Raw genomic sequence first — 72,089 nt, forward strand, 5'->3', positions numbered from 1 at the left:
TTCCATTTTTAGATCCTGGATGGTTTTGTTTAATTCCTTCTCCCATTTGTTTGTGTTTTCTTGCAATTCCTTAAGGGATTTTTGTGTTTCCTTTTTAAGGGTTTCTATCTGTCTACCAGTGTTCTCCTTAAGTTCTTTGAGATTGTTATTTATGTTTTTCTTGAAGTCCTCCTTCATCATCATGAGAAGTGATTTTAATTCTGAATCCTGCTTTTCTGGTGTGATGGGGTGTTCAGGGCTTGCTATGTTGGGGGAACTGGGTTCTGATGATGCCATGTAACTTTGGTTTCTGTTGCTTACATTCTTGCACTTGCCTTTCGCCATCTTGTTAACTCTAGTGCTGCCTGTACTTGCTGTCTCTGACTGAAGCCTGCCTTTCCAGTTATCTCGCTTGTGTCTGATCTCCTCGGGGTCCAGATGTCTCTGTGATGTTTTCCAGCTGCACTGAGTACAGTGGTACCTCTAGGATGCCTCAGGATATGGTGCCTCCAAGGTATCAGTCCAGCTAGGTGACTGCTGTTCTGGGTGCAGTGTCTCCTCTAGGATATCTCAGGATATGTTGTCTGACACTCTGAGTTCAGTTGTTCCTCTGTGGCTCTGGGTTGAGTGGACCTTCCAGTATGTCTCAGGTGGAATCCGGGGTCCACACAACAGCAGACTGGGCAGAGGTCTAGTCTAGGCCTCAGATCCGGGAGAGGGGCGGAAGGGGAGTGCTAGTCTGGGGGGGGGGGGGGCTTTGGGTATCTGCTGGAATCTGAGCGCTCACAGCACCCAGCTATGGGCTCAGGGCAGTGTGTGGGTCTTCCTACCTAGGCTGGCTATGGGATCCGTGGAGCCTCCAGCATGTCTCGGGCGAAATCCGGGGTCCACACAACAGCAGACCAGGCTATTTCTATTATTCTTAAATTTGGTCCTTTCATTGTGTCCCAAATTTCCTGAACATTTTGTGTTAGGATCTCTTTACAATTGGCATTTTGTTTGACAAATGTATCCATATGTTCTATGGTATCTTCCTCACCTAGGATTTTTCTCTGGATATTCTGTTAGTGATTCTTACATCTGTAGTTCCTCTTCTCTTTCCTAGGTTTTCCATCTCCAGTGTTGGCTCAATTTGTGATTTCTTTATTGTTTCTATTTCCATTGTTAGGTTTTGGATCATTTTGTTCATTTCCTTCACCTGTATGATTGTGATGTCCTGTATTATTTTAAGTGATTTATTTGTTTTCTTTTCAAGGGCTTCTACCTGTTCAACTGTGTTTTCTTTTTTTCTAAAGGAATTATTCATATCCTCTTTAAAGGTCTCCATCATCTTCATGAGATGGGATTTAAGGTAAAAAATTTGCTCTTCAGATGTGTCAGGTTGTCCAGGGCTTGCTGTAGTAAGAGAGCTGAGTTCTGTTGGTGCCATTTTGCACTGGCTTTTGTTGATTATGTTCTTATGCTTGTCTTTACTCTCTCTGGTTGTATCTGGGATTAACTGACCTGGGTGTTCCTGATTGGAGCAGGTCTCTCAGGTGACAGGTAGAAGAACTGTGTGTATAGGGTTAGGGTTAAAGCAGGTATCCAAGGAGTCAGGCAGTGTTGTGTCTCTAGTTAAAGCATGTCTCCAGTGCCCCTGATTAGTGAAGGCCTCCTTTGTGACATGTAGAACTTTGGGAGTCAGCATAGGGGCACATCAATTCAACCTGAGTGCAGATGGAGGTATAAACCCAGAAGGAGATGGGTCTCTGAAAGAAGGAGAACAGAACTCATGTCTGCTTGCCTCTGCCCAGTTCCAGCTGGATTGAGTATTGGAGTGGGGTCTTTCCTTTGTTGTTATAGTAGTCCTTTTGGGAAACAGGCAGGACTATGTTTGAGATAGCAGGCATGTTAGTCTTCCTCAGATGCAGGTGGAGATGTGTACTAGAAGTCTGATGGGGCTCTGGCAGGGCAGGGCAGATTTCACATCTGCTGGGCTCTGTGGGGTCCTGGGTGTTGTGAGTATTGGGGTTGAAGTCTCAACTATGTTCTTGGTTAGAACAGTCCTTCTGGGAGACAGGCAGGTCTGTGACATCTGAGGGAAGGCGTGCTCATCTGCCATGGTTGTAGGTGGAGGTGCCCCATAAATCATAAATCTTTAAATCATTTAAATTCTGTGTCCTGGTATTCATGTAGGTAGCTCTCATTGTAGAAATTTCAACAGAAATGATAGATTTTTGAGAGAACATACTGGCTTTTCCTTTCTCATTAGTTATTCTATACAATCTGGGAGTGCCTTTTTTTTATTAGTTCCAAGTTTAATATGGACAGTATATATTAGGGCAGATGAAAGGATATGTACAAAACTTGAACCGAGAATTAAGATATGATTTATATGTGATGAAATCAGGTAGACAGATAGTACTGTGCTGGTGTGCAGTCTGTCTCCTTATTTAAGACTAGAGTACATGAATAGATCTGTCTGGTTGGTAAGGTTGAGTATTCTGTGGGAGGGGCCTGTAGGTTGGAGGATGTGTATGAAGAGTCCTGGCAGATGTCTATAGATTGGTTTGGCTAGTTTAAAAGAATATCTGGATGGAGATGGCCAGGAAGTCCTTGGAAATCATGATAGATCTTGGAGAAGGGAGTGGGACATCTGGTTAGTGAAGAGGTTGGATGTGGTAAGGAAGTCCTGTGGGTGATGGCAAGAGGACACATTCTTCCAGAGCCTAGAAATTCTTTATGGAACAGGAACAAATGGCCAGAAAATGTCAGAGCACTGGATGTGGGGCCTGAGCTAGATCTGGTGAATTGAGGAAAATTTGTAGATTGGGAGATTCAGGGAGACCCAACGGGTTAGACTCTGGAGAAAGAGGTTGGTTATGGCACAGGCAGGAGTGACTAAATTTAATATGGGTACTTGATTTGAAACTTGCTAGATCTGTTAAAATGGAAGAAGGTGTGGATAGAGAGGCCAGGGAAACTCAAAAGTGTAGATTTTAGATAAGGAATTCATTTATTTTGATTATATTCATCACACCCATTCCTCTCCAATCCATGGCCAACAACCCAATTCCATGTCTTTTCTTTCTTCATTCAAGCAAGCAAGAAAACCAAGAGTCTTGGAAATAGCCTGAGGATTTTTTGTTGCTGTTGTTGTTGTTGTTTGTTTCCATGAGACACTTTTGGCCAACTATACATTGGCACTGGAGGTTTTGCTTGGTGGTTCAAAAATATATCAGCAGACCATTGCTTCCCCTGGTATTTAGTGACTCTATTTATATATCTTTTATATATGTATGTATTTTAAGAAGTTTATACAGTAGTATGTTTCCTCAAATGGCCTTTAGTTTTATATTCTCATAATCTACCTCTCATCCCTCTCATATCCCCACTTCCCCATTTAATCATCTCATTTCAGTCGCCCCTTGCTTCTCCATAACCATATATTATTTTCATTCTTTTTTATATTTGAACTTGTTTTATTTTATTGTTAAGTAACCTAGGCTTTTGGTCATAGCATTTCATCATAGCCATAAAATACCTATCTAGGACAAAGAGTACACCTGGATCTTGACATAAGAGTCATTCACAGCTTCCTGTAAAACAACTACACTGATTTCTGTAGTGTCTATACAAGTTTTCACTCATAGAAGCAAAGGATGAGTGTTCCCCTTACTTCGTATTCTCAACAGCATGAGCTGTATATTGTTGTATTTATCTTGGCATTCTGACTGGTGTTAAGATAAGATCTCAAAGCAGTTTTGATTTGCATTTCCCTGATGACTAGGGGTGTTGAACATTTTTTATGTGCTTCTCAGTCATTTTTATTAGTTTTTATTTACATTGCAAATTATTGTCACATTTCCCTTTCTCCCCTACACCTCCCCCATTCCATTCTCCCTCTCCTTTGCCTCTAAGAGGGTGTTCCCTCACCTATCCACCCAATTCTACCTCAATTCTTTATCATCCCCCCATTCGAGGGCATTGAGCCTTCACATGACCAAGGGCCCTTTCTACCATTGATGCCAGATAATACAATCCTATGTGACATATTTTCTCTCTCTCTCTCTCTCTCTTTCTTTCTTTCTTTCTTTCTTTTTTTAGAATTCTTTGTTTAGATGTGTACCTCATTTTTAAATTGGGAAATTAGGTCATTTGTTTCCTTGATGTCCAGTGTTTTGTAAAGTTTCTTATATATTTGAGATACTAACCTACTATTAGATGTGTAATTGGTTAAAAATGTTTCTCATTCTGTGGGATGACACTTTGCATGAATGATTATATATTTTGCCCAACAGAGACTTTTCAGTTTCATGAGGACCCATTTAATATTTGTCTTAATGCCCATGCTATCAGAGTCCTTTACAGAAAACCCTTTCCTAACCAATGAATTCAAGACTATTCCCCCACTTTTCTTTTGTATCAGACTCAAGACATCTGGTATTATGTTGAGGTCCTTAATATATTTGAAGTTGAGTCTTGTGAATAATGATAAATATGAATATATTTTCATTCTCAATATTAATCTATTTTATGTAACCATAACTTTTTGTTGAAGATACTTTTCCCCCTCTAGTTTTTTTTCTTTTATTTTTCTTATTTTTTTTCAGAGCTGAGGACCAAACCCAGAGCTAATTTCTAACCCCCTAGTTTGTATTTTTGACCTCTTTGTAAAAAAACTTTTCATAGGAGAATAGAATTAAGACATTACTATAATTTAATGGATATATTTAATCTTAGAATGTGTGCCACTGAACTTTTGAGTAAAATTCACCATTGGTCTTAACAAAATTGTGAAGCACTTCGGAAAAAAAATACAAACAAGCAACCCTGCACTGGAAGTCAAGATAGAAAAGATTTCCACAACCACCATTGCCTTTCCCTTGGTGCTATGGTAGACAGGGAGAAATGTAATCCACACACTACAAAACACCAGCATGCTAAATGTCAGGAACTTAGCTTCATTGAATCTATCAGGCAGATTTCTGGCCAGAAAAGCTACAGTGAAACTCCCCAGGGCTAATAAGCCCAAGTAGCCCAGGACACAGTAGAAGGCAATAACTGAACCCTTGTTGCAGACAATGATGATGTGGCCATGTTCAAAGTGTGGATCAGCATCAACAAATGGAGGAGATGTTCCTAGCCAGGTTCCACAGAGAATAAGTTGGATCATGGTACAGATGGGAATGATGTAGTTAGGTGCCCTTGTTACTAACATCTGTCGTATCTTTTTTCTTGGATCAGTGATCTTGAAAGCCATTACAACAGTAATTGTTTTAGCCAGAATAGCAGAAACTGCTACAGTGAAAACAACTGCAAATGTAGTCTGTTGCAGGATGCAGGTAGCCACATGAGGATGGCCAATGAAGAGCAAGGAACAAAGAAAACAAAATATCAGAGAGATGAGCAGAATGTAGCTGAGAAGTCGGTTATTCGCCTTGACAATGGGATTGTCTTGGTGCTTCAAAAAGATACTGAGTATAACAGCTGTGAGAGCAGAGAAGCATAGGGCCAAAGAGGCCAGAGCCATTCCTAAGGGGTCTTCATAAGCCAGGAAGGTCACAAATTTTTTTAGACAGTGACTTTGTTTTATGTTGGCATACTGATCATTTGGACACTTCACACATTGATCCATGTCTAGTACAGGAAAGAAAGTATCATCAGTTTTATTTTATTTCTATTTTTCACATAAAATTTAAATTAATGATTGAAAAGTCTTGGCCAAATGGGCATTATTCATTGGATACACATCTTTCCACAAATCACCTTTTAATAGACATAACTAGTACTATGTAGGAAGGCAAAAACTCTAGGAAGTAATTAGCACCTGATATCACTACTTCTTATAAATTGTTTTTTGTTTAATGTGTCTATGTGAGAATTATAGTAGACTAGAGCACATAATATTTTTACTACTTTTCAAAATTAGGTTTGAGTATTAATCTACTCAAAGGACAAGTCCTTAATTAGAAAACACCACTGCAAGAATGTTTTCCATCTTTTAATGATAAGCAATGACACATAATCCTAGGTTGGTGCAAGAATCTCCTTCTAAACTTACCTTAAAATTTACACTGCAGTGCATTCACTTTTAAAATTTCAATTGAATTGGAAAACCATATCTAATTTAAATTTTGTGATATCAGTCTTTCCATCAGCAACATACAGTATTATTCAGTTATTTTAAGTTCACCTTGTTTTTCTAAACTGTTATCTTAGCATATGGGTAATCTAGTGCTTCTCAATGTTTTATATGTTGCCCAAGACCATTGGAAAACACAGATAATTGTTTGTAAAGAGCTCTTGGTGCAGCTTCAAGGATATTATCAAGAATCTTAACAATGTACTAGGGCAAGGGAGTAGGATCAGATAAGTTTTTGACATTGGGCTAGGACAAAGCTCAAGACTCTTCACGAAGTTGAAGAATGTGTTCTTTGTATCTTGGCTCTTTATGTTCCTGAGTACAATAATCATGGCACCTCTGTTTTTTGCTTTGTTTGTTACTTAACCACTCTGTTTATGCCTGTTTGTTTCTAGACTACTTTGTCTTTGTTCTTGTTCTGACCCTATTCTTTGCATATATGTAGAATGGTATAAAATCAGACTGGAAAAAAATAAACCTGCTTTAGCTTCACCACTGCCTGGAGTCATGTTATAATGTTTAATTGTCTTTCCCTCCCTCAAGACCCTTTGACTGACCAAGCTGGTTTGGTCAGCTATTTACATTATGATTCATAAGTGTAGCAAAAGTACAGTCATGAAATGGCAACAAAAATAATTTTATGGTTAGAGGAGGTGTTACTACAACATTAGGAACTATATTAAAGGGTCACAGTTTTAGAAAGTTTGAGAATAACTGGTTTATTCTTTTGAATTATTTTGTAACCATTTCATTATTACTATATATAATAAAAATGTTATATTTATGGTTTTTGAAATATATGCAAGGAGTAAGTTAAATGAAAAGAATTGCAATGTAATATTATTGTGTTGAACTGACAAAGACAATGCATTTACTTCATTAATTTTGCTTTTATGTTTATGTTATAATATTATATGAATAAACATTTTATTGCAATATTTCAATACAGTATTCATTTCAACTTTTTTTTTTTTTGCATTATCCACTGTTGTATAGCCAAAAATGCTGAATATTCTTTATGGTTGTAGTTTTCATTGTTCGTGTTTTCAAGACAGTGTTTTTCTGTGTAGCTCTGTCTGTAATGGAACTCACTCTGTAGAGAAGATTGGTCTTTAGTTCACAGAGATTGACATGCCTTTGCCTCCTGAAAGTGAGTGCTGGGATTAAAGACACATACCACCACTGCCCAAGTTAATGCTGAACATTCATTCTAATGCATTCTTTTATGTCTGAGAACTACATCCAGCTCTACTTTGTTCCTGTTAAAATTTTATTGAACTGTTTATGCACTTGTCTTGATATTAAAGTTTAGTTTTATTGTTATCTATTTCTACTCACTCCTACAATAATTATGTGTGTCAGTTACTTGATATACTACCAATTATATCACATTCAAAATTTCCCTGAAACTCTTGAGATAAGACAGATATCACCCACCACTTATACAATTTCTACTATCTATGTAAAATTATATACTGCAGCATTATAATGGATTCTTTAGTAACATATCTATATATTGGCTGACAAACTCACCTGTTGCAAAAATGCAACTGACCAGTTGGTAAGGCATATAATTACCTGTCATGTTAGAAACTTCATTCTCTGGACATGGAGTACAATCAAAACAGCATACAGCCTTTCCTTTCTGAAGGGATTTTTGGAATCCTACACTGCAGGGCATACTGCATACTGATGGTAGTGTCTAGCAAAAATTAGATATGTGTTAGTAAAAAAAGTTTGGCCTACTTCACAATAAAAACTGTGATCTGTAGTCATATCACTAAAATTTTTCATTTATTTACAAGTACAACAAATCAAAGAGTAATATTTTATTGTAATTTAAAAATAGTATATAAACATACTGTAATATATGTTTTGCGATATAAAATACAAATAAATAAGTGATATTTATTCATTTATAGTTAAGAATGTTTCTTAAGTCCAAGTCACCTGTCTAATGTCCATGGTCCAATCTATCATGTCTTCAGTTATATATAATTGCTGACCATGCAGAAAATGTTTGGAAAACTTTCCTATTTTCGCATTAAGTCCAAGAGCTGGTAGAAAATTCATGGCATAGAGAATGTCATATTCTGTATCCAGTTTCCCTCTTTGATTAATGTTGAATTGATATCCAGAAGGATTTATAAATTTGTTGTTCTCTAGGAAAGGGGTCATCTGAAATAAATTTATTGTTGTAGTTTAAACTATGCATGCACATTAGGAAAGATAATCTGAAAATCTGAATGTTTCTAATTTCATTTATCTATTCTAAAATGTGACATTATTAGAAGTCCTCAATACAATAAAAGAAAAGAATATACAAATAGAACTAAATATCTTTATGAATTGGAAATATCAATTTCACAATGAAGATAATAGCTTGCAGGATTCACAGTTTATTAATAGTCATGGAGAGTGAGACCTCTTTTTCCTCATCAGTATTATCGGACCATCAGCTAATGAATAGTTTCTTAGTACACAAATGCAGATGCAGAATTACTTAATATATGTTAGTAAAGTGTTCATTATGTCAACCAATGGATTCTTGATCACTTAGAGGACATTTGTTCTTGCTGCTCTATACAAACTTTGTTTCAAATGTTGAAAACATAATAATGGGCATGTGTTGGAAATATACTGGACAAAATTCATCAACTTAAATTCTTTTCTTTTTATAAGTTCTTTGAGAATTTTATTCAGTATAATTTTATCATATAGAGTCCAGTCCCTCAACACCTCTCTCACCTTCCCTTTATCTTGACACACTCAATTTCCTGCTCTTTCTCTCACTCTTAAAAAACACCAAATCCCCCAAAATAAGCCGCTAAAGACACAAATTCCAACTTGTGTTGGCTAGCTCTTGAGAATGGCCCCTGCTCTGAGGTGTAGCTTATATATGCAGTGTCATTTCAATGAAGAAAATTGATTTTCCTTCTAATGGAACACATCAATTGCAAATAGCTTCTTTGGCAAAGGTGAAAATGTGTGTTCACTACTTACTTGTGTTAGGATTCTGTCTGGCTCATCCTTGGGAGGTCTTGTGAATGCTACCATAATTTCTCCAGTTCCATATGTGGTTCTACCCTGTTCTGCTTATAAAATAATGTTTTCTTAAAAATCTTCAATCACTTTGACTCTTGCATTTTTTTCTATCTCCTATTTGACATAGATACATGATCTCAGAGGTGAATGATGTGATAGAGACATCCTAGTTAGAGATAATTTCTTCAAAGTCTCTCACTCTCTGTACTTTGTACAGTTGTAGGTCTCTGTGTTAGTAATTACCTATGCAGGAAGAAGCTTCTCTGATTAGGGTTAAGTGATGCCCTGATGTATAGGTATAGTATCACTTCATTAAGAGTTGTCTTATTGTATGCTCATTTAGCAGAATAGTTGTTTTTTTTCTTGGGCCCATGACATATCCATTCTAGGATTTTTGGCTATACTAAGTGTGTCTGGTAAGGGTACCATCTTATGAAGTGGATCTTACATCCAATGATAAAGTTGGACTTAGGTTGGATAACCCTCTACTATTTGTGGGACAATCTTTTTGGCATACCATTGTCCCACCTTTCAGCACTATGAAGACTAGTCTGTAAGTGCAGAAATTTCAGGTGAGGATCAGATTGATTTCTCCATGCTCTATGCAATTACTATGAGTGTCTTCAGCAACAGGTTCTTACTATCACATTGTGGAGAATAACCAATAGCATTGATTCTAATGTTTCCAGTATGCTTTTGTCTCTTTATGTTAATTCATACCAGTAACCATGTTTATGTTATATGCAGCAAAGGGGTACAGAAATAAATCCACTTGGGAGAAAGTTTTGTAAATTACTTCTATTTATTACCTATGGTAAACTTTGAGTCACATGTTGACACTTCATATCATTCAGTGGGAATACTATTACCTTCCAGGAGTAAAATTCCAGTGCTTTTCCTATATTCTTTTGCCAATGTTCTGTATGTTGAATAAGCATTTCATGAAGTGCATAGGCTACAGCATAGACAGCATTGTATAGGTTGTAACTTGGCTCGCTCATAGACACTTCAAACTGGTGCTTGGATAGCCATTCTATGAGGATTTTAGTTGAACAATTTTTCAGTGTCTTAGAATGAGATGGCAATGAACAGTTAAAATACATCCACCATGACCTAGCAATGGAAGTATCTTTACTGTAGTTGGAAGGCTGCACTGTCTGGATGAAACTTTTAAAACCGGGAATCTCAGAATGACGATGTGAAAAAATGAATATCCCATGAAAGGAGTCTCCTTTACTTGTGTTCCCATCCCACTGTGAGGTGGTGATCCAGAGTCTCTTAATGCCTAAATGGTGCCACAGTCTAAAGTGTACAGTTAGAGTGTCTGGGTCCCCATAAATAATAATAACTTTTGCTGATGACATTACAATCTGGTTATAATACTTTTCAGCTCTTTTCTGGTATAATTGTATATTTTCTATGATCATATTCACAAAGGCTAAACAGACTCTGTGTTTGTGCATCTCTCCTCTCAACTTAGAGAAAAATTGAATGCCTAGTTCATCATCTGAAATGACTAGTCCCACCCAATTCCAGCTAAAATGAACCACCAAAGCCATCATGGCCAGGGCCAGAAATGTGTCTTTCGGAGACATCTGGTATAGATACGGATAGTGTTCACGGTCACTCAGGAGAGGATGAAATGGCCCATAGTAAAGCTAAAGGACAAAAACATAAACAATATGAAGAAATTAGAATGCATAAATTTCAGTATTTCTGAGCATGCCAGTTAAAATCTGGGAGCATGGGGAAGTATAAATTGTTTATATAGTTATTGCAATTCTACCTTTTTGTGATTTTTTTCTCAAAAACTACTTATAAGACTATCTTACATTAAAACATGTCCCATCTCTAGTCTTTTACATTTATTTTTAATAAAGCTGTCATGTACATGCCAGAAAATAAGAGTTTATGCTTTGACCCCTGAATCATAACAGACATAAATCCAGTCTATGCCTTCTAATTTGTCTTGATACTAAGAAAGGTGTCAGGGAAAGGGATAGTTTAATTAAAAACCCCATGTAATCTCACTTGTGGTATTGCAAAGATGTGTAGGAGTGGCCCAAGTACAACAGATGAAAACCACCGTGGTCCTGTAAGTACAGTTAATAATCTCCTTCCATGTTTACAGTTGTAGTTAGGAATAGTTGCATCTCTGTTTGAGAACATGCTAATTACTTTTAGATCTTCCTTTTTGACACAGTTGACCTTAAATGTCAGAGAAATATTTGGTAAAATATAAATGTTCCTGTTTATTTGTTTGATGGCAAACAATAGAGGCAAAATCAAGTGGATGTTCCTGGTTGTCAATCTGAAAACAGAACACAAAGATCACTAGAGTTTAAGTACAACACATGTTAAACTTAGATTACATTAACTACACTGATTATGACTGAATTACATTCACTACACTGATTATGAGTGAATGTTGTTACCCTAACCCATTTCAGTGATGACACAGGTCTGTGGTATCTGAGAATGTGCAATCCGTGGAAGAGTATAAGAATAGTTAAAAGTATTTTTTTGAGGGGGAGAATAGACGTCACTCAAATGGTATTGCTTTGAAAATTCACATAGTTCATTTCTGTTGTCTTTGAACATGGTAAAGAGTCTTTGTGCTGTCCGTGGATTAGAAAGTAGGTGATAGCCAATTCTGAATCTACTCATTGCTTTATCTTGGAATTCAAAGAATTACTGTATGTAGAAAACGAATGAATTACATAAGCTACCTAGATTTAGATGTTTTCACCCTTAGAATCATCCCTAGCAAAGTTTTTTCTTTTTCCTTTTGGTTTTTCGAGACAGGGTTTCTCTGTATAGTCCTGGCCGTCCTGGAACTCACTCTGTAGATCAGGCTGGCCTCGAACTCAGAAATCTGCCTGCCTCTGCCTCCCAAGTGTTGGGATTAAAGGTATGCATCACCACCGCCCGGCCCCTAGCAAAGTTCTTAATTTAGTAAATGAGAAATAGCTCATTACATTTATCTGTATAAACAGCTTTTAGGAGGTTATCGGATTCATAGGCAATGAAACTAACAACATTTTTTTCCTTTTCATTCCATAGAATTCTCTTTTTAATTTTCTGTGGCTGTGCAATTTTGGGTGATAAAAGGCTGAGGATAACAATGACTGTTATTGTATGAGGAATGAGCTCCCTTCACTACACAGGGGCATTTATACATTTTATACTTAAATGAATATCCTTCCAATAATGCACTTTATACTTAAATGAACATCACTATATTAACTCTGAGTTATGTTGTTTTTCAAGTTTTTAGGAACTCTATTTTCCTCCCACCTGTTCTCCCTTTGGTTCAGGTGTTAGTAGGTCAGCTCAGGATCACTCAGTGGTGTCTCCAATCCACTCAGTGTCCTGTACTATTGGAGCTCCTGACCTGTATTGGTGGTTGGGCACTCCAGTCTTTAGTAAGGAACTACTGGAATTATTGCAGAGGGCACCTGCACACTGCCAGCCTTTTCTGGCTGAGCAGTAGTGAACTCAGTAGCTAGCATATTTTAGTCTTTTTGGCTATATCCTTCTCAGGAGTATCCTACTCTTCTTTCTAAATACTCTTAGAGTCTCTGTAGAAATAGAGATCAGGGATATCCTCCCATAGGTGCCCATGGGAGATAGTGCCACAGGTAGAATACTTCCCGGGACCACACCAGGGAATATTTCTCTGTGGCCAGCATATTCTACATTAGTCCTTCTAAGTGAACTCCTGGATATTGCATGGAATGGAGATTTCCATCTAGTACAGAGCAGAGTCTTGTGTTACAAAGAGCAAATATGAGCAGGTTGAAAAAAGACACCTCTGTGAGGGCCTGATGGTGAGCCGTGAGATAGCCATGGCTTCCTGAAAGCTTCTTGGTTTTGATTAATGAAGATCCCATTTGGTGGTACAATGCAGCCAGTAATGGGAGTCGTTCCAGTGGCAGCAAAAATTACAGCAGTGCTCACTGGCCAGTGTTTCTGAAGGAGATGATGCTGACATCAACAGGGTTCTTAATGTCAATGATAGCCAGAGCTGCAAACAATAATAACTTCCATGTTTTCTTCAGATTTATGCTGTAGATCACATTTTCTTCTGTCAGGAGCCATAATGGGACAAGCTAATAATGAGCAGATGATCATCCTGAAATGCTTGCCTCAGATTATTATATAATCTGCGACGAGTGTGCCCCATTAGCAAGGCTGTGTGGATGTGATTTTAGGAGATTCCTCCTATTAATATGCTTTTCCCATTATTATTATTATTAGACATATGCAACTATCACTGAGCTATAGCACACCCCTTTGTAGCAGATCTCTGCAGATCCACAAAGATGTACTGTCTTTTAGTGACACTATATAGGCAAATAGATGACTTCTTAAGTCTTAATGATGATCTTATAAGAATTCCTAAAATTATATCAATGATTACTAACCTCTTTTATATCAGGACTGCTATTAAGTCCCTCAGGCATAGTCAAAACTGCAAAGAGAACTCTGCCAGTCTTTTGAGTGTTATCAGTTAATTGCCCTGAGAAAGATAGTAACAAGACCTTCTCCTGCTCAGAGCACATTCCAAGAGGTCATAAAACAATTAACCTAGGTCACTATAGGGAATCCATGTTTTATTATAGGTACCAGGACAGAAGAGAAAATATTGCCTGGGTCTATCTATACAAAACTTCACTAATTTCTTAAGTTATAGTTCCAAACTTTCTGTGAACCTGTGGAGCTAGACAGGTGATGAATGTCTAGCTAGATAATTACTCCTAATGGGTATTCATGTAAAAATTCTGTGTTGTAAACTTTTATTTCAATTTATGATTTGAATTTTGGTGTGAAATTGTGATGAACTTTGTAACATGTGATCATGTACTCTGAATGGTGTATAAATACTGAAGACAAAGACAAAGGAGTTATAAAGAATAGTTAGTTAGTGAGTTAGAATAGAATAGTTAGTTAGAATAGTGAGTTAGTCAGTGTGTGAGTGAGCGAATCCATTAGTTAGTTAAGAGCCTGTCCTTTCCTTTCCCCCTGCCTAGAATTTTTTTCCCTTAGAATTTTTACTTTGTTAAAATCTTTTCTTCTTCCCCACTCAGGACTTTTTCACTCAGATAGCTTCATAGGATATTTTTTACACTTAATAAACTCTATAGCAACTTTTAAAGTGTCTTTTCTTCCTGCAACCCAGCTGTAAGTTAGAGCCCAGCAGTTCCTGCTGAGATAGAACAAAAGCTACATTGCCCAATCCTCTGCTGTTAGGCTACAGGTGTTAATCACCCTAGCCTGCAGTCTCTTACCCTCAGAAGAAGTTTTTATGGATAGCACAAAGCTATTTATTTAACCCCTTGCTGGTCTTAGGGCTGGGATACAAGTGCCAGTTTCTGGCCACAGGATCTCTGAGTGCAGATCAGCTACAGTAGCATAGGGGCTTCCTCAAGAAGAACCAGTGGGAGGAGGAGAAGAAAGAAGAAGCAGCTGCATTTCTCTCCTTTTCACACCCAAGCAGGGGCTGCCCCCACCCCCGCATTCTTCTGTAGATGTGTTGCTTCATCAAGGTTGGTATCATCAGAGTAGGTTCTTTTAGTAAGGAATTTGAGGACATCCTCCTCTTTCATTTGCAGGCCATCAAGGACTCTGGACACTGTATGACTTTATAAGTTACTATGAAAATCAAGAACAAGGGCATTTAGACCCACACATGGACAGTGTGGAAAGACTATCTTGGTTGTTTTGTATTTTGTACAATTTTTTTCTTTCTATAATACCTTGATTTTTATTTCCATATTTTTATTTAATATATTTTAACAGTATATGTTGACATATACTTTTAAATGACTTTTAAAGGTATTCCTTTTAACTCCGTGGTCTCGTTATGGTAGCTCTTGTTGAATGTTTTTTTTTTTTTTTTTTTTTTTTTGTTCTTGTTTTTTGTGTGTGTGTGTGTGTGTGTTTGTGTGTGTATGTGTGTATAGACCAAGCTACCACCAAAATTACAGAGATACATCTACTTCTATCATCCAAGTTTTAGAATTAGAGGTAAGTATACACATGCTTGTCAAATTTGACAATTTTTTCAAACAACAATTTGAATTATTTCAATATTTTTACTTGTGAATGCTTATATTTTTGTATAGCATATTCTGTGTTGTGTTATGACTATAATACATATCAAATACACTAGATCCAAACTGTTGTTATGTATCTGCTATTATATTAGATGAAAATGTATGTACTTTTTAATTTGTTTTCCTTGCTTAAATAATTTTCTAGTGTTTTATTACTTTATTCCTTAAAATTTCTCTTACATTCTTAAAGACCTTTTGCCTTGTCTTATATTTTCTTGCCATTCTGAGATGGGCTGTTTTTATACTCAGTTGTTGAGTGCGCTAAGTAAACTATTTTAAAATTGAAGTATTTGGTTGTTGATGTCTCTTAACTTCTTTGTGTATTTTGGAAATTAGCCTCATGTCATGTGTGGAGTTGGTGAAAATCTTTTCTCATTCTGCAGGCTACAATTTTGTACTATTAATGTTTTCTTTTGCCTTACAGAAGGTTTTCGGTTTCATAAAGTCCCATTTATCAATTTTCAGTCTTAGTGCTTGTTCTGTTGATGTTCTTCTGTCCAGGAAGTTGTTTCCTGTGGCATTTGCCTTTAAAGCTGTTCTCCACTTTCTCTCCTATCAGGTTCATTGTATCTGGTTTCTTGTTGAGGTCTTTGATCCAGTTGGACTTGAGTTTTGTGCAGGATGATAGATGTCATTTTATTTGCATTCTTCTACATGCCAACATCCAGTTAGATAGGCACCATTTACATGTGACTTGTGTTTTTTCTCTTGCAGCTTTCAATAAAGTTTTTTGTCTTGTATACTTAATGTTTTAACTCTTTCACATGCCACAGGGATTTTCTTTTCTAGTCTTGTGTATTTAGTGTTCTGTATAAGTCTTATTTCTGCATGTCTGTGTCTTTCCTTAGTTTGGGGAAGTTTTTCTTGTGGAATATCTGGTTTAATTTATTAACTTAGCATGCTTCTTCCTCATTTTTACATGAATTTGAAAATTTGGTGTTTTTCATTGTGTTCTTTTTAATTTTTTTTTTTTTTTTTTTTTTTTACAAATTTTTATATTTCCTGCTTATATAAGCTAGATCCTCTATTTTATCTTCAAAACAATTTGATCTTCTGTCTAATGCACTCTACAAACAGAAAAAACTCAGATTGCTAGCCATCCTGCCAGATACTATCTAGAGGAAAAGAGACAATGGTGCACACAAGAAGGGAAAACTATACTCCCCAGAAAGCAAAGGATTTACCAGGTTAAACACACAGATGGACTCTTAAGATATGAGTGCAACCAAGCAGCCAAGAGATTTAAAACATATAATAGATCTCAGGTTTTGGGCCAGAGAAATGATAAGACAGTGCAAGATATGGAAGCAAGTAAAGGCTTATGAGACTTAGAGTGAATAAGAAAATACCTAGAAGGGAACAGCCTAGAATAGAAGTTTTCCTGAGGTTTTCAAGTGTCTGAGATAATTAGATCAGATAATAGCCTTGCCTTTGTTTCTAAGATAAGTCAGGAATTGTCAGAAATATTAGAGACTAATTAGACGCCCCACTGTTTATACTATCTCCAAAGTTAAGGACAGGTAGAAAAAATAAACAGGACCCTAAAACTAATTGTTCTCCGGAACTGGTGCTGGCTGGAGATTGTCCCTTGTCCTTGTTCTACACCCAGAATGTCCCTCTTGTGTGAGAAATGATTTTTTCAGGATACTAAGAGATTGTTCCTGGAGCTGTTGACCATCCAACCTTTTTGAAGTTCACCATCACCACCTGTGCATGATGCCAACTGAAGAACATCCAGAACAACCCCCTGCTGTTTAGCTCAAGGTCTTCTGCTATTCTACAAGGCCAAAGAACAGCAGGCCTTGACTCCTGAGACCACCCTAGAGGCACAGGGATAATGCTGCCTTGGAGGGTGGGGCTTAGTGTGTATACACCCAAGGTTAAATGACAAGTTGTGATTCCAAGATTGAAATCGAAATGTGAATTCAGAGATATATAAATTTGTTCCATTTACAATTTCTCTTTATTATATATGTGATTATCTATCTATCTATCTATCTATCTATATATATATAGACAACTATGTGCCACAAAATATATAAAAGTTAGAAAAGTCATTGACTTCCCTCTCAGAGGTTATTCTGCAGAACAGAAAGAGATTAGACTTGCTGTTTCCCAAAGAAAGAGGTTTATGTGCTGTTCTAAGCTATATAAAACTCAGAAAAAGGTTAGACCAGAGACAGAAAGATAGAGAGGCGCAACAAAGTTGGTTCAATAAGTTCCCTTGGTTGACAACCCTACTTTCTGCAGTGGCCAGTCCTGTGATAATAATTTTTCTGTTATTGGTCTTAGGCCCATGTGTGATAAATAAATTGCTAACTTTTGTTAAGACTAGACTAGATGCCATTCATCTAATGGTGTTAAGACATGAATATGAAATTGTAAGAGATAAAAGAGAAGATATTGATCCCTAATTCTAAGATTAGAATTATTTCAAACAAAAGGACTAGGGAATGTGAAAATAAAATTTGAAAGCAGCATTGAAACAATAACAAAAATTTATGGTCAGCAAAGACTACCAATAATTTATTAAATATAGTCATAATAAAATATTAAGTCCCTGCAGGGACAGGGTGACCAAAAATAAAGGCATGCAAGGGCGTGCCCAGACAAGTCCAAACAAGCCCAAGTGAGTAATGGGCTATCTGGTGTTTACTTCTCTCTCCCTCCCGTTCTGGGAGGTCCAAGGTTTCATGGTCAAAAGTAACTAGTCATCTGGCCAGCTCAAATGATTGATGTTTAAAATATCCAATCATATGTAACCGTGCCAAATTTTCCCGCTCTCCCCAACCCCTACCCATAAATATCCTGAGCTTCCTGCTAGGGGTTGGATCCTCTATCTCCTGCGTGAGATATGTTCTGACCCAAGGGCCCTCGCCATTAAACTACCTTTTGTTATTACATCAAGAAGGTCTCTCGTGTGTTCTTGGGTGCGTGCAGGTCTGGACTTGGGTGAGGGTCCCCTTTGGGGGTCTTTCATTTTGGTTCCCTGACCTGGAAATGCACGACCACCCTAGACCCACGAAGACCCCTTGGATGTAGGTCTGTGTGAGTGGTGTGTCTGAGTCTCTGTCACTGTCCTTGTCTCTGTATTTTGGTTTCTGCTGCTGTCTTTGTTTCTGTGTTTTGATATTGGTTTCTTTGGTGAGGGGAATCTTCCTCATCAGAGACTGAGTGCAGCTGTCATTGTGGACCATGAGGGCCCAATGACTGTGGACGGACAGACGTGTTGAGACCCACAGGCTGTAGCCCGGGAAGGACGCTTCACAGGTGGTTAGGGAGTCAGAGTGGTCTGGCTGCCCTTGGGGAAAGGCAGTATCCTTCCCCATCTGGGTTAGTGAGTCAAAGAGGTCTGACTGCCCTGTTTTGGAACAAAGGAGACGGAGTGCTCCTGCTAGGGGGAAGATGTGGAATCCTTCCCCACCAGAGGTCGCATTTGGCTGGTTCTATGGGACCAAATGCGGGCAAGTGTGTCTGACTGTGTTAGTTCTGTGTGTTTGTGTTTTATGTACAGTCTTTCTGAGACCCCTCCCTGCATGGCAGAGCACCTGAGCCGGGCTCTGCAGCCACTTGTTGCCCTTGCCCCCGGGTGGTGGCAGCCCCTCTCCGCCAGCGCTCGAGCCGCCCTGGTACTGGAAGCCAGAGTACATGCAGGTCTTCCACCCGCTGCGGTTTAAAAGGCGGGAGATGAGTTCCCAGCCTCCCACCCGTGATGAATTGAGTACGAGCAAGAGAACACATGCAGGCTGGAGGCTAGCGAGAGATGAGAGCTTTAGTGAGTGCAGGGCCATTTCGGGTTGCGCGTGACATTTTGAGAACTATGTTTCCCAACAGGCCTTGCAGCTTTGACAATTATATCCAAGATGGCAGCCTGCCTGAGAACTACGTTTCCCAGCAGGCCTTGCAGCTTTGACAATTATATCCAAGATGGCAGCCGGCCTGAGAACTATGTTTCCCAACAGGCGTGCGGTTTCCAGCCACCGCTGTGATTGTTGACAATTCTGTGCTGCCATGATAGAGATAGGGGCAGTCTGTTGTGTTGTCTTTCCCTGTCTTTTCTTGGTAAACTGCGTTCTATGTTGTTTGTTTCACATGTTCTTGGACTCTGACTGACGATTGACATTCCTTTTCTTTCTTCTGGACTGATACTGTGTTAACATCCTGAGTTTTAAAAGCAGAAGCAATGAGACAGGCAGGTCCTGTTCCACAGCTTGTGGCCAAGAGAAAGCTCTGTTCCTCTGGAGGAAGGGACAGAGTGTGACAGGTGCCTGATTTGGTGTGCTGAACTCCTAAAACTGCTTACTTAATTTAGTTTAAAACTTACTTGTGAGACAGTCTCAATTTACACAAGAAAAACTGATAATTCGCCCTGCTCTGTGGGCAGGAGAAGGGCACCAGCAGAAAGAACCTTGAAGAGAACAGACTGTTTTCATAAGCAGCTCTTGGAAGGGGCCAGCAGTTTTTTGGCTTCTGTAATAAGAGAGTTGATAGTGATTTTTCCCAATTTAATAAGTAAAAGAGTACTTTTTTCTTAAATTACAGCTAAAAAGTTACAGGCTGTCCTGAGTCAGAAATATATATATGCTTCTGTTTTGATAGACTTTCTAGCCATTGCTATCTGAGATAATTTCATTATTTATATGAGACTTTCATCAAGATTTGGTTCAAAGATGAGAGTTCAGACAAGAAGAAGTGGTGAAGACTTGTGCTCTTATGTTAGATATAAAATGTTTACTTTTCTGTTCTTGTTGTGTATCACTTCTAAAACAATATTCTAATCAGAAATAACTCTTTAAAAGGTTTTTATAGAACTATGACCAATGTTTCTATTTTGTCAAAAGTTAAATTTAAATGAGTGTCAAATTATTAATATTATGTGAGCCTTCGACATCTTAATAGTCCTTGCTGTGAAATGCTGTGGATAAAGCTATTCATTCTGATTTGGTTTCTTTCTTAGAGCTTCAGAGGTGAGCTCACATTACACCTGTGGACAAGGTACTGTTTGCAGACTGAACTAGGTTCTAGTCTCTAGTGTGATATGAACAGCAGTCATACAGCCTCATAGATATATCAGTCTTTACAGAGTTCTAAAAGACTATTTACTGCTTTTACAGGTGATCAAAGCAATAAATAAGATAAAAGCCTTTCTTCCACAAGACCCTTATTGGTTCTGGTCTTCAAGAATGAAGAAGAAGAGAAGACACCAGGAAAAAAGAAATGTTCCCTCAGACATGGGGACCCCATCAATTGATCAGGCCATGATCCAGAGTGGGTTAATTTGGACCAGATATGACTGAGACCTTCATGTGACAGAAGATAAGGGACACCTAAAAGCCCATGCCAGATCCCATTGGCAGATCTTGAGAAAGTTACATGAGACCCCACTAATTTTGATCAAGACACATGAGGTTAAGCAGGGATCAGATAACTTACCCACAGCCTTTCTAGACTAGCTCATAGAGACATTCTGTCAGTGTAAACAAGGCTTCAGAGGCTAGAGAGACTACAAGATAAGTCATTGAAAGATTTAGGAAGTATACTATATCAGGGAGAAAAGAAAAGAAAGATAAGATAGATGGGATCATAGACAGGATTAAAATTATTGATGGTAATAGCAAGTGAGAGAAGGTTTAGTCTAAAAGAAAGGAATAGAGAAGAGGAGTAGAGAAGGTTTAGTGTAAGTCTAGAAGAAAATAGTAAAGAAGAAGAATAGAAATAAGTTGCTGGGAAAGTCTAGAGGAAAGGAGTGGAGAAGATAAAGGGTTTAGTGTAAGATAAAAGGTTTACTGTAAGTTGCTGTGAAAGTCTGGAGGAAAAGAGTGGAGAAGATTGAAAGTCTAGAGAGAGGTGAAGAAAAAGAAAGGTGTCAGGAAAAGAATTTACAGAAAGCAGAAAAGAGGGACTTCAATCAAAGAGAGATAAGAAACTCCTTGAAAAAAGACCAGTGTGCACATTGCAAGTAAAGGAGCCAGCTTTGGGGTCCAAGAGGGCCCTAACAAATAGAAGCCAGGGCCAAGAAATCCCAGGCCTTGAAAAACACCCCAAATGGCAAAGATATTAGCTCTGTGTGAAGACAGCAATTAAGATAGACAGGGTCCTCCTCCCAGGCCATTGGGCCAAAATATATTTATGGACTACCTGAAAAATGGTGGACTAAGAGATGGGCTGGGTATCCCATTCATTTATGGTCATCCTAGACTGTTCCTACCCTCTGTCGGGTTGAGACTTACTCCCCAGGATGGGGGCCCAGACAAGCTACAACTAACTGACAAGAACTCACAGGTAGAAGAAAGGCTTCTCCTACTGACTCCAGCCAGGAGCCGAGGTAACCTGCTTTACAGACAGGATCAGTTTTCTCCATGCTGGTCAGAGACAAGCCAACGTTACTGTGGTAGACACAAATGTCATCTGGGCTGACTCCCCACCCCTGGCCTCGTGGGTGCAGAGAACAACCTTGAAACTTGTGGGGCTGATGAGAAAACCAACACTAACAAAGCTTTTCTTTGAGATGTTTTTATTATTGTTGTTGTTGTTATTTAATTTTTTTTTTATAGTCCAGTCATTCTACTCCCAGTCTACCCTCCAACAATTGACAATCCCATTCTTCCTCCTCCCTTTGTATTCAAGAGGATTCCCAAGCCCCCTACCTCAAAAGACCTCCATACTCCCTGGGGCCTCAAGTTTCCCCAGGGTTAGGTGCATCTTCTCTCACAAAGGCCAGACCAGGTAGACCTCTGTTGGTTATGTGTCAGTGGCCTCATAATAGCTAGTGTATGAAGTCTGCTTGGTGGCTCAGTGTCTGAGAGATCTTGGAGGTTAAGGTTAGTTGAGACTGCTGTCTTCCTATGATGTTACCTTCCTCTTCAGCTTCTTCTAGCCTTTCCCTAATTTAACCACAGGGTTCCCTGGCTTCTATCCATTGGTTAGGTGTAAATATCTACATATGATCCTTTCAGTTACTTGTTGGGCCTCATGGAGGGCAGCTCCTGTCTGTAAGTACACCATAACATCAGTAATAGTATTAGGCCTTGGAACATGTTTTTGAGTTGGGTCCCAGTTTGGGGTGGTCAATGAACCTCCTTTCCCTCAGTCTCTTCTCTATTTTTATCTCTGCATTTCTTTTAAATAGGGACAATTTTGGGTTAGAATTTTTTATTGTGGGTTGGCAATCCTGTCCCTCCACTTGATGCCCTGTCTTTCTGCTGAAGGTGGACTCTACAAGTTCCCTCTCCCTGTTGGGAATTTTATCTAAGGTCCCTCCCTCTGAGTCCTGAGGGTCTCTCCCCTCCCAAGTCTCTGGTACATTCTAGAAGGTTCCCCCATCTCCTACCTCCAGAGGTTTTCTGTTTCCATTCTTTCTCCTGGCCTTCAGGGCTTCACTCCTGTTACCCACTGCTTGTAATAACTGATATGTTCTCCTTTTCTCCTTCCTCTCCCACTCAGGTCCTTCCCTTCCTCTGCCCTCTGCTTTCTTCTTTCTCCCAAGTGGGATTGAGATATCCTCACTTGGGCCCTTTGGCATGTTAAGCTTCTTGAGTTCTGTGGGTTGAATACTGGTTATTCTGTACTGTTCTTACACTAATATCAACTTATTAGTGAGTACATATCATGCATATCCTTTTGGATCTGTTTTGTTACCTCACTCACAATATAATATTTTCTAGTTCCATCTATTTGCCTGCAAAACTCATGATATCCTCATTCTTAATAGTTGAATAGTATTCCATCTTGAACCACATTTTCTGTAGCCATTCTTTTGTTGTGGGACATCTGGGTTGTTTCCAGCTTCTGGTTGTCACAAATAAGGCCACTATGAACATAGTGAAACATGTGCCCCTGTGGCATGGTTGGACATCTTTTTGGGTATATGCCCAAGAGTGGTATAGCTCGGTCTTTAGGTAGATCTATTTCCAATTTTATGATGAATCTACAGATTGATTTCCAGAGTTGGTTGTATCATTTTCCAATCCCATCAGCAATGAAGGAGTGTTCCTGTTCATATTCTTGCCAACATGTGAAACCTGCATTTTTGATCTTAGCAGCTGACTCAGACAGATGCAGACACCTACATCTAAACAGTGGATGGAGCTCAGGGACTCAATAGCAGGAAGAACTGGAGCCTTGAAGAGAATAGGTACCCCACAGGAAGATCAGCCAAGTCGACTAACCTGTACCCTTGGGCCTCTCAGAGACTGATTCACCAACCAAAGAACATACACATGCTTGACCTAGGTCTCTCTGCACATATGTAGCAGATGTGCAGTTTGGTTTTCTTTTGGGTCCCAAACAACTGGAACATTGGCCACACCAAAAGCTGTTGCCTGTCTGTGGTATATGTTCTTCTATCTGGGCTACCTTGTCTGCTTTCCGTGGGAGAGTACGCAACTATCCTCACAGAGATTTGATGTGCCATAATAGGTGGCTACCCAGGGGTTCTCCACTTACCAAAGGAGAAGGGAAGGAGGTTCAGGAAAAAATTGTGGGAGGAGTTGATAGGGACAATGAGCAGGATGTAAAGTGAATAAGTAAAATAAAATAAGTAAAAAAATAAAATTTAACCACCACCACCACCACCACCACCACCACCACCACATCAACCAAACCAAACCAAACCAAACCAAACCAAACCAAACCAAACCAAACCAAACCAAAAACCAAACTAAACCAACCCCCTAAATTTTGTTCTGAGTATGTGGACTGTCTTCCTCATTTCTATCAGGTTCCTGTTTTCTTAGGTATCACCCAGGCATTTTTTTCTCCTTTAACTCTATCTTTAATTTTATTGAGCTGTATATTTTTTATGTCTTTAGTCTTACTGGTTTTTAACATACATTTTATTATTATTTTAAAATTATTTAAAAAATTTTGTGTCCTGGCTTCATCTAGCTAATTCTTGTTAGCAAACATTTCTACAGAACTGGTAAAGTTTGGAAAAGAGGTATTGGCTTGATTTTCTTATATTGTTAGTATTTTAACAGTGAGATTTAGGCTTCTGGACTTTTATTGTTAGCTCTGTATCTGATTTTGTTAAAACAAGTAGAACAGAATATATGCAAACAGGTTGGATCTAGAAGTATCAAATACCTCAGTTTATTGAAATCAGGTTGAAAGTAAGAATTGGCCTTGTACAGAGAATGTGCCCCTTGGTCTAAGCTTGAATTTTGTTGGGAGATTTGATTGTATGATAAGATTAGTTGTGGTATTGAAGGGTACAGTGAGCTTGTAAAAAGGTAGGGAGATTACTGGCCCAGGCCTAGAGATTATTTGTGGCACAGTGAGCGGAGAGAAAACAAGGTTGTGGCACTCTGTGGAACTGGGGTGAAGTCTGGTGAAATAGAAAGATGGTATGGATGAGAACTGTTAGGAAAACTCAGTGGGTTAGACTTTTGTAATATATGGCTGGGAAAGAGGTTGGATCTGGTGCAGAAAGTGACCTATGGATGGCAGTGAATAGGCTGGATCATGGAGAATCCCACTGACAAGCTGCAGCACAGGTATATGTGTTCAGACTAGGCCAGGACATTGGATGTGGCAGGTCTAGCATGTTGGCAGGTCCAACATGCTAGACCTGCCATGTTGGAAAAAGTTGTTTTTAGGGAGCATCAGGGACTCTTATAGGCCTAGATCCTGGAGAAGGATGCCGAATTTCTGGCTCTATGGAGAGGTTTGATGCTGCATAGAAGGGGCTTGTAGGTGCTGGCACATAGATTGGGTCCTGGAAAAAGTCTAGAGGTTGTTTGCAGCACTGACAGGAGTGGCTAGACAATACAGTGCTCTGGATATGGGACATGGGCTGGATCTGACAGTCTGGGGAGGAGTCATGGATGGGGAGGATAGGAAGACTCATTGGATTAGACTCTGGAGAAAAAGGTGGGAGGTATGGCAGGGTAGAGATGTTATTTATGGTACATATGAAACCTTCCATAGACTTCAATTCATTTTGCCTTATATTTATGAGTGTTTTTGTATAGTTTTATATATATGTAGTACATGTGTACCCACTGAAGTCCAAATACAGTGTTGAATCCTTTGGATTTGGACTAGCAGAAGGTAATGCACCATCTATGTGAATTCTGGAAACAGAACACAGAAGTCTGAAAGAGCATTATGCCCTTATATCCACTGTGCCATGTCTCCTGCCAAAACATTGCCACATCAAATCATATAGCTGATAAGTTTTAGTTCATAAAGAACATAAGGAAATTTGCTATTGTTGATGATGACAGAGAAAAATAAGAATTAAAAAAGCTTTAAACTACTAAATCATCAAGAACCATCATTCACAAAATATGAAAAACTAAAAATAATGCAAGAAATTCATTCAATCAATAAAAAAAATCATGAGTAAGGACATCTAAAAGGAAGTGCACATGACCTGTACATATATAAAAATGCACAATATGTATACTTATCACAAAATGTACTTCTGAGTAAGATGTGAATACTTTATTATAGTATTAGTCTTATATATTACTCATAAAACAAAAGACAAAACATTCTGGCATGGATGTGTGAAGGAATGAAAGAATTAGTTCATAGGCATGTAAGCCAGGCCAGACACTGTAGATAATGCTTTGAAAAACTCTCATAAAGTAAAAATGAAACTAATACATAATTATGTAACTCTACTATTTTTTAGTGTGATTCAAGAGGGAACAATAATCAGCATATACAGATCTGCCTACTCTGTTTTTCTGCACTCCAAACAATACCCAAGCAATGCAATCAACAAATAAATGGATATACACAACAAATATCATATACACATAAGAAAACTTATTTATACCCCAAGAACAATGGAATTTTATAAGACAATGAACAAAACTATTTATCAGTCTAAAGACAGATGCAGAAGTAAAACCACCATATATTTTTTCCTAAGATATGCAAGACACAATAAAGAAAATGTAAGACTAAAAGAACTAGATTTTTCTCCAAAAACAGGGCATGGAAACAATGTAAAGGGAATAAAAAAGGAGTGTAAAAGTTAGAATATTGAACATGGTGATATTCAATGTACACATGTATGTAAGAATGTATAAACTTATTAATTAAATTAAACTTAATTAACTTAAAAATTAAACTTGTTTATGCACAAACTTTATATGTAAAATTATAACACCAAAGCAGAAAGATTGCTTTTAAAATAAAAGATCTCAATAAATATATTTACATTCTTTAAGAGAAGTTTTACTTATCTCATTTGTATGTCTCTCAAAGAAGGGATTGAAAGTTAAGGTTGCATCAAGCAACCAGTAGAAAGAGCTTTATTGATGTTAATCCGTGTATTTACTAAAAAATGTCAAAGAAGTTTAATGATTATCATTTTTTTCTGAGTACTCACACTTAAGGGTCTTAAGTTAAAATTTATTTGAAAACAAGTAGTTGCAAAATTTAAAAATAGTGATAGCGTACAATCTTTTCAAAAGTATTTAGGAATGAGAAATAGATACAAATGCAGCAGTATATAATAACTAACATAATTATTTTAGTGTTTGATCACATTTAATGTTGGAATAATATAAATGTTATATTATTTTATAGTTTATGTTTGAAATATAAATCAAATGATATACCATATGGTGAATTCCGTTGCAATATCTATTTTTGACAGTTTTATATGATCACACCAAAATCCTTCAAGGACTCAACCTCAAAGCAGAAAAGGTAGAAGGCCTACAGTTTTGTAGATTTCATTTGATGCGAATGGAGTTTGATCAATTGAATTTGTCCCCTATAACACCATGATTCAACATGGGAGAGAATATTGCCAATACACCTAATTATGTTAGAATACAAAGGAAAAATAATAGGAAAAAAATTGGATCACTAAACTCCATTGGAGAGTACACATTACCAATACATAATATACCTATTAAATATTATATAAATACATACACACACACACACACACACACACACACATATATATATATATATATATATATATATATATATACATATATATATATGTGCTTTTAAAATAAAAAGCTATATATATATATAGCTAGCTAGCTAGCTAGCTAGGGCCATACCAAAAATTGAACAACTTATTGTGCAAGCATGCAAGCATTTGAGCAGAACTTCAGATCCAAGTTTCAGCAATGATAGAAACAGAAAAAAATTACATATGTATAATAAACCTCCATCTTCATCTACCAACCAATGCCAAGTTAAAGTGAATTATTGAAGCTACCAAGAAAGTTCTTTTGCTCAGTCACTGAACTTTTAATTAGATCATCAGAAGAGCTAGCATTCTTGAAACCTAGTTTGTTAATCCACAAAAGACACTGCTGCCCATTCTCCTCCTATCTATTCAATATAGTACTTGACGTTCTAGCCAGAGCAATTAGGCAACAAAAGGAGATCAAAGGAATACAAATTGGAAAGGAGAAAGTCAAGATATCACTATTTTCAGATAATATAATAGTCTACACAAGTGACTCAAAGAAAACCACTGAGAGAACTACATCTGATAAACTTCAGCAAAGTGGCTGGATACAAAATTAACTAGAACATATCAGTAGCTTTCCTCTTCTCGAAGAATAATGGGCTGAGAAAAAAAAATTAGGGAAATAATACCCGTGATACAACTCATAGGCCATATGAAATCCAAGAAGAAAGAAGACCACAGCAAAGTGTGGTTGTTACAGTCATACTCAGAAGGGGGAAAAATAATATTGGAAAGTTGAGGGAGAGAGGGAACTGGGAGGGAGAGAAAGGGGGGAAGGAAAAGGGGGAGGTTCAGATATAAGAAGATATGGAGTAGAAGTACAGAGGGTCAGTATTTTGGAAAGATGTGTGTAGCAGTGGGGGTGGGGAAACTCTGGGTACCCACTAGAAAGCCCCAGATGCCAGGGATCCAAGAGATTTCTAGAACCCAATAGGGAGGACATTAGCCAAAATAACCAAAAAAGGGGAGATGGAACCTGTAGACAGCATATCCAGTGGATAGGTGTAGCCCTTGGTTGAGCAATAGTGCTAACCACCCACCTAATAAATATTCATCCAGAATTCCTCCTGTCAAAAGGAAATGCAGGTACAAAGAATGGAACAGAGACTGAAGGAAAGGCCATCTGGGGATTGTCTCGCCTAGGGATCCATCCCATCTGCAGACATTATTGCTGATACCAAGAAATACTTGCTGACAGGAGCCTAGTATAGCTGTCCTCTGAGAGGCTCTGCTTAGAGCTGAAGGAGTGGAAGTGATTTGCAACCCCATAGGAAGAACAACAATATCAACCAACCAGATCTTCCAAAACTCCCAGGGACTAAACCACCAAAGGAGGTGGAAGGAACCCACACCCTAGAAACAAAATAAGGAATATTAATGTCATCCATTAATATCTCCTGGTATTAATGATGTTAATTCCTCAGTAAAAAGACAGAAATAGATCAGTTTAAAAATAACCATGTATCTTTCTGCTGCATTAAAAAATATCAAAAGTGACATCACCTTAGAGTAAAAGGATAGAATAGATATTTCAAAAGTGTGCTATCAAAAAACAAGCAGATAGATATTTTAATATCTGACAATACAGACTTCGAATAAACTATATTCCCATTAAAGAAATAAACATGAGGGGGTATATTAAAATTCTAAACATTTATGCACAATACAAGGGTACTCAAATTTCTAAACGATATGCCACAACTACTAAAGTCACATACTGGTCCTAGCAGAGTAATAGTGAATGACTTCAGTATCTCATCAGAGACAGGTCATCTGCAAAAACAAACAAACCAAAACATCTACAACAAAACAAAACCCAAAAAACCTAAACAGAAAAGCTTGAGGTAAATAATGTTATGAATCAAATAGATCTGACTGACACTTACAGAACATTCTACTGAACACTGAAGAATATGTTGTCTTTTTAGTAGTCCATGAAACTTTCATTAAAATTAACCAAATGTTAAGATATTGATGAAGTTTCAATACACATAAAAATTTGAAATAACACCATGCATCTTATTTCACTACAATTCATTAAACTTGGAGAAAGATGTCTCATTAAATATTCAAAGTTTCTCATTTTCTGTACATTTCTAGTTATGGTTCTTTGAGTTAATTCTCATCAACTTCTGTAATGAGGGTTGAATCATACACTGATATATGGTTATAGCAATATAGCAGGAGTTGTTTTATTGCTTTTTTAAAGTATAAAATTAGTAGTTTTCCCTTAAGACTATGGCCTATCTAGTCTCTATCACTTTAGCCACTTTGTCAGTGTCAGGTATGAGTTACATCTCCTACAGTGGACCTTAAATATAAGAAATAGTGGTTTGGTACTCTAATAGCATTTATGTCACTATTGTACCAGTAACTTGTACTGTAAAGTCATTGTTGCATGTTGCTGGTACTGTAGTTTGGAGATATTGATGATTATCTTTCTTCTTTGGTAGCATTCAGAATACTGTTTAATGCCATGCATGCTAGTTGGTGAATGCAAAGCATTAAGTTGGGCACAAGGTTAATTTTTACACATTTGTTGAAATAATTATCTTCAGAAAAAAAATCTTACAATCAGATTGTGTAGAATAACTAATATTTTTGACAATGCCTGCATTTTCCTTCTTCTAATCAATGAGTCTTGAGAACCTTTGTGCCTTCTAGTATCTACTTCCATTTCTTTCTTTAGTGTTTTAAAGATTTTGTTTTATACATTTTTCATCCCTTAGGTTGGATTTTCTACTTGGCATTTCATTCACTTACTTTTGGAAGATAAAGTAAATGAAATTTTTTTCTTGATTTTTTTTTCAAGTTTATAATGGTATATAGAATGCTTCTCATCTTGGTAAGTTTATTATATATGCCCATAACTTAGTTGGTGCCTTCTAAGAGTTTTATTATACTTTTAAATAGTTTTAATGACTGAATCATATTATCTCTGATTTAAATCGTTTGAATTCTACTTCCTAAATATTTCTGATACTTCCTAAGAGTTCGTGTGCCATACTGAGTAATAATAGAACATAAAGAAAAATTTCCTTATGCTTTATGTTAAGGAGATGTTTCCATGTTTTCCTGTTTTATAAAATGTTTATAATTTTTTACATTGTATCTTGTATTATTTTATGAGTGCATCTCATTTTTCTAAGTACTTAAGGCCATTTTTATTAAAGGATATAGCACTTTGACAAAATTTTCAGTAGTAAAACTGAATTATTTAGGAATTGGTAGAAATAAATGCATATGGAGTAAATTTATGTTTACAATTTTATATATAAAAAAGAATTTACTTAAACTTGGACTCAGGGTCATACAAAGGTGATTTCAAAGATAAATCTTAAAAATATCCTTACCCAGCATCATTCAATTTTTCAACCACCACCACCACCACCACCACCACCACCACAACAACAACAACAACAACAACCACAACAACAACTAACAACAGCTTGGTAGTGTAATGACTTTTATTACAGCATTCCTCACAGTGTATTAATATAATTTTTTTGGTTTTGTCTAGATTTGGAGATAATCAAGAATGTGAGCCCAAGTAATTCATTTCTGTGATACATGAGTAACATGTTTCTCAACTGGATGAAGAGAGCTTTAACTAGAAGGTCTACAGTGAGACAGGATGGCATTGGTTATGTTTGTCAATACCTTAAACCTGTAGAACATTATTGTCACAACAATTTTAAGAGTGAAGCCTAGCTTCCTCATTTTCAAGGGGTAAGCTACAAAGGATAGACAGCTTGCACAGTGTCATCCAATAAACCTGAGTTTAGATCTTTGTCTTTTGGCGCCTCGTTCAGGACTTATATCTCTTTGAGAATTTGAGATAAATAGGAGAGAAGATTTAAAAACATTCCAGTTCCTCCTTTTCTTATTAAGCTAGGATCCTCAATAATGTCTCTTCAAACTGTTGTACACTTCCATGACCCTTATGGGAATTATGACAGTTTTGGATTGAGATGCATGAAAACACTCAAATTGAACCAATGTTCTCTTGCTTCCCCTCAACAGTTGTTTCCACTTGAAGTGTACATTCATCTGATAGGTGTACAATTTAATTAAGAAAGACATTGATTGCCAAATTCTTTAATGTTTGCTGTTTATTGTTTGTTTGGTTGGTTTTGGGTGGTGTCTTATTTTATTTTATTGTTTTTTTGGTTTTGTTTTTGGTTATTTTTTGGGAGGGGGTTGAGAGAAATTTAAGTGAGTAGGGCAGGAAAGAGAGTCTAAAAGGACTTATGGGATGAAAAGAATATGATTACCATATATTTAAATGAAAAATTGTTTAAAATAATATAAAATATAAAAATATTAGAAAAAGACCATAGTAATACCTTCCTTTCTAGGTCTATCAGAACTAAGATAATATATGCAACACCCCAAGATAATGTTTTGTATGTGATAAATATTCATTGAGTATTAGTTAATACTATTGATTTTATTTTTTTATAAAAATATAACTTCAGTGAGTTACTGAATATCTGTTATGTATAATATATGTCATTATATAGCCAAATCAGGATGTAATTAAGTTTAAATATTTTTGTTTATAACAGAATACATTCTCAAGCATCTTCATGGCTTATGAAGACAAATCCATTACCAAGACTATTGCATACCTACTTATCTGTTTACATACTAGCATAGCAAAGGAAGTAAAGCTGAATGATCAGGCCACATAACAATATTTGTATACCTGAAGCATTTATGCCTACATGAGCCATTCTTACATTATGAAATATTGAACTTAGATTTCTTATTTGTAAACAGAGAGAGTCAGAAATCTAGAGTGGAAAATTTATGTCTTATCATTTAATTCATTCTTTTTACCTTTCTCATCTTACATAATGTAAGTATGTAAATCTGGATATAAAAAAACCTTTAATTTCAACTATTTGTTTTGTAGACATAAAATGTCCAGCATTTTAATGAAGATCACATTACTTAGGTACAGTGGAACATATTATGATGAGATTGGAGTGTGAATGGTAAGAGGAAGTACAAATGTTTCTATCTGGACCTCTAAGAAGACAAATTTTCCCTCCAATATTTTGAGTGCCAGAGAAAGAGAATATAACACAATTCAGACTCATTTTTATTTTCTCTTTCAAACTCCACTGATCTTTCCATTATGACTTTTGCAAATGTGTCTTGTCTATGGCATCATATTTCCTATGTTCCATTTTGCTGTGACTATCACTTTATAATGCAATCACTCTCAGAATGTTTCTCACCAATCTATCATCTATAAAGATATATTTGATATCCAGGTCAATGGCTATCACATACTGTATTAATTTCATTTCACTAAATCTCCTGCTTACTTCTACTTCTTAGAAATTGTTTTCATCTGATCAACAGTCTCCAAAATTCTTCTATAGATAACTGAATACAACCTTTGTCCTAAGGTATACAACTCTACTGCATTGAATCTTGTATATATAAAAATGTTCCACATCATAGAGTTTTATTTGTGCCATTTTCTTCAACATGAAATGGGAGATATTTGCCATGATTTTACTAAGTCAAATTCTAAATTATACACATCTTATTACTAAAGAAAAATGATAGCCTTCCACACAAATTAAGGAGTATATTAAATATATTTTCTATCACTTAGAAAATAGAAAATAGAGATGTAAGTGTAGTATGAGTGTCTAAAATTTTAAATAGTCAGCAAAATAATGATTGGAAAGTATGAAGTCAATAAACCATCTTCAATAGTAGGAAATTTGACCAAATTTGTAACCTTGGTACCCCTCTCTTAGATACTGGCATGGACTATAGGAAAGAACTATCATTCTAGCATATGACAAGGAAAATAGCAGATTAATACTTGAAGGGACATCTCCTATTCCAACGTGTAAACAAATTCTCTAGTCAAATAACCTGAATGGCTTCTACATATATTTCTAACTTAGCATTTAAGTAAAGACATGGAATTGTTAATAAAACAAAACTGTGGCTGTGCAAATGATCAAATAAACCAGACTGAAAATGAAGCATAAAATTGTCATATTTTTTTCTATTCTGATTACAGCTACAAAGCATAGCAAGACAGTTTATAAATGATGATATATAGATCATTCAAACAAAAGATAAATATCTGTATAAGAAATACAGCCAGGAAGAAGACTGTAATTATGAAGATCATCTCTGGGAAGTGGGCTCTCCATACTGATGGAAGGAACACTAGAAGACCACTGAAAGATCATTTTATTGCAGCCCCCGAGAAACAAATTCAGGGCAGTGCTTTGCTCTGTGTTTCTGAGGGACATCACATAGCACTACCAAGAAAGAACTGTCACTATTAGGTGCATTCCTCTAGTAACAAGATAGAAAGTATATGTAATTTAGCCTGGCAAATATTATTCTAAAAGGATGAGCAAAATGCCTAATCCAGAAACAAGGAAATAATCAGCAGTCAAACACAGAATAAAGTTTTGATTTATTTTAGTGTTATAAGTGGGAAATAGGGAAAATAGACATAGAGAATTATGGTCAACCTATCTTTAGCTAGGATACTAATGTATCTAGTACACTTTATTAACTATGATAAACATAAATGAATGAAAGAGGCACTTACTGAATATCTGGATTTCCATGGAAAGGATCATTCAACAGTGGACCCTGTCTTGTGTATATGTAAAAAAAACAATCATCCTCTACATCTCCAACCTTGTTTTCATTTTGTTTTATTCTCCAAAAGCACCTGGAATGTGCTGCACTAAAAAGCAAGAAATACTCCAGGATCAGGAAGACAGACATCAAAGATAACATCTTTATCACATCCCCTATGCCTTGAGCCTGAGCCAAGTGCAGTATGAATCCTTAGGCCGAAGCCTAATTTACTGGAGTACATCTGTGTGTCTCTTTTTTATAATTGTTGTTAGTACTGAGAAAAACAGTTATGAACCTCTGTACTTTTCTTTTCTGCTTGTTCTCCTCTGGAGGATTCTTAAGCACTTTCTGGCCCGGGGCTCTCTGTTTGAATGTCTGAGTTCAGGTGACATTCAGGGGTTGATAATTTTGTTTAATGACAATTCTTCCCTTTCCTACATCTGATAATTCCATCCATGTCACTGGATATGAAGGCCACAGGCATGAAACTTCTGAAGAAATTTTGCTAACCTGTTTAGTTCACCAAACTGTTTTTCTGATCATCATTTGAAAGAGTTAAAGTGAATTGCATCAGCCATTCCAAATTGAGTTTCAAAATAGAAGTTTCAGAAACAGCTTATCGTAGCCATAGCTCATTATAGGCACACAGGTATAATGTCCAAGAATGTCCATTGTAGGGAGTAACATCCTTACATATTAAGTGTCCAGAGAACAAGAAAGTATGTACCTGTGTGACTCCTGTGTATCTGAATACCTGCTACTATGCAGAGTTCCCTAAAGAAGCATATGCTACATAAATAACCAATAATTATTCTGACCCTAGAAATGTCCATCAGAAACTCAGTATCAAAATAGAAGCTAAACTGCATGTTAGAGTTGTTAACTATGATTTAGGCTTTGGTTCCATTAGTATGTCTTGTGATCAGTCATTTCTAAATCAGCAACATAATTTTCCTCCATATTTATGCTTACATTTGAGTGTTGTTTTAGCTGATATGTGACTCTATAATTAATTTATAAATAATTTTTAAATATTCCACTTGTCCTTTAAGAAATACAGAATGTGTATTGCCCAGGGGAAATATGTAGATGTGTTTTAAACCAGTATGCTCTGACAGTGAAATAAAACTTAGTAGAAAAACTGCATTAACTCAAAGCAATTTATTTTGCTGATAAGTGATATATCCAAGAATTACCAATAATGTGTTGGTGTCACATTAACAAAAGGAATTGAAGCAATTTTCCTTGGTATAATTTAGCCAAGATTTGAATTTTCTACTTCATTCTCCATGTGTCTTTTGTTATCCCATGTGTTGTATAGGTATAGCTGTGCTTGCCTAAAGTTTGTCTAGTAAGTGTGTCCCTCTTTGTATTTGTATCTGGCAGTGTCTGTTTCTAACAAAGGACTTTAGTCTGCACTTACTGAATAGTACAAGTCTCACATGGAGAAAGAATGAGAGATTCTTTATAGAAATCTTTAATAATTTTCCAAAGGATTAAATTATTGACTTAAACCAAAGAAGATACAAGGAAGCAAACAAGCAAACAAACAATCATTAATCTAAATATTTTCATGCAATTTCCAACTTGTGTTTCCAGCATCTATGGAGGATACTTGTTTTCTAAAGCTACTTCCAACTAAATTTTTGTTTTCAGCAAATGGATATAATAACACATATATGTACATGTATTGCTATGAGTTAGGAGCATGACTGAGTACATAATTTAAGACTACAGTTCCGCATCACCTAAGGGTAGAAATGATGATTTACATAGGAATTCCAAGGCAAATAAGGATTGTTTTTGTGTTACAATCTTCTTTTAAAGACAGGTTATACAAGGAGGCCCAGGATATATTAACAGTTTTTAAGTTTAAAGTTTCCACAAGGTGCAATATTAACTCTGGTTTATAGGTGTATCAAAAATTTGCCTCTTAACATATAACAGAATTTTATCATATTGCAGGGAGGGATACAGCCTTAGATTAGCCTTGGTTTGAATTATAATCTTAAGTTAATAATGAAAAGTTTTAGTTATTCCTATTTTGTGTAATTTTTTTCTGGAAGGTCTTATGATGTATGAAATATACTTCAATACTAGGTAAGAGCAATGACTTGTGACCAGAGGAGAAGTGTTTCATGACCATGAATAAAAATCAGCTATATCAGTTAAAAAGTTAAAGAAGGACTGGGTCTAGGCCTTGTATTCTTAAATGTGTTATACAGGCACAATGCCCATGAGAGTATCAATATTCATCTCACTTTTATATCAATAGAAAGCTCATACCAATGAAAACCTTAAATTTGAAATCAAAGTAAATTTCGTACCATTTAAGAAATTATAACTGCACCTTGATATTAATTATACAGATTTCTACCAATAGGTTATGGCTAAGGGACTATAGCAAATTCATGGCTTTGGGTTTATTGTTAGGGTGTTTTCCATATTTTACTTAGAAATGGCTGAGAGGAGTTAACAGACAACAGTCCAGATTACCTTGCATGTATAGTTGGTTTTCAAAACGTCAGAAGTCCATAGAATTGACGTTACAAATATTTCTATATTAATGTTCAGTTTGATTAGAGACCTGTCTGCTCCTTACAGCTTCCTGTCGTGGATTCTAAGAAGAAATTGAGCATCCTTGGAGTTACTCCAGTTGTGCGGTGACAGCCACTAGGCAAGAATTGCCTCTTTCCATCTACAGACAAATTACTGTCCAGAAAAGGACACACTTGCAGAATAGTCGACTGATTATATCTGCCTAGACAGAGTAATCAGCCCTTAATAATTCTGCATCACTAAGGTATGTCAGATGATTCTGGGCCAGAAGGCTGAAGATTTGATGCTCCAGTGTTCGGTAGTATAGGGGCTTTCCAGGTGTTCAGCGGTCTCTATAAATTGGCTAAGTTTTAGAAGCTATACTTAGTGCTTCCCATAATTTCAGTTAACTCAGTCATTCTGGATTTCTGACAGGGTTGAAGACCTATGGTCTCATAGCCAATCCTGGCTATTTACTTTGAGAGAAAAGATCTGAGTGGATGGTTTTCAGCTGACATTCATTCTAAAGCCAAGAAAAAAAGCCAGGTTCAAAAGTAAGTGCTTTAGTTAGGAGAGATGACAGAGGTTCTGGTTAGTCAACAAAATGATGGACTTGGTATTAGGACTATCTTGTATCTCACTGGTACAATTAGGAATAACTATGCTCTAATTGTATTGTGAGAGAAAAGTTTTATTTTAACAGGAAGGGTAAAGCTAGGTGATGAGAAAGAGAAAGAGAGTGGGGCGGGGGGCATGGAGGCAGATGTTCATGTGTCTCCACCAGTCAAAGATAGTTTATATATCTAGGTTGGGTATTGGGTTACACTTCTGATTGAGCATTACCAAATTTATAAAGCCTTTGATTAACATTTTAAAAAATGTATAAAAGCAAAAAGGAAAAGGGGGCATGAGATAGGGGTTTTCTAGGGAGGGGAAATGGGGAAAGGGGATGGCATCTGAAATGTAAATAAAATATAAAAAATAAATAAAAAATAAAAGCAAAACGAAACAAAAAAATCAACTATATGCTGTTGTTTCTAGATAACTCAGTCATAGTGATTATTATTAATAATTGTTATTATTATTATAGTTTTGGCAATGTGCTCAATATTGCTTTCTAACCTTTAATAAACTATACTTGTTAATTAATTTTAATTTACTTGATATTGCTATTGCAGTTTCTCTGCCCTGTTCTCTTTCCTGTCCTTCCCTGACAACTCCCTCCATATCCTCTTATTCTCCCTATCTCCTCAGAAAAGGGAAGGCCTCCCATAGATATCAACTCACTTTGACATTTCAAGTTGTGGTAACACTAGGTCCATCTCCTATTGAGCCTAGACAAGACAGCCCAGTTAAGGAGAATGGATCCAAAGGCAGACAGCAGAGTCAGACACAGCCCCCGCTCCTACTGTTAGGTGTTCCATATGGAGACTGAGCTGCACAACTGTTACATATGTGCAGAGGGCCTAGTTCCATCTCATGCATGTTCTCAATTTGGTGGTTAAGTTTCTGTGGTCCCTTATGGGCCCAGGTTACTTGATTCTGTATATTTTCTTGTTGTGTTCTTACCTCTCTGGGTTCTTCAATCCTTTCTCCCCCTTTTCCATAAGATTTACCAAGCACTGCCTCATGTTTGATGGTGTGTCTCTACATCTGTTTCTATCAGTTACTGGATGAGGCCTCTAAGATGACAGGACAGGCACCTCTCTGCAAGTGTAGTCAAACATCTCCAATAGTATTAGGGGTGGGCTTTCTCTCAGGTCATAGATTTCAAGATGGGACAGCCATTGGATGATCTTTCCCTCAATTTCTCCTCCATCTTTACCTGTACACATTTTATAGGCAGGACAAATTGTGGGTTGAAGGTGTTGTGGCTGTGTGAAAATTCTTTGAACTAAGCTAAATCTAAGGGGAAAACATGCAATGTTAGTATTTAGCAATGTGACAAGACTAGGGAGTTTGCTTCAGGGTTCTCTTGAATAACTAGGCTAAAACTCAAGTGTCATTCCTTTACATTTCCATTTTAACATGGATCCTCGATGCCTATGAGTTTAATTGCATGCTTTTACTTGATTTCTACGACCAGGTAGTCAAAAAGGCCATCCTTTTAAGCATTATGACATTGTTGGATTACGAGATTTATCCTGATTTAAAGATGGTGACTTAATTAGAGCCTTTTCCTCTTTGTGGCCTGGCAGGGACACTCTTACTTCTTCCTTGTCACCATCCAGAGCTGAGATTTTCTTGGTAAGTTTTTCTATGTTTGGTGGGAAACGTGCTTAGGAAGTAGCCCTCGTTCTGCTTTTAATTGTTTATAGTTTTGAAATATTTTGCCTGACTTCTTCACTTTGTACGTAGTAATGTAAACATGGAGCTGCCAATTTTATTTCTCTCACAAAAGGAGTAAATACTTGATGTTGAAATATGTCCAAATTTAATAAGACACTGCTTACTTTTTCAGTGAATTTGACATTAAGTTTTAAACTGATGAAATCTTTAGAAACTTGAAGTGTGCAGCCACCTGTTTCCAGGTGCTCAGCCTGGCTGGGGCATTACAAATTGTTGGAAAAAATGTGCTTTTTTTCAGAAACTTGTGCCACTTTTCTTGCACTCCCTATATTGACACATGAAAGCTGTGGTGTCTCACTGTACATACAAGATGCACGTATAAAATAGATGTGTGCCCTAAATATCTAGCTTTCTTTTTGATGTTTCTGGTACTATGAGAGTTGAAACTTTACCCTTTGTACATAGACTTCCTGTCCTTAACAGTTCCATGTCATTCTAAATTCTAAAGTTTAAAAATTCTTAGTTTTGCAAACTCAAATATTTAATTAACCATCTTAATTAAGTAAATTTATGTAGGCAGGTGTTACATAGGAGATACAAGTATAAATTTTGAGGACCAATGCATAAGTGTAATGGAATCAGACTGAATTAAAGTAAGACTTTATGTATATTGAAAGTTGTATTCTAAAATGGATTGTTTGCTTGAAGTGTTACTCATATTCTTATATTCATGAAGTGCTTGGAAAATAATTTTTGAACCTATTAACTCAACATAACTTCATTTGACTTTTCAATAATCTTGATACTAAAAGCCATAAAGGAACAACTCACATAACATTAAAGATTTAAGATTCTTTCAGCAACTTGTGAAGCTTCCACAGTTAACAGTTACTCTTAGGATCACTGTTTCTGCTCAGTAAACTCAAACTGATATGTTATCCCACATGTGTGTAGATATGTTATCCCAAATGTATGTATCCCACACATTTCCCATTGTACCCACATCCTTTTATTGATGTAGTTTATTTTTAAAGATGTCAAGCCCTGACAACACTATTACTAAGGCTATGGAGTGCTCACAAAAAGGGACCTATCATGACTGCCCTCCAAAAGACCCAACAAGTAGCTGAATGAGTCAGATGCAGATATTTGCACACAACCAATGGGTAGAAGCTGCTGACCCCGGTGGTTGAATTGGGGAAAAGCTGGAAGGAGCTGAGGAGGAGGGTGACCCTGTAGGAGGATGAGCAGTCTCAATTAACCTGGACCACTGAGATCTCTCAAACAGTAGACCACCAACCAGGAAGCATAAACCAGGTGATATGAGGCCCCAAACACATACATAGCAGAGGACTGCTAAGTCTGGGTTCAGACAGAGAAAATTCACGTAACCCTCAAGAGACTGGAGGCCCCAGGGAGTTTAGAGGTATGGTGAGGTGGTGGGTAGTGGGTTCATCCTTATGGAGACAGAGTGTGGGGAGGAGATATGGGATGTGGAACAGTAAGACAGTAGACTGGAAAGGGAATAAAATCTGAAGCTGCAGAGGGAGAACAGAAGGAACAGGGAGGCTTCTACTTACCATGGGATAGAATGGGTCTTTTCTTATTAATAAGCCAGCCTTAGTCTTATTAAAAATAACAGAGCTTTCTTTTTACAGACTTTGGTTTAATTCATTTAGCAATATAAGTGTAAAAGCTTTTACTCTCTCTATGTAATAATGATTGGAGCTCATTTTTCATCCAGAATGAGTGAATTCTTTCTGTACTGGTGCTTTGGCTTTTGCTCTAGATGCATATGTATGTATGTATGTATGTATGTATGTATGTATGTATGTATGTTTTATGTGTATGTATGAAACTATGAGAATATATACAAGCTGAGCTCAACTGGTTTGAATGGAAATGCATAAATGTGCATGTGTTAGTCTGTATATGAATTTATGTGAATTTATGCATGTTTGCTTTTGTTAGTTTTTCTTTCTATGAGCATGATTCTCTTCTCTTGGTTCAATAGAAGTTTATTGCTCCAAACTTCCCTCTAGCTTGACAAGTGAGAGGCATCTGGACAAAAAGGGAAAGGCTCTAGCAAGTAATGCTTTAAGTAATACCTTGCTGTTTTAGGATGAGGTGCTAAATGCCAGCGACTGCAGTTTCTAGCCTCAGAGGAACACAGAAGGCAAGTCAGCTAAAGAAGAAAAATAACTTTCTTCTAGGTGTGGTGGTGCTTTTAGATAAGTAAACGTTTTATTATTAAGCAGCAACCCTAACTATCTCTTAGGACAAAGTCTTACCCTCTTGTGAAGCTTTTCCCTCTCCACTGCCTCAAGGAGAACCTAGAAGATACAGCAGGGGCTGGCTCCCAGCAGTCTGGTTTTTGTTTGTTTGTTTTGTATACTGGCTTCAGACTGGCCCCAATAAATACATTTTGTGTCCCTAGCACCCCAAAACACTGGAGATATATATGTAATATGTGGTTTTATACATTTTTATATGATTATGCCATCTTTGAAATTAATTTTCAGCTAGGCATCATGGCAGATTCTCCTGTGATTATTACATTACAGCACTTGTGTGCCAGAACCCTGAGCTCAATGTTGTTTTGCTTACCTAACCTGACAGCTTGAGATTTTTCATTTTTATTTAATGTGATAATAGCTCTTCTCTTATATTTCCCCATTTTCCTCTTTTTTGTTGGTGTTATTTTTTGCTTCTTTTTGTTTTTATGTTTTTTTCTTTATTTCCCAACTGGTAGGTTCAGTTTGTCAAAAAAAGAAGCCCAGGCTGTTTATTCTGCTTTTAAATACATTTAGAAAAACAACACTAAAATTTTAGGCTTAGTAAAAAGTTCCCCAATGGAAATTATTTTTTATAATTCTGCATTTGAGAATTTGTCAGCTTAAAAAGATCTTAGAAGTTATTACTTTGTTCTAGGTGTGGTGGTGCTTTCAGTTCCATGCTCTTGAGAGACAAGGCAGGCAGACTCTGTAAGGCATGTTGTGGGTCACAAAAGAACACACATGGCATTTACTCACTGATAAGTAGATGTTAGCCCAAAAGCTTGAAACAGCCAAGATTCAACTCACAGACCACATGAAGCTCATGAAGAAGGAAGACCAAGTGTAGATGCCTCGGTCCTACTTAGAAGGAGTAACAAAATACTCAAGGGAGCAAATATGGAGACAAAGTGTGGGACAGAAACTGAAGGAGGGGCCATCTGGAGACCATTCCACCTGGGTATCCATCCCATGTGCAGTCACCAAAGGTAGACGCTGATGTGGATGTCAGGAAGTGCATGATGACAAGAGATTGACATAGCTGTCTCCTTAGAGGTCTGCCAGAGTCTGACATATTCAGAGGCTGATGCTCACGGATAACCACTGATCTGATAAAGGGGTTCCCAATGGAGGAGTTAGAGAGAAGACTGAAGGAGCTGAAAGGGTTTGTGGCCCCATAAGGAGAGCAACAATACCAACCAATCAGAGCTCTTCAGGGTCTAAACCTCCAGCCTGGGAGCACATGAGGGGGACCAATGACTCCAGCTGTATATGTAGGGAGGATGGCCTTGTCGGGCATAGGTGGGAGAGGAGATCCTTGGTCCAGTGAAGGCTGGACACCAAGTGAGGGGGAGAGTTCAAGAGTGGGGAGGTAGGAGTAGGAGGTAGGTGGGGCACATACTCATAGAAGCAGGGGGAGGGGGGATGGAATAGGAGGTTCCTGGGTGGAGGGGAAACAGGGTAAGGGGATAAAATCTGAAATGTAAATGTAATACCTAATAAAAAAAAAAGAAAAAAAAAGAACACGAACGAACACACACACACACACACACACACACACACACACACACACAGAGACATGTTGTGGGAGGTGTGTGTCTATTCCTATCCTGCTCCACTCTCACCCATCGTTTTAGTGAATCCCATTTAGAGCAGGCAGGTACACTAGAACTCACTGATCTTCTGATGGGCTTTTATCTAATCCAGACTTTTCCCCTAAGCCTGTGCTTGACTTTTAGTGGAAAACTTACAGCATATTGGAAAGTTTGACTCATCCCCCATGTGTAGATATTTAAGGAACACTGGTGACAAATCAGATGCCCCGAGTTTGTCTCAAGTGTTTTCATTAAACACATAACATGTTCAAAAACATGTGTTAGGAATCTTGACTACTTTGCCTTTGAGAAGTGTAGCCTATGAAATGAGATTAAAACATTTCTTTCGAAAAATTTTTTATATTTCTGATTGTTGGTGGTATTTAATACTTTGCCAAAATCTTAACAATCTTCAGGAAGGAATTGGCAGTAGGTTTTGCTCACACTGCTGGATGCAGGGTATTATGTATTCCTGGTTAGGCTACTGAGTAAGTTTGCCAATGTGAAAAGCACAGCTTGGGATTGAGTGTAGGCCTCATACAGCTTTTAAAACTATATGAGAGGTAGGATGTTTTTGCAATCCAGTGTAACAGCACCAGTAATGAGTTTTAGTGGGGTAAGGGTTTATGTTGAATTTGGGCAGCAAATAGTGGAGTCAGGTATATTGTACATAGATGAAATCAGTGTTTAGATAGGAAAAAGGAAAGTGTTTGTTCACAGCTAACTTTATTTCATGGACTTTGGCAAATTGGTTCTGTATTAATTGCTTTTTCTAGTTTCAAGGTGTTGATGTTTAAAAGTTGTATTTCCATCTTTCAGTGCCTGTTTAGGCAAATGAATACCAATCAACATGTTAGTGTCTCTGAGAAAGAGGGAATCTGAAAATTCTCACTGTTGAATAGCCTTTTCTCAAGCATGACTTCCAGTGTCTACACATGTTGTGATAAAATGATACACTGTGTTTGTGTTGTTGCAATACAGAGCACAAATCTACAACATAAGATGGGGGGTGTTGATGTCTCCCTTACTTACCTTGTTGTGTTACTTTTTTCTTAGACTGCTAGAACCTCCAAAGCCTGCAATGAGGTTGCCTGACACCAGAAGGAAGGTGTCATGATTGGATCACCTTTGGCTTCGTTATTCTCGCTACACTGTTATCTGTGATCAGGTGTGGTGCAGGTCTGTTTGGCTCTGAGGCAAGAGAACCAAGTCATAGTACTGTGCTTTTATTGATCATGTGTGCTTACTGTCACCTACTTTTTTTTTACAGGCATTATAATAAAAAGCTAGATAATTTCTTTGTAAGAAAAGAGACTTATTTAATTTAAAAGACTTTTCAAATAGAAAATGAAATATTAAAAATAATATCTATTTTTTAACTTTCAACTTTTGATGATGCTTTGTAGTAGTGTCTGCTGAATGCTGTTGGCATTATAGGATTTTCATTAACCTAACGTTGAAAGAAACTTTCTTGTTAGCTTCTTTAGATCTCTAAACAGTTTGTTAGTGATGGTAAATTCTGTAGGAGAGTCTGTCTATTCTGAGCCATGAACTTTCTGTAAGGGGAAAATGGGATTGCAAATTGATACAGCCACTCTGGAAATAAACCTGGAAGTTTCTCAGAAATTTTGAAATAGTTCTAACTGAAGACACAGCTATGGACATATAACTAAAAGAAGTTCCAACATATGACAAGGACACACTGTTCTTGTTTTTAATTGCTGAATAGTATTCCATTGTGTAAATGAACCACATTTTCTGTGTCCAGTATTCAGCTGAAGGACATCTGGATTGTTTCTTGTTTCTGTCTATTCAAAAAAAAAAAAAAGCAGCTGTTATGAACATAGTGGAGCAAGTGTCTTTGTGGTATGGTAGAGCAATGGTGGTAGAGCATCTTTTTGGTATATACCCAGGAGTAGGATAGCACTGCCTTGAAGTATAACTATTCCCAATTTTCTGAGAAGCTGAAAAATTGATTTCTAGAGTGGTTATACAAGTTTACAATTACAGAAACAATGGAGGAGTGTTCCCCTTGTTCTGCATACTCAACATGTGCTTTCCATTGAGTATTTGAACTTAGCCATTCTGATAGGTATATGGTGAAATCTTATCATCATTTTGATTTGCATTTCCCTGATGACTAAAGATGTTAGAAATTTCTTTAAGTGCATCTTGGCGATTCTTGATACTTTTGTTAAGAATTCTCTGTTTAGTCTGTACTCCATTTTTAAATAGGGTGATTTATTTTGTTGGAGTCTAACTTCTTAAGTTATTTGTATATTTTGGATATTAGCCATCTTTCAGATACAGGGTTAATGAAGATCTTTTTCCAATCGGTACTCTGCCCTTTTGTCCTGTTGACAGTGTCTTTTGCCTTATGGAACATTTTCCATTTCGTGAGGTCCCATTTACCAATTTTTGATCTTGAGGCTTGAGTCATTGGTGTTCTGTTCATCAAAATGTCTCCTGTACCAATGCCTTCAATATTATTTCCCACTTTCTCTTCTGTTAGGTTGAGTGTATTAGGTTGTATGTTCTTGATTCACTTGGACTTGTGTTATGTGCAGGGTGATAAGTATGGGTATATTTGCATTCTTATACATGCAGACAACCAGTTAGAATAGCATCATTTGTTGAAGATGCTTTCTTATTTCCACTGTATAATTTAGCTTCTTTGTCAAAAATCAAGTGTCCATAGGTGTGTGGGTTTATTTCTTGGGTCCTCTATTTGATTTCCTTGATAAACCTGTCCATTTCTGTAGCAATACCATGCAGTTTTTATTACTATAGGTCTGTAGTACAGGTTGAGGTCAGGAATGGTGATTCCTCCAGAGGTTCTTTTATTGTACAGTTTTGTTTTGACTATCCTGGGCTTTTTATTTTTCCATATGGAGTTAAGAATTACACTTTCAAGGTCTGCAAAAAAATGTGTTGTAATTTGGATGGGAATTGTATTGAATCTAGACTGCTTTTGATAAGATGCCCATTTTCACTATCTTAATCCTATTGATCCATGATCATGGGAGATCTTTCCATCTTCTAATACTTTCTTCAATTTTTTTTTTCTTCAGGGACTTGAAGTTCTTGCCATACAGATCTTTCACTTGCCTGATACCAAGATATTTTATATCATTTGTGGCTATTGTGAAGGGCAGTGTTTCCCATTTATCATTTGAATAAAGGAGCAGCGTTACTGATTTCTTTTGTATCCAGCCACTTTGTTCTTTGCAACATCTGGTAGAACTCTGTGTTAAAACCATCTCGCCAGGGGCATTTTTTCCCTTGGGAGATTTTTAAGGACTACTTCTATTTTTGTAGGGATTATAAGAATCCTTAGATAGTTAACCCAATCTTGTTTTACCTTTGGTAAGTGCTATCTCATTTTGTTTAGATTTTCTAATTTGAGGGAGTATAGGCTTTTGAAGTAAAATCTAATAATTTTTTGAAGTTTCTCAGTGTCTGTTGTTATGTGGCTCTTTTTATTTCTGATTTTGTTAATTTTTATGCTCTTTCTATGCCTTTTAGTTAGTTTGGCTAATGGTTTGTCTACTTTGTTGATTTAATCAAAGAACCAGCTCTTGTTTTTGTTGATTCTTTGTATTCTCTTTGTTTGTAATCTGTTGATTTCAGCCCTGAGTTTGATTATTTCAGGCCGTCTACCCTCTTGGATACATTTGCTTCTTTTCTTTTTAGAGATTTTAGATGTGATGTTAAGTTGCTAATATAGTATCTCTCCAATTTCTTTTTTTTTTTTTAAGATTTATTTATTTTAAACTGAGAAGAACAGATACTACACTTGATCTTAGCCAAAAGGCCGAGAAGCGATATGAGCACACAGTAACTGTCTTCAGACACACCAGAAGAGGGCATTGGATCCCATTGCAGATGGTTATGAGCCACCATGTGGTTGCTGGGAATTGAACTCAGGACCTCTGGAAGAGCAACCAGTGCTCTTAACCACTGAGCCATCTCTCTAGCCCTCCAATTCTACCAGAGAACTCCTACAGATGATAGTTTCTCCAATGTGGCTGTGTACAAAATTAACCCAAATAAATTAGTAGCTGTCCTTTCTACAAATGAACAATTGACTGAGAAATTGGCATTCAACACCCTTTAAAATAGCCATGACTAATATAAAATATCTTGGTGTAACTGTAATCAAGCAAGTGTAACAATCTCTATAACAATTTCAAGTCCCTAAAGAAAGAAACCGAAGAAGATATTATAAGATGCACAGATCTTTAGTGTGTGTGGACAAGTTGGATTAACATTGTAAAGGCATGATGCAGATTCATTGCAATCCCCATCAAAATTCCTACACAATTCTATAGACTTTGAAATAGCAATTCCCAACTTCATAAATTCTGGGAAAACAGAAAACCTAGGATACTCAAAATAATCCTGAACAATAAAAGTGCTTTAGGATGAATCATCATCCCTGTTCTCAAGTTGTGTTACAGAGCAATAGTAATAAAAACTGCATTGTATTGGTACAGAAACAGAAACATTCATCAAAAGAATTTAATCAGAGCCCCATCAGTAAACCCACACACTTATGAACATTTAAATTTTGGTAAACAAGCCAAGCTTTTACATATAATGTAAAAGAGAAAACATCTTTAACAAATAGTGGTGCTTTCCCAGTATGTCTACATGTAGAAGGGTGCATATAGACACATATTTGTCACCCTGCACAAATCTCAAGTCCAAGTGAATCAAGGACTTCAACATATAACCTGATACACTAGAAGAAGAGAAAGTAGGAAATACCCTTGAATGCACTGGAGAAAATTTTCTGTACAAAAGATGCGTGGCTCAAGCTCTAAGGTCAATAACCAATAAATGAGACCTCATTAAATTGAAAAGTTTCTGTAAGTCAATGAAACTGTGAATAGGACAAAATTAGGTCTTACAGATTAGGAAAGGATCTTCACCAACTCTTCCTGTGATGAAGGGTTAATAAAAAAATTTATAAAGCAGTTAGACACTAACAACTCAAATAGCCCAATTTAAAATTTAAAACAAAGATTTCTAAACCAAGGAAACTTGAATGGTCATGAAGCACTTAAAAATGCTCAACTTCTTAGTCATCATGAAAATGTAAATTAAAACAGATCTGAGAGTGATTCTGAGAGTTGCTCTGCTTTTCAGCCTAGCATTCAGATGCTGACATATTGATGAGGGATTGTGAAATGCAGGGACGTAAGGCTATGTTTCCTTCTAGCCTTTGGATGAAGGCTGCTGACATGCCACTTAGGGAAGGTGAAATGTAGACTATGATAGGGGTACCATACCCTGTTTCTCTGGATAATAACAGTAGAGGCTGTCTGTGGTTCTCAAACTACTGTGTACCCAGACACTGCAAGAGACCATGAGGAGTTAAGAACAGGAGCTTGCTGGGGTGGAATCGTGCTTGGCTTCCAGATGTCGTAAGTACAGAGGGGCTAAAAAAAGGGCCTTCTATGGAAGACATGGCTCTGTATGATGAAGGTCTTCCCCTGCCAGAGGTCCTTGATAAAGGAGATGGTTTTTGCTTGTCTAAACTGTTTTATTCACGGCAGATGAGGATGCATAATCTTACACTGGGTGTACCAGAGATTAAATATGTGTTTCAGGAAAGGATGCCCATAGAGGGAAGCTTATTGGCTAAACACTCAGGGACTATCTAGATACCACATTAGCATGGAGAACTGTAAGTTTTAGTCTATGTTACTAGTTAGTTGTCATGGTCTTCTTACTGGGGTGTGCTGGTCATGTGCTCTGGGACTGGAACCTTGTCAGGAGTTGAGTTTAATGCCTACCTTTCACAATTATGAGATTTACTGTGATTTTTGGAAACTGCTTTACTCTACCAGTTCTGTCTGGTGACATGGTTCCTCTTGCCCCACACAAGTCCAAACAGGTAAGATTAAAAACTCAAGAGATAGCATATGCTGGTGAGGATGCTGAGTAAGAGGACTATTCTCCCATTGATGGTGGTAGTGCAAACTTGTAAAACCACTTTGGATATCTATTGGGCTGTTTAGACCCAGCTATAACACTCCTGGGCATATACCCAAAATATTTTCCACCATCTCAGAAAGACTTGCTCAACTATGTTCAGAGCAGCTTTATTCATAATAGCCAGAAACTGGAAATAACCAAGATGTCCCACAGCTGAAGAATGGATAAAGAAAATGTGGTTTATCTATATACAATGGAATATAATTCAACTATTTAAAACAAAAACACAATGAATTTTGAAGGCAAATGGATGGAATTTGAGGATATCATCTTGAGTGAGATAACTGAGTCCCAAAATAATGTCTATGGTATGTATTCACTTATAAGTGGATATTAGCCATAAAATATAGGATACCCATGCTACATTCCACAGACTCAAGAAGCTAAACAAGAAGGAAGGCATAAGAGAGGATGCTTGAATATACCTTAGAAGGGTTAATAAAATAGTCATAAGAGGCAGGCAGAGGGAGGGAACTGGGTGGGAGAAGAGAAGAGGAGGGAAAGAGGGCGTTGAGAATCAGGTGTGGGGAAGGACAGGATGGATGCCTAAATGGTCATGAGAATGAATGGAAATATGTAACTGACATGGATGGGGAGGTCAGGGGCATCTCCAGGAAGAGACCTAAGATAAGGGAGGTACCCAAGCATCAATGGTGGTAAGCTTAGCTGTTACAACACTAGGGATAAGGAAACAGAAGAGGCTACTTCCTGTAACCAGGCAGGACCTCAGTAGACAAATAGGGACACCAACCTATCCTCAAAACTGTCAACCCAAAATTTATATTATACCATGTACAAGAAATCCAGGGACAAAGATGGGGCAGAGAGTAAGTGAATGGTCACCCAGTAACAGGCCCAATTTGAGACCCTTCCTATGGGTAAACACCAAGCCCTGATATGATTAATGATCCTCTGTTATGCTTGCAGATTGGAGTCTTGTATGACTACTCTGAGAAGCTACACCCAGCAGCTGACTCAGACAGATGTAGATACCCATAGCATAACAGTGGCTGGAGCTTGGGTACCATCATGTAAGAATAGGGGAAGAGGTTAGGGGCCCAGAAGGGGACAGGAGCTCCACAGGAAGATTAACCTAGTCAAGTAAGCTGGACCCTCTGGACTCTCCGAGACTGAACCATCAAAGAAGAGCATACACAAGTTGGATGTAGGCCTTGAAGTACACATGTAGCAGATGTTCAACTTGGTCTTCATGTGGATCCTGAACAACTGGAACACTTCATAGAAGGGGGAACTAAATAATTACAGGAGGTAGAGGGAGAGAGGGACCTTTGAGGGAGAGAAGAGGGGGAGGGAAAAAGGGGACAGGATCAGGTATTGGAAAGTACAGGAGAGATGTACAGGAAATAGAATAGCCATATGTAGCTAGAACTGAGGTTAGCCAATAGAAAGTCCCAGATGCCAGAGAATCCAGTCTCCCAGAACCCAACAGGGATAACTTCAGCCAAATTAACAACAAAGGGGAGATAGAACCTGTAGAGACTACCTCCAGTAGCTAGATACAACCCCAACTTGAGGAATGGGGCCCCACACCCATATCAAAATTGTTAATCCAGAAATGTTCCTCTCCAAAGAAAAGTCAGGGACAAAAACTGAAACAGAGACAGAAGGAAAGAACATGCAGAAACCACCACACCTAGAGATTCATCCCATCTGCAGACACAAATTCCAGACACTATTGCTAGTACCAAGAAGTGCTTGCTGACAGGAGCCTGGTATTACTGCTCACTGAGAGTTTCTACCAGCACCTGACCAATACAGATGCAGATTCTCACAGCCAACCATCAGATTGAGCCTAAGACCCCAATAGAAGATTTAGAGGAAGGACTGAAGAAGATGAAGGGGATTTCAATTCCACAGAACAAACAATATAAACTATCTGGACTAGCCCAGATCTCCCAGAGACTAAACTACTAACCAAAGAGTATACATGGAGGTATCCATGGTTCCAGATACATATGTAGCAGAAGATGGCCTTATCTGACTTCAATGGGAAGGGAGGCTCTTGGTCCTGTGTAGGTTTAATTCCCCAGCCTAGGGGGATGCTAGAATGGTGAGGTGGGAATAGATGAGTGGTGGAGGAAAACCCTCATAGAGGAAAAGGAAGGGAGAGGGGGCATGGGATGAGGGCTTGGTGTAGGGGTAACTAGTAAGAGGGATACCTTTTGAGATGTAAACAAATAAAATGGTTAACAAAAAAGAAAAGTTATATAAGGCAAAGGACACTGTCAATAATCCAAAATAGCCTGTAGATTGAAAAAAGAATGTTGACCAATCTTACATCCAACAAAAGTCTAATATCTATCTTAAATATATAAAGAAATCAAGGAGATAGACTCCAACAAACCAAATAACTCAATTAAGAAGTGGAGTACCGGGCTGGAGAGATGACTCAGATGTAAAAAGCACTAGGTGCTCTTCGTGAGATTCTGAGTTCAATTCCCAGAAAAAACATGGTGGCTCACAACCATTTTTAATGGGATCTGATGCCCTCTTCTGGTGTGTCTGAAGACAGAGACAATATACTCATATACCTAAAATAAATAAATAAATAAATAAATAAATAAATAAATAAATAAATCTTTAAAGAAAAAAGAAGTAGAATACAGAGCTAAACAAAGAATTCTCAACAGGGAACTGAGAAACACATAAAAAGAAGTGACAGAAGTCCTTAGTGATCAGGGAAATGCAAAACAAAATGACGCTGAGATTCCATGATATACACATCAGAATAACTATGATAAAAAATCTCGAGAGACAGCACATGCTAGTGAGAATGTGGAGTAAAGATAACATTCCTCCATTGCTAGTGGAAGTGGAAAGTTGTACAACCACTCTGCTGTTTCTCAGAAAACTGGAAATAGTTCTACCTCAAGTCTCAGCTATACCACTCCTAGGCATATAGGCAAAAGATTCTCCATCCCATCACAAAGATGCTTGCTCAACTATGTTCATAGCAGCTTTATTTGTAATAGCCAGAAATTGGAAACAATATAGATGTCCCTCAACTGAAGAATGGACAATGAAAATGTAGTACATCTACACAATGGACAATTACTCAGCTATTAAAAACAAAGAAATCCAGAACTTTTCAGGAAAATGTGTGGAACAAGAAAATATTATCCTGAGTGAGATAACTCAGACTCAAAATGACATACATCATATATACTCACTTATAAGTAAATATTAGTCGTAAAGTACAGGATACCCATGCTACTCTCCATAGACACCAAGAAGCAAAACAAGGAACTGTCATTTCAAATGGGGGATAGAATAGTCATAAGTGGGAGAATGGAGGAAGTGGTAATGGAGAGGGCAATGGGGTTTCAGCATTAGGTGTGTGGAGAGACAGGAGAGAGGGCCAGAGTACAGAAGAATGAATGGAAATAGGTGTTGGCAGGAGGGGAACCATCTTTATAATGTGTCAGAGACCTAGGATGGGGGACGCTCCCAGGCATCTATATATGTGGCTTTAGCTGAGACGCCTACCACTGTAGACATGGAACCTAAAATGGCCACTTCCTGAAGCCAGACAGCACTCCAAGGATAAGGACACTAACCCAAAAGTTTCAACCCAAATTTGTCCTGTTTTAAGAAATGCACGGGCAAAGATAGAGCAGAAACTGAGTGAATGGCCAACTAATAACTAGCCCAACTTGAGACCCATCCCATATGAAAGTACTAATTGATGAATATGTTAATGATACTCTGCTTGCAGACAGGAGCCTAGCATAACTGTCCTCTGATAGGCTCCACCCAGCATCTCTCTGAAACAGATGCAGAGACCCAAGTCAAATAGTAGATGGAGCTCAGAGACTCTTATGAAAGTATTGGGGGAGGGATATAAGGGCTGTGACTGGGAGAGGAACTTCACAGAAGACCAATAAAGTTAACTAACTAGGAATCTTGATTGTTTCAAGAGACTGAACTACTAAGCAAAGAGCATTACATGAGCTAGATCTAGGACTCCTGCACACATATTGTAGATGTGCAGCTGGTTCTTCATTTGGGGTTTTCCAATAACTGGAGTAGAGCTGTGTCTTAAGTTTTTGCCTGTCTGTGAATCCTGTTCCTCTAACTGGACTGTCTTGTCTGGCCTAAGTGGTAGACGAATCCTTAGCCCTGCAGAGACTTGATGTGCCTGGGTTGGGGGATACACAGGTGGAACCTTCCATTCTCCCAGAGTAGAAGGGAGGGTTTTTGTGAGCAGGGAACCAAGAGAAAAAAAGATGAGATTAAGATGTAAATTATTTAATTAGTTAATAAAAAAACCAAACACTATAGATGATCTACACATAAAGAAGCCTTTCAGATTTCATCTTGGAGACTGAATGTTGATCACAAAGCTACTGAGACCAAGTGGCTGAGAAACTTCTTGTAATGAATAACTACTGGGTAAAAACGATTTGTTTTCTTTAATGGTATGTTTATTTTGTGGCAAAACTGAAATGAAATAAATGGTACACTAATTGAATTAGATGGTTTAAAAAATTATGACACCATGATGGGTGCGTTTGCCAAGAGAAAAGATTTTGGAGAAAATAAGAAAGATTTAAATATGGTCAAAATTAATGCACAAAATTTTCAAAGAATTAATAAACTTGTTTTAGTAATTTATTATTTCATATTATACAATTAATACTTCATTTCTCAATGCTCTTCCATCTCTCCAAAGCCATCCATATATGTCTCTTTGCTTTCTTCCAAATTAGTGGCTTCTTTTTCCATTAAATATTTCTACATATATATGTATACATATGTAACCCTAAATATAATGTAGGTATTTATATGTATGTTTTCACAGCTGACCATTTGGTATTAGGTAGCCAATATGTACACTTTCCTTCAAAAGGACAATTTCTACTGCTGTTTGCATTCTTCAGTAGACTATATATATTTGTGTATCACTGAAGCCTTTTTGGTTCCTCATTGACTACTTTGGTACATTTATTGATGCTCTAATTTTTCTGCTCATGTTTAGGAAGTCATATTGATGATATTTTATGAGTATAACTTCTGGAACTACTAACGGACAGAATTTCACAACATACTCTGTTATCCTCTGTGTTATAATTTTTATCCCACTTTTCTACAGAGATGTTATGTGTATCAGAGTACACTCCTAACCTTTGTAGTGTTGAGGCATAAACTGGCCAGTTCCTGGAAGCACTTGACCATCAGTGGTAGTCTAATCAATGATCTTTAATTTCAATGTAAGTTGATGTGTTCTTATTATTGTGAAGAGTTATTGAGGAACTAATTGATCATTGACCTTTGGGCACACATACATGAAACATACAAACCCCAAATTCTCTCCCCAGCACAACCAAATCCTTCAGTTGTAATCCTGGTATGATCCTAATAATATTTTTTGCCTCTCATAAAACATAGAAAGTTTCCTTTAATTGCTATTAAATGAACTTCTATTCTTACCAGTTTGAGTTTTTCAATTTTCCTCTCAGTTCAGGTCACTCTGATAAGCTGGATAGATTCAGGCCAAGGATGAACACTGAACTTGCTATTTTGCATCTTTATACTGATCTAAACTGAAGGAAAGCCTTGGTTGGATCATACTTCTGTTAAGTGATTTTAGTGATGCCAAATTTTATACTAGAAAATGAAGTACTGTCCAAGATTTCACTGACAGGAGCAACTTTGCTTAAGCTGTGTATCTCTTTTCAAAGAACAGTGATTGCACTTATTTCTTTTACTGAACCTTCTCTCAAACATTGCTCTAAATTTGTAGCCATTGTTCGTTCTCTCTCTCTCTCTCTCTCTCTCTCTCTCTCTCTCTCTCTCTCTCTCTTTCTCTCTCTCTCTCTCTCTGCTTCTCTCTCTCCCCCTTCCTCTCTCTGTCTCTGTCTCTGTCTCTCTCTTTCTCTCTCTCCTTCCCTTCCTGTTTCACTCGGTCTCTTTCCAATAATATGGAAATGAATATAGTCCAATATCTTGCTTTTCTTTCAGAACCATGGGACACTAAGTGTCATACTGAATACGGTATTTTTTTTTTTTTTTTGCAATTGTATTATTCTGAAAAATTTTGCTTCTTCTTTTTCAAGTATAGAAAAAGAGCAAGATTCTTTATGCCAAGGTTTTCATGACAACAAACAAAAACATTTGCTATTTTTCTTGCCAGATTCACTTATGCTGGTCTATCTTCCTTTAATTTCAACCCCAGATGACATGACTAAAAATACTCCTGGTGTATATATTTGTCAGTGTTCTAGAATCTCTGAAGGAATACCCCAGACTCAAATAAGTGTTTCCTTGCTCTGTGGTTAAAGGAATTTACTGCCTTACAGGCCAGGCAGTGGGAAATGATATCATCTACTAAGCATCCTAAGTGAAAGATTTTATATTTGGCATTCCTCAGCAGTTCTTTGAATTTCCTGTGACCCAGGTGGGTATTCTGATGAATCTGATGGATAAGCTGTCTAGCAAATTCTGAATGAAGGATCACATGACCGTCTGCTGTGTGGAACCATCTGCCAAGGAGGAGGTCCTGCCTCAGTGTGAGGAGGATCCTGAGAAAGGTGGGAATGGGAACAGTGCTGATTTAATAATGGCTCAGAGTCAGTGGTAGATGCAAGCTACTCTCTCTGTTCCCTAATAATCTTTTATTTTTTATTCTTCAACTGAATTCCACAATATCTTGAATCTCTAATTCCCAATTTCTGTAAAAAGAGCCTGAACACAGTCTTTTATTTACTAAAACTACATCATCAAGCTTTGATCACTGTTAATAATTATCAAGAATTCTTAAATTTACATAAACTCTTTAAGTCTTAGATCAACAGTTCCAGTCCCTGTTTCCTTAGAGCAGAACCAAGCACAAAGCAAAAGCACATTTCTGTTTAGGTTTACACAGCCTGTTCTTTATGGGCCCACAGCTCTTCTAGTTTTCTGGTACTGCAGACAGCAGTGTTTAGGAACTGCTTCTATGTATGAATAGAAAAATTACAAACTATTAAAAGTAAAATAATTTCTTACAAAGTTTTAGATTTATGTAAGTAAAGCAGTTAGTTCTCTCTAATATCTTTCCAGGCACTGTTATCTCCAATTCTTCAATCACTAGAAAGACAGAGCACTAACTTTTATATACTCTTACATCATCTTTTAATTCTCTAGTCTTCATTTCCTTATCCTAGAAATTCCATAGCTTCTTGTGTGATGCTTCTGATACCATTTATTCCTAAATCATATATAAATTTCTATTTTATTCATACACTTTGTTCTAAAAATTACTGTAACACTCTATTCTTAATATCTCTAATTTCATTCTGGCTAATCAATGCAACAGTCATGGAACTGCAGGGTATGTGTGCTTCCTCATGCTTCCAAATTCAAGGCCAAGTCTGGCAATAAACTATTTCCAAAAAGGAAACATAAGCTTTATATGGCCCTTATGATTACACTGTCTATATCCTTTCCCTTAACTTTGAAGGCCAAGGAGAGGGCCTGTTCCTCATCCTCCATAGCCTCATGACCATCTCCATTCCTCATTCCTGAACATTGCACTTGTTTCATTTACTATGGCATGATTATCTCTGAGTAGTGTGAAGAGTATATTCCCCAGAAAGAAAGATTGAAAGTAGAGTACTAAAGACAGCAGGTCAACTTTGTGGCAACAGCAACCATCAGCACACATTGGGGTCATGAGATCAATGGCTTGGTGGTGGTCAAGAGGCAGGGACAATGTCATATCTCTCTTTATGCAGACAGGAACTATGTCACAACTCCCCTTACACAGCCATGCTGGACCTGTCAACCATCTTTCCTTCTGATAGAGTTCTTGAGATATATATATGGGAAATGGCCATAATGCCTCTTAAAGAGCCAGTATGTTGTCTTTATTTTTGATAGTCTTTCCTTCTGCTAAGAGTAACCACTTTTCTTTATAGGGTAGAGTCAGTTATTTGTTTTTAGAACGATGGCATGAGGGATGGTTACAATCAGTTCTTGTCCCATGGTGATTTTATCAGGATCCTCGATCAGCAAAGCAGTGGCTGCCATAATGCGCAGGCAGGCTGGCCATCTCTGTGCCATAGGGTCCCACTTTTATAGACAGATAGGCCACTGCCCGTTTTCCAAGGGCTCAGGGACTTAGTCCATACCCCTTTGGCTGTGCCTTTGTTCTCATCTACATACAGGTGGAAAGGCTTATAGATGTCTGACAGGGCAAGTGCCAAGTTCTCAAGAAGCATTTCCTTGAGCATGTGAAAAGCTTTGTATATCTGGGCAATACAGTTTACTGTACTCTTCTGCCCCCTAGTGGCATCATAAAGAGACCTTTCCATCTCCATAAATCCTGGTACACAAAGTATGCAGAATCACACTGACCCCACAAATTTTACACCAGGTCCTGGGAATAAGGATGGTGAGGATTGTCTCTTTTCTGGCCCTGGATAGCAGGCATTGCCTCCCCTTGAGTATGTCCCAATGGCCTCAGCTGTCAAACAGCAAGTGTTTTCAACTGGAGCAGCTTTAATGAGATTATCTACATACTGTAAAAGATATATTTGGGTATAGGCATGTTATTAAATCCTTGTGGCAGTTTGGTCCATGGAAGTTGTTCAAAAAATCTTTGTTTCATTTCAAAGTGAACAAAGGCTGACTAGCTGGTGCTAGTGGCAGACTGAATAAACCATCCTTAAGATCCAGTACAATGTCGACATTCCATCCAGGAGTGAGACTACTCAGCATGATGTAAGGGTTATTTACTGTAGCATGAATATCTTTGATTTTCTTGTTCACTTCCCTTAGGTCTTGTATGGGATGGTAGTCACTGGATTGGGGTTTTCTTAACAGCAAGAGGAGAGTGTTCCAGACTGATTGGCAAGAGATCAGTACCCCTTGCTCCCTTACCTCTCTAGGCTTGGGGTAGTGGTATACTCTGACCAGACTGTCATTGGCCTTCAGTTGCTCCAGGAATGGGATGTAATGCCTAGCTAGCCCCACAGGAATTTTCTCTACTCAAACCCCAGGAATTTCTACACATAACCTTTCCAGGTATGGGTCTTTGCCATTGTTTTGAGAATGGGTAGCATATAGCTTTTATTCTTCTTCTAACCTCACAGTCAGTTTGTGAATGGGGCTGTTCTTGTTTAGGACTCGCACTCTCTCAGGGCCAAAGTGAATCTGTGCCCCCATCTTGGTTAGGAAGTCTCTGCTTAGCAACAGGATTGAACATCCAAGAATAACCATAAAGTACTGTGTTACATGTTCTACTTCTAGGTCTACTTTTCTTCCAGTAGTTTATAAATATTGATCAGTTCCAGTGGCCCCTTGAACACATGCTCTTTTGTTGAATATGGATCACACAGGTTGTTTTATGTTTGAATGTTGTATTGCAGTATCTACTAGGAAGTCTACTGGCTTCCTCTCTACCTTTAGGGTTACAAAGGGCTTATGGAAGGGACATGAGCCTTGACACCCTTGGTCACTCAGTTCTTTTATTTCTAACACCTTTGATTCTCCCTTCTTATGTCTCTTGGGACATTTGTTTTTCCAATACCAGTTTCTTTACAGTGGTTACATTGATCCTCCTGGAGGCAAGGCCTCCCCTTTTGATGTATTTGGCCTTCTTTTTTGTGGCAGGCTTGATTCCCCACTTCTCTTCCATATGCTATATTCTTTAACTCTTGGGTATCAGATATCTCCTTTCCAGTAGCCACCAGTAGCTCCTTGGCAAGTCCCCTTGTCTGCCTATCTTCTGGAACCTCCCTATTGTTAAAGATGTTTTTTTCAGCTATTGCCAGGAGCTCAGCCATGTGCTTATCCTCAAATCCTTCTAGCCTTTGGAGTTTTTGATGGATATCTGGCACTGCTTAATTGACAAATGCCAGGTTCACAGTACATTGATTTTCCCTTGACTCTGGATCCAGAGGGCCAGAAATCGCTTGAGAAATGCCCCTGGATAATCCTTAATTTTTTTTCGAGACAGGGTTTCTCTGTGTAGCCCTGGCTGTCCTAGAACTCACTCTGTAGACAAGGCTGGCCTCGAACTCAGAAATCTGCCTGCTTCTGCCTCCTAAGTGCTGGGATTAAAAGTGTATGCCACCACTGCCTGGCAATCCTTATTTTTTTTTAATAATTATTAATCATTTTCTTTGTTTACATTTCAAATGATATGCCCCTTCCTGACTAACCTCCACAAACCCCCATGTCATCCTCCCTTTCCACCTTCCCTTTGTCTCTATAAGGGTGCTCCTCCACCCACTCTCCATTCTCCCCTTATTGCTTTAGCATTGCACCATGCTGGGGTGTCACCTTAGGCAAATTTATGGGTCTTTTAGAAGCCTCTCAGAGACCTCTCATCAGAATCTGGTGGTGTAACTTCAGTTTTTTCTCACCCATTGGACTGTTTGGATACTAATTAGGGTGGACCAAGGAAAAAGCCACATTAGTATCAGCTTGTATGGTTGTAGGCTGGCCATTGGCACCCAGAACCAACTTTCAGGCAGACACTGTCACTTGTTCTTGTTTCTCAGTAATGAAGAGTACCTGCAAAAGCTGCTGACAATTGTCCCAAGTGGGCTTGTGCATAGCCAATCATTTCAGAGTCTGGTTTATCTGTGAAAACAGCAGGTTTCTCTGAGAATTTAGGATTCTTCATCTTCCAGTTGTATAGATCATTAGTGGAGAAGGGGATGTGGGTCCTATATTTTCTGCCCTGCCCATGGCGGGAGAGCAGTCACTCTCAGTGGCAGTGCAGTCATGATTGAATCTGCCCACTTTGCTGTGCAGGCTCATGTATGTGGAGGACTAGCTATGTTCCATTCTGTCTCTGTGACTACCATGAATCTGTGACTGTCATGTGCAGAGAAGGGGCATGTACTAGGGCAGGGTTGTAAGGAGGCCAGACGAAGTCTTCCTGGTGAACTGAGGGGTACAGAACAAAAAATTTACAAATCTTGGGCAACTTTGTTTTCTTAACCTGCAAAAAAAACTAGGGTAGGAGGTAGGAAACCTGGTGGCAGATCTCTCCACCAGGTGTTGTTAGATAGTCATGTATGGGACATGGACAGGGTGTCAAGGGTTTCTATACACAATACCTTTAACCAAGTAGGGACATAGAGACTGCCTTCCTTGGGTCACCCCAGATAGGGCTCTGGCCATTCATTCCTGAAAAAGACAGTCATTTTCACTGACTTTACAGTCAGTGTAAAACTCTCTGACAAGAGCTTGAAGTCCTTGAAGTGTGGGGACTAGGTTAAGTGGGTGGTGCTGGTTGTCTTCTCCATGGCATTTCTCAAGAGAAATAAGAAGAACAAGTAAAACACAAACACAAAACCACAAAACAAACCTAAGAAGAAACTGAAATGAAGCTGATGTTGGCCTGTCCCCAAAATGGGCTCCATCATTAGTGGAGAAGGGGATGTGGGTCCTATATTTTCTGCCCTGCCCATGGAGCAGGGCAGTCACTCTCAGAGGCAGTGCAGTTATGATTGAATCTTTCCACCTTGCTGTGCAGGCTGTGGAGGACTAGCTATGTTCCATTCTGCCTCCCGTGGGCCTGGATCTGCAACTGCCATGTACAGAGAAGGGGCATGTGCTAGGGTAGGGTTGTAAGTAGGCCAGATGAAGTCTTCCTGATGAGCAGTGTCACACTTGTATACTCTGACTCCAGCTGAAGGGAGTCCAGAGGCAGTGACCTATCCCAGAAGCTGGTTCTGTTGGCTGGGAGCAATCCATCAGTTTCTACTAAGACCTGGGTCAGACTGATGCTCTCCATCTCCAACTGAAGAGGGTCTGGAAGTATTCGTGGAAGCTCCTGGCAAGGAACAAGTTGTCAGCACAACTATCCTGCCTTCACTGGCTTTCAGCTTGTCCAGACAAAAGAAAAGAAATGTACCCCACACCAAACAAGACAAAAAATAACTCAGAGCAAGACAAAGATAAGAAACACAACACACAAAGGTGTGCCCCAACTCACCAATTGACATGGAGTCAATCACCACCCCCCACCCCCCACTCTACTATTGAGTCAAGGAGACTTCAGTGATCCCAGATGGGCCTCCAAAGTTAGGGTTCAGAAATCACTGAAGGAAGATCCCAGATTCAAATAATATCCAAGAACAAAGCATTTATTTAGCAGAAAGAACCAGCATACAGGGGTCACCACTGCTTCAGAATGGCAACCCAGACAAAGACACTCAAGCCTTTTATACTGGGACTACTTACTAAATTTTGCAGTGGTCCTTTTATTTCCATTTAGTGGAATAGTTTGAGATACTGGCTCTTCTTTGAATGTCTGGTAGAATTCTGTCATAAAACGACCTGCCCCGAAGCTTTTTTTTTTTTTTTTTTTTTTTTTTTTTTTTTTTTTTTTTTTTTTGGTTGGGAGCAGTTTTTATGACTTCTTCTATTTTCTTAGGCGTTATAGGGCTGTTAAATACTTTATCTGATCATTATTTAACTTTTTAAGTGGTATTTGTCCAGGGAATTATCAACTTCAATAAGATTTTCCAATTTTGCAAAGTATAGATATTTGAAGTAAAAGCTAATGATTCTTTGAATATCCTTGTAGTCTGCTGTTATCTCTCCCTTTGCATTTCTGATTATGTTGTTTATTTGGATTCAGTCTCTCTGTGTTTTAGTTAGCTTGGTGAATGATTTTTCTATCTTCTTGATTTTCTCAAAGAACCAGCTCTTGGTTACCTTAATTCTTTGCATTGCTTTCTTTGTTTCTAATTGATTGATTTCTGCCCTAATTTTTATTATTCTATTCCTCTTAGGTGTGTTTTCTTCTTTTCCTCCTTCTTCTTCTTCTTCTTCTTCTTCTTCTTCTTCTTCTTCTTCTTCTTCTTCTTCTTCTTCTTCTTCTTCTTCTTTCTTACAGTTTTCAGATATACATTTAAATTGATGGTATAATAACTTTCTAATTTCTTTATGAGGCTCTTAGTCCTATTAACTTTCCTCTTAGCACAGGTTTCATTAGATTTTGGTGTAACTCAAACCACAAAAGTGAAAGAAATATATGACAAGAACTTCAAGTTGCTGAAGAAAGAAATTGAGGAGAATATCAGAACATAGAAATAACTTCCATAATCATGGATTGATAAGATTAAAATAGTAAAAACAACCATCTTACCCAAAGCAATATAGATATTCAATTCAATTCCTATCAAAATTGCAAGACAATTCTTTACAAATCTTGAATGATCAATTCTTAATGTTATATAGAAAAACAAAACAAAACAAAACAAAACCAAAAAACAACAACATAAAATAGAAACAAGATGGCTAAAAGAGTCCCAAGCAATAATAGAACTTCTGGAGGTATGACAATCCTGACTTTCAGCTGTACTACAGAGCAATAATAATAAAACTTATATGGTATTTGCACCCTACCCCAGCCTTGAGCAGGCATGAACTAGCTGTTTTCCACAGTAGACCAAAACAATAGGACCTAGGAGGCATTTCCTTGGTGACCTGCAGTCTGCTAAAGGAGCTAGAAGAATGGACTGCCTGTTGAGCTTGCCTTGACACCTCCAGGCTGCTATCCCCTCACCCAGCCCTGGGCTGAAATGAGAAGAGACTCTGGGGGTGGGGCTTCCCCTTTATATGTGAAAACAAAATATTAAACTTTGGGCCTTGACCAGAATATGTTATCTTGGCCCCATGTTTTCTCTCACCCTCCATTCCCCTTTCATTCCCAGCCTTCCTTTCAGGTGAACCCAGTTCCTGTACCTGCAAGTGGCTACAGATTGGCCCCTGAATCATGGGGCCTGAGAATGGAAGACCAGCTGAGGAACACTGTCTTGGTGGAGCTTCACAGAAAATGGAAAAAGAAGTAGAGTATCCTGAGAGCTTGGTGAACAACGAACAGCATTGATGCTAGCTAAGTTATAGCTGTGTTTGCAGGAAGTGTGTTTAAGTGGGATATGGTCTAGATTGAGTAAGTGTTGACCCAATGTGAGCTCATCTAGGAGGTGACAGTGAATTTTGGGATAGGAGAATACTAAGAAGCAGCTGCCCAAAGCCCAAGAGCTGCCTCAGGTGAGGAGCAGGGTTAGAAAGAGTTGGAAAACTGAAAAGGGCAGGACACTGAGTAGTAACTATAATTCTGCCCTTCCTTGTTTGTTGTTTGTCCTTGGCATGCCATTGTCCATGTGTGTCAATTGTCTGTTTTTTGTTTCATTGTCTGAATGAATGATGTTCTGTTTCATGTTCAAAAGACAAAAACGGTTAAAGCTGCTACGCATACAACCCTTGATTTAGTTTAACTTGATTTTAAAGTCAGCCTTAATATGCAGAGCAGAGGCTGATAAATTTTCTTAACATCTGTAGCTAAGAGTAGAGCTGAGCTGGAAAAGCCTTTCTAAAAGTTGATTGTTGGTATAAGCTGATTTAAGGGCCCAACAGGTTGTTTTTGTTATTGTTGTTGTTGTTGTTTTTTGATTCTATAAGGAAGCTAAGAGTTGTTTGTCCTAAAAAAAATCTCTGTGACAAGTTGCTTTTATCTTGAAATTACAACTAGAAAAAGCAAGAAATTTTGTTTGGTCATATAAGATATGTTGTCACTTCATTTTTGTTTCTGTTTGGTTTTAAAGGTATAAATATGTTCTGCATGTCTTGGTTGTAGGTTGTTGGCCTATATGTTATTGGGTATGATTAAAAATTTGCAACCTTGGCAACAAAAAGTTGGCTTAAGACTGGTAACTCAGGGTTGGAGTTATTCAGAAACCAGATGTATAAAGATAAGACTTAAAAACAGTATCTCTTTAGTGACATATTAAAAGCTGCACTATCATGCATTCATATATAAGAACTGGCGGCAAAACTTTCTAACATAAAGTTACTCTACTTGGTGTTGATTTTAGAGAAAATAGAGTGTTTACATCATTAAAAATTGGTTTTGTTTCTCAGAATTATGGTTATACTCTAATGTTGCAAAAGAAGCTTAAAATATACATAGTTAAACTGCCAATATTCCCTTGGCTACAATTGTTGTACAACTGTACAATTGTACAGTTGGCAGTACAATTGTGAGTTTAAGATTATTTTTGACTCGCCCATGTTTATAGAGAGAAAGATACAGTGTTAAATTAAAATTTTTTAAAAAAACTACAGCTCAGTATAGGCCTAGTCTTTGGGTCAGGCCTCAGAAAACAGGCCTAGATTAAGAACACTTACTTTGAATTAAGACAATGCAGACTGAGCTTAGTAGAAGCTTGGGTGACAAACATTCCGATTGTCCTGGGTCTTCAGGACTAGCTCCTAGAAAGGTGTTTTCCAGAATTTGTTTATTGCCTTGCTTGTTTCTTGTGGGGGAGGGGTCAATCTAAGACCCAAAGACATTCACAACAAACAGTTTATGGGCCAGAAGTTATAGACAGTGATTATGAGGGAGAAATTTAAATTATGCCTGCTTCCCCCATGACATTGTAACTGTATCTGTTGGCAAAAAATTGTTCCATTTGTTTTTGTTACTTTGCATTCTCTTCCTTCCAAATTTGTTAAGAAGGAGAGAGGACGAGATGGCTTTGGTTCCTCTAATGTATACTGGGTTAAATCTATTGTTAGCAAGAGACCTAATCTTAAGTTATGTAACAATTATTAGAGGACAAGGTTGCCTTCAGCTTGGCCTTTGTCTGATACTCTCACTTAGCTAAAAATGATTGGTTATTGAATTAATCCAAAACAAAGTTCAAACTTAAGATTTATAAAACTAATGGGGCATTACAGCCTGAGTTGACTACTCTAGCTGCCTTTCCAGTAAATGCATATAGAATTATTATGGATCTAGAATATTGTTTTTTAAACCATTCCTTTACATTTCTGGTAAAGGTGGAAGGTTCGCATTCAGTAAATTTATTTATAATTTTTGAGAGCCCATGGAGTGATATTGTTAGAAAGATTTGCCTCAAAGAATGATTAATTGCCTTACATAAAAAAATATATTGTTGCTTTGATGCTAGAAATTAAGAGTTTGAATCTTTTAGTGTACATTATTCATTGTATAATATTGTATTAGCTGATCTCTCTGAAGGAGTTTTTCTACAAGCCTTTGCTCCAATATAGCAAGCTTTAAAATTTTGGAGTACTTGTTGCTCCAGAAAAGATTCAAAGACAATATGTTTTCAATATTTGAGACCTCAGTTATATTCTAAGCAGATTGTGACATAGAAAATTCCAATAAAATAGATAGTTGGGCTAGAGAGATGGCTCAGCCATTAAAGGCTAGACTCATAACTAAAAATATAAGAGTTGAATACCCAGCAACCACTTGGTGGCTCACAATCATTTGTGGTGGGATCTAGTGCCCTCTTCTGGCTTATAAGTGTATATGCAAAAAGAAAATGGTTTGCTTTTAATTTGATTTGCATTTAATGATTTTCAAAAGTTGTTAAGAGTAATTAATTGAGTAAAACCTCATTTTAAGCTTACCATAGGAGAATTTGAGCCTCTGTTTGATATTGTCAAGGGGGATGCAAGTCCTAATTCCCCTTGACAATTAACTAATAAAGGAGAGATAGCTTTGCTGAAAGTAGAGTTAGCTGTTAGTTATCAACAGATAAATTATATAGACTATGATAATTTGCTGTCTGTTTGTGTTATTGCTAATCATGTACTCACAGCTGCCCTTTGGCAAAAGAAACTATTAATGTGGATTTATCTCTCTTCATCTACAAGTAAAGTTTGAACATCCTATTATAAAATTGTTACTGCATTAATACAAAATTGTATGACAGAATCCTAAAAGCATTTTGGATAAAAGATTTATTCCTTATTCCAAATAGCAATTAAATTGGTTATTGAAAAATAATTATATTTGGCCTATTACATGGCAAACTTTTTAGGCAAATTTGATAATTATTATCCAAAGACAAGTTGTTACAGTTTTTCTATATGCATGCTTTTATATTTCATGTAAATTTACTATGCATGCAGCCCATAGAGAAGATGTTTGCTGTATTTACTATATTTATAGATGTCTCATCTATTGAGAAGGCAATATATGTAATTAGATCACATGTTTATTTTCTTGAGTTTCCCCTGCTTCAGCACAAATAATTAAATTATGTGTTGTAGCCACTGTTTGAAATGCTGAAAAGTCAAGCTTTGAATTTATATACTCATAGCCAGTATATGGTGCATGATTTATAATTGCTTAAAATTGTTCCTTTTTTAGATATTGCTAATTCTCAAATTTTATAGTTATTTATAAAAATACAGCTTCATTTAAGGAATATGTACTGTTTCTTAACTTTATAAGACTTTTAAAAACAGAGCAGATTTGTATACTAGGCAGATTATAGGCCTTTCAGAACTAGTTTGCCATACAATCTTATTCTTTATAACATCAAAATAGTAATAGCTTGAGAAAATAATTTGGCATTTCTAGAAAGTATGCACGTTAAATTGCAAAAAGTTAAATTGAAAAACTCAATATTTTATAATGGTGTTAATCCTTGAGGACTTATATGTAATCAATATTGACAAATAGATGTTACTCCTTTTTGATTTTAAAAAATTAAAATATGTACATGTGACTTGACATATTTTAGGCTTTCTAGTTGCAACTCCTTTAACAAGAGAAGCAACTAAAAATATAATTAGTTATTGCCTATATTATTTTCCTGTGCTTGGTGTTCCATATCAGACTAACATAGGTAATAGAAGTGGCTATTGCAGTTATTTGACTACAATCAAACATTTGAGATGCTTTGTTGACAATTTAATATTACTGATATTTCCTTATTATCCTGAAGGACAAGAAATTGTGAGAGATTATGAAACTTTAAAATAATATCTTCATAATTCTCTGAGTGTGGGAAAAGCAGCTAATGGTGCTTCTTCCCTGGTTTTACAAGAAACTCTGAAAAATTGGCTTTTTAAACTAGAAAGGGAGAATTATACTCACTAAGGTCACCAAAATCACACCTTGCTTTTGACTTATTTGTTTTAAATTGTCTGCAAACTGATGCAGTGGATAACCACTGACATCCAGTCACTCCCAGCTCATTTGCCAGGGTCATATGGAGAGACCCCTTAACTAATACTTGGTTTGATCCTGATCCTGTTTAAACTGGGGCTGTGGGTCATTTGCATTTTTTCAGAAAAAAGAGAATGAAGCCTGATGGCTGCCTGAAAGACTGGTTTGTCAAGTGGACACAGACCTTGAGCCTAATAATTATGATTCGAATGATGAAGATGGCTGAAAATCTTTATCAGCCAGCTTATTTAACTTGGCATATAATTTCCATTCTTACTGGAGAGTGTTTTTTTTATCATTACTTAAAGCCACCCACTATATACCTGAATGCTAGACTTGTGTCTGATTCTTGCTAATTAGCAGTTGGATTAGATACTGGAACATTTCCACTCTCAACCTTATTTTCTACATTGCTTGGATAATCATGTTGCTTTTAACCTTTGAACCTTGTATTTTAAGCAGATGGATTGCCCTCACCCAGGATCGCTCTCAGCAAGCCCAGCTATTTATCCTGGCAGTTACACATCACTGTGAAGAATGGCATCTAGTGCATGCCCACAGGTCCTTTGGTCTGAATATGGTCTTGGTCTAAAGAGTGTGCCAATGTTGGCTGGTTAGTCAAAGATGGATAAGAGTGTTTGTGAGCTCCTATAAACCGAAGACAGAGGCATACATCAATATGCTATGTATGTTTTCCTCAAAGATGGGTAATATAGAAGTAATATAGACACCGACCTAAGCCAGGCATGGTTGCTCGGCCTAGACGGGATGAAATTTTGTGGCCTGACCAGATATTGGCACTGCCATTTTAAAAAATTAAGGAGGGAAACTGTGCTCTCCCCCACCAGCCTTGAGCAGGCCCGAACTAGCTGTTTTCCACAGTAGACCAAAACAATAGGACCTAGGAGGCATTGCCTTGGTGACCTGCAGTCTGCTAAAGGAGCTAGAAGAATGGACTGCCTGTTGAGCTTGCCTTGACACCTCCAGGCTGCTATCCCCTCACCCAGCCCTGGGCTGAAACAAGAAGAGACTCTGGGGGTGGGGCTCCCCTTTATATGTAAAAACAAAATAGTAAACTTTAGGCCTTGATCAGAATATGTTGTCTTGGCCCCATGTTTTCTCTCACCCTCCATTTCTTTTTCATTCCCAGCCTTCCTTTCAGATGAACCCTGTTCCTGTAGCTGAAGGTGGCTACAGGTATTGGTATTAGTATAGGAACAGACAGGCTGATTAATTGAATAAATCAAAGACCCCGAAATCAACCCACTCATCTATTGTGATGGTTTGTATATGCTTGGCCCAGGAAGTAGCACTATTGGAGTAGGTATGGCCTGTTGGAGAAAATTTGTCACTGTGGGTGTGGGCTGTAATAAACTTGTTCTAGCTGCATGGAAGCTAATATTCTGCTAGCAGCCTGCAGATGAAGATGTAGAACTCTCAGTTCCTCCTGCACCATGCCTGTATGGATGCTGCTATGCTCTCACCTTGATAATAATGGACTGAGTCTCTGGACCTGTAAGCCAATGAAATGAAATGTTGTCCTTTTAAGAGTTGCCTTGGTCATTGTGTCTGCTCACAGCAGTAATATCCAATATTATCTATGGACACTTAATTTTAACAAAGAAGGTAAAACCATACAATGGAAAAAAGAAACCATCTTCAACAGAAGAAAGCATCTAACTGGACATCAGCATGTTGAAGGATGCAAATAAATCTATATCTATCACCCTATAGAAAACTTAATTTTAAGTGGATCAAAAGCTCAACTTAAAACTGAATACACTAAATCTAATAGAACAGAAAGAGGGGAATAGCCTTGAACTTATTGGTACAGGAGATAACTTCCTGAACAGAACACCAATGTCTCAGGGTATAAGATCAATAATTGATAAATGGAACCTCCTGAAACTGAAAAGCTTCTGTAAAGCAAAAGACAATAGCAATGGGACAAAATGGCACCCTACCAGTTAGAACCAGATCTTTGCCAGCCCTACATCTGACAAAGGGCTAATATCCAAAATTTATAAAGAATTTAAGGAATTAGAAAACAACACTCCAATAGCCCAATTAAATAATGGATACAGAGTAAAACAGAGAATTCTCAACAGAAGACTATGGCTAGAAGCACTTAAGGAAAAGTTCAATGTTCTAGTTATCAGAAAAATGAAAATTGAAACAACTCTGAGATTTCATCTGACATCTCTCAGAAGAGCAGATCAAAACTAACATCAAATACTCAAATAATAGCACATACTGGTTAGGATGCAAAGTGAGGGTAACACTCCTCCATTGTTGGTGGTAGTTCAAACTTGTACAACTACTTTGGAAATCAATTTGGTTGTTTCTCTAAAAATTGGCACTAGCTCTACCTCAAGACACAGCTATACTACTCTTGGGCATATACCCAGAAGAAACCCAGCTATATCACAGGGACACATGTTCAACTCTGATAATAGAGGCTTTATTAATAACTACCAGAAACTGGAAACAACCTATATGACCCTAAACAGAACAGTGGATAAAGAAAATGTGGTACATGTACACAATGGAATAGTAATCAGCTATAGAAAAGAAACACATCAGAAATTTTGCAGGCAAATGGATGAGACCTGAGAATATCATCCTGAGTAAAGTACCCCAGAGCCAGAAAGACCTGTTTGATATATCTTCATATATAAGTGTACCTTAGCTATAAAGTGCAGGACAACCATGCTACAATTCAAATATCCAAAGAAACTGAACAATAAGGTGACTGCTAGGGAAGATGCTTGAATCTTACCCAGAAGGGAAAACTAAATATTCATCTGATGTAGATGGTGAGAGGGAAATGGGTAGAAGAGGAGATGAGGAAGGGAATGAGGATGGAGATCATGTGCAGGAAGAAGGGAAATGAAAGAGTCCTGAAAGTGAAACTAGAAATTAGTGAGGACAGGGGTAAGGATGGAGCATCAGTGGTGACTATCTAGAGGTCTCTGATGGAAAAGGGTATGGGGAGTCTTTTTTGGGAGCATAGGCTAGATATCTATCAGTGAGGAATATAAAGACTGAAGTGGCCACCTCCTATAATCAGGCAGGATTTTCAGAGGAGGGAGGGAGACACCAATCCTTACATAAAACTGTCAACCCAAACTTAGTCTTGCTTGCAAGATGTACAGGATAAAGCTGGAGCAGAGACTGAGGGAGCAACCAACCAATTACTCCCACAATTTAAGACCACTTCAATGTGAGAGAGCCAAGGCATGACACTATTAATGATACCTGCTATGCTTCCCGAAAGGAAGCTAGAACAATTGTCTCCTTAGAGGCCTCATCCAGCAGTGGATGGCGGTTGATGTAGAGATACACAGGCAAACATTAAGCAGAGTCCAGAGCATCTTGTGGAAGAAGGGGGGATTAAAGTGAGAAATCATAAGGGTCAAGAAAACTACAAGTAGACCCAGAGAGTCAACTAACCTAAGACCATGGTGTTTCAGAGAGCCTGGGCTACCAACCAGGAAACATGCAGGAGCTGAACCTAGTTGCCTAACATTTGTAGCAAATGAGAAACTTGAAGGTTGTGTGTTGGTAACAAGTAGAATGGTGGCTGTCACAGTCTCTACTTCCTGTCATTGGATCATCTTTTCTCTTACTTGGACTACCTAGTTAGGCCTCAGTGAAAGAGTATTTGCCTAGACCTGCAGGGACTACATTTCCCAAGTATGGTACCCAAAGAGGGCTCCCCTTCTCTGAGGAGAAGGAAAGATGTCAGGGAGGGATTCTTAAGGGTGGGACTGGGTAGAGAGGAGGGAAAGGATTGTGATTAGGATGTAAAGTGAATGAAATATAAATAATTTTAAAATATTGTTTTTTCTTTGCTCTCCCCTCAATAATGAAACATATCATATATCCTTATTTGTTTGCTGAGCCTATGTTCATCAGCTTTGAGTTTTCATTTTCATCTGCTAAATGATATAATCATTTAGCTGAAAATTTTTCTCAGAAATATATTGTGTCAAGTGGCTTCTGTTAAAAGCATTAAAGTTACAAGATTGTATTAAATGTTTAGAATTAATGTATTAGTTTATTATTCATTTACTTTTTAAATAAAATATTCATTTTGTGTGACACACATATACACACATATACATATACATATACACATACACATATACATATACACACATACACATATATACATATACACATATACATATATACACATATAGATATACATATACATTCACATATACATACAAATATATATACATATACATATGTATATATATATATATATATATATATATATATATATATATATATAGTGTGTGTGTGTGTGTGTGTGTGTGTGTGTGCAGCATATGACTACTGGATAGAGATGTATGCATGAGCCAGAGAGACTGTCTCCCAATTTTCAGGGACTGGAATTATAGACCGTCTAGTGTCGCTGTGTTTATGCTAACAAATTAATCTAGGTTCTCTTGAAAATTAATCCACTTCCTTAACAGTTAGGCCATCTTGAGAAGCACCTTAAGAAATGCTCAACATCCTTAGTCATCAGAGAAATGCAAATCAAAACAACACTGAGATACCACCTCACACCAGTCAGAATGGCTAAGATCAAAAATTCAGGTGATAGTAGATGCTGGTGAGGATGTGAAGAAAGAGGAACACTCCTTCATTGTTGGTGGGGTTGCAAGCTGGTACAACCACTCTGGAAGTCAGTCTGGCAGTTCCTCAGAAAATTGGACATAGCACTACCTGAGGACCCAGCTATACCACTCCTGGGCATATACCCAGAAAATGCCCCAACAAATAACAAAGACATATGCTCCACTATGTTCATAGCAGCCTTATTTATAATAGCCAGAAGCTGGAAAGAACCCAGATGCCCTTCAACAGAGGAATGGATACAAAAAATGTGGTACATTTACACAATGGAATATTACTCATCTATTAAAAATAATGAATTCAAGAAATTCTTAGGTAAATGGATGGAACTAGAAAATATCATCCTGAGTGAGGTAACCCAATCACAAAAGAACACACATGGTATTTACTCACTGATAAGCAGAGATTAGCCCAAAAGTTTGAAACAACAAAGATTCAACTAACAGGCCACATGAAGCTCATGAAGAAGGAAGAACAAGTGTGTATGCCTTAGTCTTTCTTAGAAGGAGTAGCTAAATACCCAAGGGAGCAAATATGGAGACAAAGTGTGGGACAGACAGGAGAGGTTGTATGGAGACCATTCCACCTGGGTATTCATTCCATGTGCAGTCACCAAAAATAGACACTGATATGGATGACAGGATGGGAAAGCTGACAGCAGCCTGATAAGGTTATCTCCTTAGAGGTCCCCCAGAGTCTGACATACCCACAGGCAGATACTTGCAGCTAACCATTAATCTGATCAAAGGTTCCCAGTGCAGAAGTTAGAGAGTAAACTGAAGGAGCCAAAAGGGATGGTGGCCCCATGAGGAGAGCAACAATACCAACCAGCCAGAGCTCCCCAGTGTCTAAACCACCAGCCTAGGAGCACATATGTAGGGGCACATGACTCCAGCTGTATATGTAGAGGGGGATGGACTTATTGGGTATAG

General features: G+C 37.7%; 1 protein-coding gene and 1 pseudogene across 1 annotated transcript; both read right to left on the reverse strand.

Annotated features, from left to right (window-relative positions):
- Positions 1-4,678: 4,678 nt before the first annotated feature.
- On the reverse strand, positions 4,679-34,012 carry LOC117719543 (vomeronasal type-2 receptor 116-like). The gene is made up of 6 exons (XM_034517670.1): positions 33,819-34,012; positions 11,180-11,459; positions 10,018-10,806; positions 8,054-8,281; positions 7,682-7,805; positions 4,679-5,598 (listed from the first exon to the last, which is right to left on the reverse strand). The coding sequence occupies exons 1-6, from the start codon at positions 34,010-34,012 to the stop codon at positions 4,679-4,681; spliced, it is 2,535 nt and encodes an 844-aa protein (XP_034373561.1).
- Positions 34,013-46,269: 12,257 nt separating this feature from the next.
- Positions 46,270-46,374, reverse strand: LOC117700750 (U2 spliceosomal RNA; annotated as a pseudogene).
- Between the last annotated feature and the right edge of the window lie 25,715 nt (positions 46,375-72,089).

The sequence above is a fragment of the Arvicanthis niloticus genome, chromosome 1 (assembly GCF_011762505.2).
Source record: "Arvicanthis niloticus isolate mArvNil1 chromosome 1, mArvNil1.pat.X, whole genome shotgun sequence".
Lineage (NCBI taxonomy): Eukaryota > Metazoa > Chordata > Mammalia > Rodentia > Muridae > Arvicanthis > Arvicanthis niloticus.

Excerpts from the sequence above, each read along its gene's own strand:
- LOC117719543 (XM_034517670.1), bottom strand. The coding sequence starts at position 34,012 with ATGTTATCTTTGATGTCTGTCTTCCTGATCCTGGAGTATTTCTTGCTT. Across the intron at positions 10,807-11,179 it reads ACATCTTTGCAATACCACAA|CTTTACTATGGGCCATTTCA; the intron begins GTGAGATTACAT and ends TTTGTCCTTTAG. Across the intron at positions 8,282-10,017 it reads TGGAATTTTACTCCTGGAAG|ATGACCCCTTTCCTAGAGAA; the intron begins GTAATAGTATTC and ends AATTTATTTCAG.